The 72,089-nt window shown below is 33.9% G+C and overlaps 4 protein-coding genes across 7 annotated transcripts; 2 read left to right on the forward strand and 2 right to left on the reverse strand.

Moving 5' to 3' along the window:
- Nucleotides 1–1,013: 1,013 nt before the first annotated feature.
- Nucleotides 1,014–3,769, reverse strand: LOC133303131 (GDSL esterase/lipase EXL3-like). Its single transcript, XM_061503007.1, has 5 exons — nucleotides 3,482–3,769; nucleotides 3,240–3,370; nucleotides 2,903–3,136; nucleotides 2,139–2,394; nucleotides 1,014–1,207 (listed from the first exon to the last, which is right to left on the reverse strand). Exons 1-5 carry the CDS (start codon nucleotides 3,762–3,764, stop codon nucleotides 1,014–1,016), a joined length of 1,098 nt encoding a protein of 365 aa, XP_061358991.1. The 5' UTR covers nucleotides 3,765–3,769.
- A 10,753-nt stretch (nucleotides 3,770–14,522) lies between these two features.
- On the reverse strand, nucleotides 14,523–16,844 carry LOC133303134 (GDSL esterase/lipase EXL3-like). Its single transcript, XM_061503015.1, has 5 exons — nucleotides 16,559–16,844; nucleotides 16,322–16,452; nucleotides 15,993–16,226; nucleotides 15,330–15,585; nucleotides 14,523–14,716 (listed from the first exon to the last, which is right to left on the reverse strand). Exons 1-5 carry the CDS (start codon nucleotides 16,842–16,844, stop codon nucleotides 14,523–14,525), a joined length of 1,101 nt encoding a protein of 366 aa, XP_061358999.1.
- A 13,379-nt stretch (nucleotides 16,845–30,223) lies between these two features.
- On the forward strand, nucleotides 30,224–33,731 carry LOC133303124 (rac-like GTP-binding protein RHO1). Its single transcript, XM_061502997.1, has 8 exons — nucleotides 30,224–30,377; nucleotides 30,530–30,778; nucleotides 31,547–31,634; nucleotides 31,726–31,835; nucleotides 32,018–32,081; nucleotides 33,003–33,067; nucleotides 33,181–33,246; nucleotides 33,343–33,731. The coding sequence occupies exons 2-8, from the start codon at nucleotides 30,680–30,682 to the stop codon at nucleotides 33,442–33,444; spliced, it is 594 nt and encodes a 197-aa protein (XP_061358981.1). The 5' UTR covers nucleotides 30,224–30,377; nucleotides 30,530–30,679; the 3' UTR covers nucleotides 33,445–33,731.
- Nucleotides 33,732–42,531: 8,800 nt separating this feature from the next.
- LOC133303128 (cell cycle checkpoint protein RAD17) lies at nucleotides 42,532–48,410 on the forward strand. 4 transcript variants are annotated; one of them, XM_061503001.1, is made up of 12 exons: nucleotides 42,532–42,941; nucleotides 43,406–43,463; nucleotides 43,817–43,902; nucleotides 43,988–44,035; nucleotides 44,881–44,937; nucleotides 45,277–45,379; nucleotides 45,648–45,958; nucleotides 46,045–46,399; nucleotides 46,550–46,675; nucleotides 46,806–47,004; nucleotides 47,092–47,149; nucleotides 47,794–48,410. In XM_061503001.1, the coding sequence occupies exons 1-12, from the start codon at nucleotides 42,765–42,767 to the stop codon at nucleotides 48,031–48,033; spliced, it is 1,818 nt and encodes a 605-aa protein (XP_061358985.1). In that variant the 5' UTR covers nucleotides 42,532–42,764; the 3' UTR covers nucleotides 48,034–48,410. The 4 variants fall into 4 exon arrangements, with proteins under 4 accessions (XP_061358985.1, XP_061358987.1, XP_061358986.1 ...); XM_061503003.1 differs by having other exon boundaries at nucleotides 46,866–47,004; XM_061503002.1 differs by lacking the exon at nucleotides 44,881–44,937.
- Nucleotides 48,411–72,089: the final 23,679 nt, after the last annotated feature.

A 72,089-nucleotide genomic window follows, 5' to 3' on the forward strand; every position in this document is an offset into this window, starting at 1 on the left:
ACAGATTTGATCCTCACTGTCATCATTTAATTAATAATTAATTAAGTCTTGCGAAGTTTCTTAACATATATAGATGATCTTATATATTGTCCAGATTCGAGCTAAGTGAGTTTTAGTGTGAGGGAACGTGTTAGAAATATATAAAACCACTAATATAATCTCATCCACTAACTTAAGTTTTTGTATTGAATTGATTCTTTATATAAATATTGCTCAAATTTTATGAAGAGAAAGAAGAAATTTGAAGTTTTTTATGTAATAGATAGCATTTTCTAGGGCCTGATGAACATGAATTTTCAATCAATTAATGCCTTGTCATGTGATGAGTTTGATGTGGTCATCACAAATGTGAGTCATCAATCATCATCACACTTTTACATTTATAAAGAGATTTGGTTAGTGATTATATGTGACATAACTAGCACGATCTTGTGGCAATTTTTTTTTTTTTTTTCATTTTTTTTCAAATTTTTCAACCGATTAATAAATTAATCAACTAATCCGATAAAATATAAAAGGATCACAAAGACAACAAAATTCTCCTTATTAATTTTTTAACAGCCGGATACCCACGACTCTGAAACGCGTAGGACACTCTAAATATAATAAAATATCATCACACTATTAAGACCATATATGTATTGGTTAAAGTCAAACCGGCTTCTAATAGCCACGTGGCACCTAAATGTAGTTTCTCAATTGTAACAATAATTTTCGAATTGTCATCGTAACATCAAACTCACTCAAAACATAGATAAGAAAATTAAAGTTGCAACAAATTAAAAGTAAAAATGTCCCATAAAACAACCAAACGGTGAATATATATATTCCCATAACATAGGTCCTTAGAACTTATAAATGATCATATGGTGGCGTTTAGATTTTGTATTAATTGCGACCATTTCTAAATGTAACACATTAAAGCTTATTAGGTAGGAGAACAAGAAGAAAGACTCATAGATTATAAGACTACATAATAAGTAGAGCAGTTTAGAATGAGACAAGAACTGTTCTCAAAAGAAGTCCTTGATTTTGTTATCAAGCACAAGAGAACAAAGCACATTATAAGCCTTCTCTGTAGGGTGATAACTATCCCAGAATACGTAGTTTGAAGAGTTTGAGCATGTGTTTATGCTGTAAGGGTTGCACAAAATGCCGACTTCTATATTCCCTGTGCCACAGCACCCTTTCTCCGTCTCTTCAAAACCTTGTTCACCAATGTCAAAAGTAATGAGTCATAGAAATGACGTAGTAATAATAAAATAAGTTTGTCAGTAGTAATGAATTTGAGTAATTTGCACAATGTCGTAAGTTGAAACATTATTGTATTTAAATAAAGGGTAATAGAAGCATCATGTCACAGGATAAATGTTGTATCATGTCACTGACACAATATTTGTGGGGCCCACTGATATAAAATTTTTTTTGAAAAAAAATAACTTAATAAAAAAATATGTATGTGTCTGCAGGAATAAAAATGAGATTCCTGTAACATGACTACCGCAAAGCCCTTAAATAAAATAAAAAAACTTATTTTCATCATTGTATTTTAAAAATAAGAACAACTTATTGCTGTTTTACGTAGCAGTTGAGGGCTCTGTCATGCTAATTTGTAGGTCCCATGGGAAATGCATGAAGGACGATTGACCCCAATATTATTATGAGAACACGTAAATGAATTTGGTGCAGCTAGTTACTGGTTTCCTTATGTGTCAAAAACTATTGATTTATTTTCATTTAATTAACTACTTGAGGTTTTAAGTGAAATAATTATTTATTATGATATTTGAGGATCCGTGACTATGGGACCACGAGTTTAATCTTCACGGCCCCTACTTTCTAGTAAAATTGAATTAGTATAAGTAAAAAAAAAAAAAAAAAAAAACCTATTCAATATTTACGTTTCAAGTCCAAAAAATTATCGCATGAGTAGGTGTATTAGAGAATTAGTGGTTTTACATAATTTAATGTGATATTATATTCTGCGTTGAAGTGTGAGAGGGCAAAAATAATTAGCATCAAATTGGTGTATATAAGCCATATATATTCAGAAAGGTAAAATGGTCCAATATAATATGGTGAGCTACCTATTTGACATAAATAATGGTAATGAACGTGGGTGATTGATTAGTAATTACCATATTTAGCAGGGTTTTGAAGAATGTCCATAAATGGGTTGTACGAATCGAGATACACAAGCTTAGCGTCTGAAAACTTTTTTCCAAGTGCATCCATTTGGGAGAAGAGCTTTGAATTGAAGAGTATTGCTGCTTGGTTGGAAGAATCTGAACATGCTCTTTGCATGCCTCCACCAATTGTTCTCTGTGAGGGCACACACCCTATAACTGGTAAGCCAAATACTCCAATTCTTCTAGCTCCTACTCCATAAAGTTCCTACATTCAACTCATTAATTTAGTATTTTTTTTGTTTGGTTCAAAAAGAATAGAAAAAAGACACACAAAATAAAGTCTATGAATAAGGAATTCAAAAGTCCAAACCAGAACGTTATTGTTTGGGTATATGGTTTACCAAGTATTTGGAAAGCATATACATTCAAATAGTAAATCCATTCATCTATGTTTGATATTCCAAATATATTCATTCCCTCTTTGAATAAATGGATGTTTAGCTACCAATGAACAGAAAATTTTAGCTATTACATGACACAAGATGTCACTTGTCTACTGTTACTACCATATTGCTCTACCTAAATTTGACTGGAGTATAGGGGTAACAGTAACATGTTCTATGATTGAAAAATAACATATATCCCATATTATGACATTTACAAGTCAGTTCAAAATGCACATGGAAGGTGCACATGCATGACAATTCTAAGCAGAGAAATATGACAGTTTCTGTTTATCTTCCATCTAATGTAACTACATTTTCAAAACATACCTGTAAGAAGTTTGAGGCTTGTGAAGCCATTAAATCTGTATATGATGGAATATCATATTGGGAACGCCTAAATGGTGTTTGAGCATAAGTATTGGCAATGTCATCACTTCCTAAGCACAATATGTATATGCTCTTAGATACTATTATCGCTGTTCTGCTTCTTCCAACTGCTTCCTCTATCTTCATTATGTACTCCTTGAACATGTCTAATTGATCTGATAATGATATCACAGACTTATGACAATGAGAAAGAAAACTGGAGTTAGCTTCAAGATGTGCTAAAGAAAATTATTTATTGATAGAAAACATACACAAGGCTGCAAAAATGGTTGTTTACCACTATTTCAGCTGTTAGAGGATCATACCCAGCACCACCTGAGGCAAAGCTTACACCAGTGAGGAGATCTTGGAGTTGCAAATTTGGATCAAGATAAGCAGGTAAAAGCTTCTTCACTCCAAATTTTGCAGCTGAAAAAAATGAGCCAAGGTTTGTAAGAAATTAAACAAAGAACATGTTTGTTCTGTTCTCTATCCATAACTATACTAAGATACATATTGGAAGAGCAAGGAATTTTGTACCAATGATGTCTGAAGGGACTAAGCCATTGCTGAACCTCCCAGTTGGACGATTTCCTGCATCAAAATCTCTGCCATATGGTGGGAAATTGCATTTGACAAGAGTGGTGATATAGTTGTTGTTTCCTGGATCCACTATAGAGTCCCCAAATACAATGACTGCTGGCACAGTTTCATTGTTTGGAAGACTCACTGCATAAACATGTTGAAAGATTATGGCTATGGCATAACACCAAAGAATGACTAGAGGCCATTGACAGAAAAGCTTTTGAAAGAGTGACTTCATGTTTATGTGACTAATGCTTCCCAGTTTCTTTTTTAATGAGAAGGCAATGAAACTTCAATTTGGTGCAAGTTATTTATAGGAAAGCTAGAATTTTTTATTTTTATTCTTATTTTTTTTGCTCTTTGCATCTCATGTCATTATGCGGCAAGAAATTTTCACTAACGTGTGAATGACAGTTATTCTGTTCTCTACACTGATTCTGAAAAAAGATTTTTTTTCTTTTTATTTTTATGCCATGAAACAGTTTCTGAGAAGAAATAAAAAACGTGTTTGATAACGTATTCTATTTTTATTCCGAAGATAAGAATTGTGTTGGATAACATAATAAAAAATAGAATTAAAAATATTTCTATTAAACATAATTTTTTTTCGGATCATCATTTTCCTTTTCATATGGTGTGATGACGATGGCGGTGGCGTGGTGACAATAGTGATGGTAGTGGTGGTGGTGGCGGTGGCGTGATGATGGTAGTAATGGTGGTGGTGACGGCAGTGATTGCGGTGGTGGTGATAGTGATAGTGATAGTGGTGGTTGATAATGATGGTGGTGGCGGTGGCGTGGCGATAATTGCGATGGTGGCGATGACATCATGGTGTGGTGGTGGTGAACTGGTGATGATGTTAGTGGTGAAAAATGATTGAAAATGTTTCTCATTTTGTGTCCGGAAACAATTAAAAAAATTGAATTTTTTTAATTCTTTTTTTATTCCTTAGCACAGAAATTAAATTGGTTACTTCTTCGAAACAAAAAATAAATCAGTTTTGTCAAACATTGTTTTTATCCATTTCTATTATCGTGAAAAAAAATTGAAAAAAAAAATTAATTCCAAAAAAATTGTCATGTATACCTAAAAATAATTATACGATACTTTTGTTACAAAACCCAAACCTAGTTAATAGCAATGTTAATTATTGCATTATATTGAATGAATTTCGATAAGCATGAAGCACTGTGAAAAAGTGTAAGAATTAATTGATACCAGGAAGCATCCCGTATTTAGAAAAAAATTTAAAATTATAAAAGATTTCTAATAATTAATAATTGAGGTACAATCTTAAAAAATATTAAAAGAGAAAAAATATTTAAAATTGTAAAAAAGATATATAATAAATTCAAAAGAATATAAAAAAATTAAAAAAATAGATTATTACCAAAAAAAATTAAAAAGAGATGTTAAATATGACGTGTCATTCTTTAAGGAAAAGTAGTATAAAAACTCTAAAATTAAGTCACTATATATTATATTTAACATATAAAAGTAGGGTTTTATAAGAGTTATGTTGTAGGAAAAGTGATTGTGTAATGTTATAGAGATTCGTTTTGCGTACCGTAATTTCTTTTTTTTCTTTTTTCTTCAAAAATTGTGGGCCCCACAAAATGTTGTGTGTGTAGGAAAATTTGTTGTGTCATGTTAAATGACAAATGCAAATCTCATAAAACTAACTATGTAACACCTTTTAAATAATGTATTTGCATTTGATTCCCAAGATGGTACTTTTTATCAAACCTAAATTTTGATAAATATTTCTGGGTTATTTTTCCTTTTTCTTCTCTAGAAATTGCTGCACAACAAGGTGCCGCTTGTAACACAAAGAAAGCAAGTTATTCAAGTCACTTGTTAAGTGGCTTAGTCATAAGATTTTCATGGGACATCGATCCATATACGTGAACACTCAATTTTGTCTCTATTATTATAAAAAAAAATATTAAAGAAGGGAAATATGACTGCCATGTTACATTACACATATTGTGCCATGCCTTAAACATAAAAAATATGAGTTTTACTGAAAAAAAATAAAATAAAAGTGTAGATCTCATTTTCTATGTCTATGACCTTACATAAAATATGTAATGTAACATGAAACTCATATTTCTCATTAAAGAAAATAAAGGAATGAAAAAGAGTAGATATAAGCCAATTTTAATAGGCCCAAAATCTGTTAGTGTAGCCCAATTCAAATGACCTGTGTAAAAAAATAAAATCTTAAAAGAATATGATCTATACTATTAAGTATTAGGGTTTGGTGTATGTCATTTTTTTTTTTTTTTTTTTGATAACAGGTGTATGTCATTTTAGTAAAGAGAGATAGACACAAAAAATGAAAATCATGGGAGAGAGAAAGTTGGTGATTTTTTTTAATTTAAAATTTAAATAAAAAAATTATTTTGTGTCTATCTCTATCTTAAAATGACATATAACTTTATGTCATTTAAAATAAAAAACACTTTTTCCTAACTATTAACCTATGGGTTAACCCACAACCATAATCCATATTCACACTTCATTCTCAAATTCAATCAGATATTGTGACATCAAATCACGTTAACCATGACAGAAAAGAAAGGCACCTGCACACACTCAACTTGCACACACTTCATTCCCATTTTGGGTGATTGACAAAAAATTACACAAAAAGTTTTGCTTGGAACAAGGTGGAAATGCATAGAAATGGAAAGGAAGCCCAGCAGTTGGCTGCAATGTGACCAGATGGAGACATGGGAAGATGAACCCAGAAGGCAGAGTCAAATAGCTCTTTTTCCTTATAAGGAGGAAGAATCGTAAAAAAATGAAAAAAGAAAAAAAATGGAAACAAGAACGCATAAATTATAGAGAAGGAGAGACTATGAGTGGAGTAATACTGAGACAGAGATAAAGAAAAGAAGAAGGAGTGTTCTTAGAAGAGGGAGATTCAAAAGGGGATCAATGATTTTTTTCTATCAAACAAAGAGATAAGGATAAAAGCTTCAAGATCATTCTCAGTACTGCAAGTCTGATATCGGCAAGTCTAAAAAGCATAAATCTGATATCGGCAAGTCTAAGATCACTTTCTGAAGGATATCATCATTAGTGAAATATTATTGCTAAGCAAAATCCGAGGCCTCTTTTTATCACCTCATCTTGACTACCCAGAATGCAACAGGGGCTCCCATTGAAAAATTCTACATGCACAAAATTTCAAAATGATAAGTGATAACTATGATGCTGATACACGATGGTATCAAGAAGAGGGAATGAACTTGAAAAAAGAGAACAAAATGGGTTTTTCTTATTCTGATAACCCTATTCTGTTTTACGATCCTTTTTATAATTTGTCTTTTACTTACAATCCCTTCTTTTTACACGTAACCCCCATCTCTGGCAATTACCCAATCCCTTTACAATAGCTCAACTAATATGACTCCTAATTACAACATGTGTCTTCTGTTACAATTGCTAAACAATACAGTAGTCCTTTGACCAAACTGGTTTACTTCTCTTCCTTGCTACTCTTTTATCCGTAACAACTGCCCCATCCTCAACAGAGACCTTGTCCCCAAGGTCCAATGATAGATAAGCATGACGAAGCTCCGATATTGACTCCCAAGACGCATCTTCAGGGACACTGGCTGACCATTGGACCAATGCTTGCTGTTGTTGATGACCTTTTACAGATATCCACCTCTTAGACAGAATAGCAATTGGAACTTGTAGAGGCTGGTTGCTCATGCTATCTGCTGGAAGAGGGGAAATTGGTACAGCAACACAACCTTTGTAAAGCTTAAGAGCTGAAATACGAAATGTGGGGTGAATTTTGCACCCATCTGGTAGCTAAAGTTGGTAAGCCACTTTACTAATCACCTTTTGAATAGGAAATGGTCCATAGAAACGTTTGGCCAACTTCTGGTTTGAGCGATGCTGGACAGAAACCTGCCTGTAAGGTTGCAGTTTCACCAGCACCAAATCACCTTCAACAAAGCTACAGTCAGTACGGTGTTGATCCACCAATGTCTTCATACGATTCTGCGCTCTGGCAAGGGACAACTTCAACTGAGCTAATAACTCATTCTGATGTTGCAGCATGGTCTCCAAGGCCTCTACCTTCAGTAAGCCGCTAGGACAATGAGGGATACTTGGAGGTGGACGACCATATAACGCCTGAAAAGGACTCATGGAAATTGAGGAATGTACTGAAGTGTTATAATGGAGTTCGACCCAACACAAAAAAGAAGACCAACAATGGTTTTGATCTGGGCAAAACGCACGAAGGTACTGCTCTAAGTACCTATTTGTCACCACGGTTTGTCCATCGGACTGAGGGTGATAAGCTGAGCTAGCTTTCAATTTAGTTTCACTTAATCGAAACAAAATCTGCCAAAATTGGCTCATGAAGATTGGGTCCCTATCAGAAACTAAAGAACGAGGAAACCCATGAAGCTTGATGACCATTTCACAGAATAATTCAGCAACAGTTGCTGCTGTATATGATGTAGACAAAGGACTAAAATGAGCAAACTTTGTGAGACGATCAACTACCACAAGTATAGTGTAAAAGCCAGTTGAACGAGGTAACCCCACAATCAAATCTAATGTGAGATCCTTATACATTGCTTCTGGTATAGGTAATGGGTGCATAAGGCCTAATGGGGCTTGAGTGGAGGTTTTAATTTGTTGGCAAATTGAGCACTCTCGAACAAATTGATTGACATCAACACGCATTTTGGGCCAATGAAATGAGGCTGATAGTCTGAGGAACGTGCGAAGATTTCCTGCATTTCCTCCAACCGGTGATGAGTGTGCCTCCTCAAGTAATATTGGCTTCAAATCCGAATCAGAGCTAAGCATGAAACATTTTTTTGTGAAACAACATGCCATCCTTACGCGTGATCTCAGAATTTACTAGCTCCCCACGTGTTAACTTTTCATGTATAAGCAACAATTCTGGTTTAGTGGCATTCTCTGCTTTAATTTGAGCTAACATATCAAACGTTGGTTCACCAAATAACGTCAACAAGGCTCCCCCATCATGTTGTCTTGACAGCTCATCTGCCACTGTGTTAGACCTCCCTGGCTTGTATTCAATGTTGAAGGAATACCCCAACAACTTTGATACGTATCTATGTTGCTCAGAAATCAAAACTGTTTGAGAGAGAAGCTCTCTAATACTTTGATGGTTAGTCCTTATAACGAAATGGGCACCTAATAAGTAGTGTCTCCATTTTTTTACCGCTTTCGTTATGACATAATATGTTGAGGCCATAGATAAACGAGGCCCCAGCTTTTTGCTAAAATAAGCAACTGGTTTCCCATTCTGAATTAATATTGCACCTATACTTGTATTGGAAGCATCAGATCCAACAATAAAAGGACTTGAGAAATCAGGCAGTGTCAAGATTAGTGTGTTAGACATGGCTTCCTTAAGCCTATGGAAAGCCAAATTTTCCTCATCACTCCACTGGAACTTATCTTTTTTTAACAAATCTGTTAGAGGGGCTGCAATTGTAGCATAATAATGAACAAAACGCCTGTAATAGCCACACAAACCCAAAAACGGACGCATCTGTATAACAGATGTAAGTTGGGGCCAATCCTTCATAGCAGCTTTCTTTTTTTGGTCAGCTTTAACTCCATTTGCAGTAACAATGTGTCCCAGGTATGAGATCTCTAACAAACCAAAATCACATTTGCTTAGTTTAACAAAAAATGAATGTTGAATTAAGCAACGAAGTACCTGTTCCAGATGCAAAATGTGCTCCTCCAAAGAGCTGCTATACACCAACATGTCATCAAAAAACACGATCACAAAGCGCCTCAAGAAGGGTTGGAATATCTTGTTCATTGCAAATTGGAAAGTGGCAGGTGCATTCGTGAGACCAAATGGCATTACAATAAATTCGTAATGACCAACATGAGTTCGAAATGCCGTTTTTGGGATGTCTTCAGGCATCATTTTGATTTGATGATAGCCTGCACGTAAGTCAAGTTTACTGAAGATGCAAGCTCCCAACAGTTCATCAAGCAGCTCTTCAATAGTGGGGATGGGAAAACGATCTCTGATAGTTAATGAATTCAGAGCCCTGTAGTCTATACACATCCTCCAAGTAAAATCCTTTTTTTACCAATAGAACAGGAGAGCAAAAGGGGCTACAACTATGTTGAATAAAGCCAGCAGACAAGAGATCAGATACCTATTTCTCAATTTCACCTTTCTGATTATGTGGATACTTATATGGTTTTGCGTTCACTGGTAGATCCTTCTACCAAGTGAATGCAATGATTAATTCCCCTGAAGGGTGGTAACGAATTAGGAGTGTGGAAAACAACAGCACACCTTGACAATACTTGCCACAACACGTTTGGAATTTTGTCCTTCAGAGCAGACAAATCCAACAGCACTGACTCATCCACAGATTCCCCACCTTGAGTTTGAATGGCACAACACACGGCCTCAGATAATACCTGTCATTGTTGCTGCTGTTGCGAAGCCAAACCCCACAACTTGACTTGTTGACCCTTCCATAAAAACTCCATAGATAACTCACTGTAGTCATGAGTCACCTTGCCCAGTGAGCTAAGCCAATGCATTCCTAATATCACATTTATTTTGTTCAAGTCAATGACCCAAAGATCAATATGGAAAACAAACCCTTGGATTGTCAATTGTACATTAGGACACCTCCTCTCACACACCACGAATTCACCATTACCCATAAACACACGCATTCTGTTAGAACGGAATGTAGGTAATTTTAATTCTTCCACTAATTGTCTTTGGATGAAGTTATGTTAACTTCCCAAATCAATTAACGCTTGCACTTCAGTCTGAGAAATTTGGGTAGATAATTGCAAGGATCGTGGGTTGACACTCCCAGCTAATGAGTGCAATGTTGCATCAGTAGTGACTCCACTCTTAACTTCAGTTTGCCAGACGATTTCCTCTTCTGTTTCTGAACTCGAATCATCCATGTCACCCACTAAAAGCAATATTTTAGACTTCCACCTATGTTTTGGAGTCCACTTCTCATCACAGGTGTAACATAAACCTAAGTCTTTTTTTTGAAATTCCTCTGCTGATAACTTTTTGATTGGGAGAGAAGTAGAGGTTACATTCGAAGAAGAGGAAAAGCTGGAATTGAAACCTGATTCGTCAACCAACCAGCCACGTGAGATGACTGTTGTTTGTCCCCATGCTGATGCCAATTATTTGTTGAAGAACGACTTGTAACCATTTTCTTTGATGTTGAAAGAAAAGATGTTCGAAGCTCAGAAAAATGAGAATCGTAAGAAATTGCTAACTGAATGGCTTAATGCAAAGTTGGAGGCCAATGCAATTGGATCGCACCTCGTAATTCTGGTTGTAACCCATAAATGAAGAACGCCATCAATAAATCATCACTAAGCTCTGCAGTTTGATTAATCAATTGCTCAAATTCTCTGATGTACTCCAATAACGATCCTGTTTGTGTGAGCTTGGAAAGAACGCCACGTATGTCTCTGTGATTAGGGAGAGCAAATCGCTGTCAAAGAGCAACACAAAATTCTCCCCATGAAGCGATTGTACCACTGTTGAAAAACCATTGGTACAAAGGAGCAGCGGCTCCTTCCATTTTCAGCGCCACCAATTGCACTTTTAGATGATCAGGTACCTGCTGCAGGCAAAAATACACTTCCGTTTTGAAGATCTAGTTGTTTGGATCTTGGCCGTTAAAGATTGGGATTTACATCTTTACGTTTTTGCATAACATCCGCGAATCGACATTTTCCATTGAGGCATTCGTATGAGAAACACGAACCGAAGAAGGTTGCGCACTCTGAGGCATAGCCACCAACTCTTGAAGGCGTGCATCGATTGCTGCAAATCGAGCATCTAGTGAATGGGTGATGTGCTCCAAACGTTGCTGCACTTCAATACGATGAGACACAAATTCCTCTGCCAAATCTTGAACCCTCATGGTGATGGAGCTCAAGACAATGAAAGCACCAGTTGATACACGATGGTATCAAGAAGAGGGAACGAACTTGAGAAAAGAGAACAAAATGGGTTTTTCTTATTCTAAAAACTGTATTCTGTTTTACAATCCTTTTTATAATTTGTCCCTTACTTACAATCCCTTCTTTTTACACGTAACCCCCATCTCTAGAAATTACCCAATCCCTTTACATCAGCTCAACTAACATGACTCCTAATTACAACACGTGTCTTCCGTTACAATTGCTAATTACAACATATGTCTTCTATTACAATTGCTAAACAATACAGTAGTCCTTTGACCAAACTGGTTTACTTCTCTTCCTTGCTACTCTTTTATCCGTAACAGATGCGAACCCCAGCCTTGCAGTAACTAGGACAGACCATGAGTCTCACAGAGGAAGAGATGTGGATAGACGAAGGGGAGAGAGGAGAAGAACCAAACCAGAGTGGATGAAGGATTACCTTGTTCTGCAGCAGGGGAGTTAGGTGACTTCGATCAGATTGGGTCAACTTGGGCAGCTTGGGCCAATCATCTATTAAGAGCCCAATTTAATAAGTAGAGTCCTAGAGTCTTTTTGTTGTTGTCCTTGGGCCAATAAATGTGAGTAGCCCATTTACTTGATTCTGTACGTCTTCCTTTTAGTTGGTGTAACGGAACGTGTTCAACTATTGAACATTGTAGAGCGTAACTGCTTTCGTCTCCTCTCCACCTCATTTATGGAGTTGCCGACAACCTCTAATTGCCATTGAAATTGTATCTGTCTCTAAATTTAATACAGAACCTGATTTTAGTACATATCAAACTAAAAAGAAGGGCAAAATGGGAACTTGACCCTAATTTGGAAAATTTTAGCTTTGCCACAAATCATGACGGCTGAATATATATATATATATATATATATATATATATATATAGGTTTTATAAAAGCTAAGTTGTAGGAAAAGTGATTGTGTCATGTTATAGAGATTCATTTTTCGTGCTTTAGTTTTTTTTTTTTTGCTTCAAAAAATGCGGGCCTCACAAAATATTGTGTGTAGGAAATTTTTTTGTGTCATGTTGCATGATGAATGCAAACCCCTATATATATATATATATATATATATATATATATATTTAGTTTGATAGTTGTAATTTTAAATGACATAAGTTATGTCATTTTAGGAGAGAGATAGACACAAGGAATGAAAATTATGGGAGAGAAAGTGATTTTTTTGTGATGTTTTTTTGCAAACCCCTATATATATATATATATATATATATATATATATATATATATTTAGTTTGATAGTTGTAATTTTAAATGACATAAGTTATGTCATTTTAGGAGAGAGATAGACACAAGGAATGAAAATTATGGGAGAGAAAGTGAGTGATTTTTTTTATTTAAATTTTAAATAAAAAAGTATTTTGCGTCTATCTCTCTCTTAAAATGACATAACTTTATGTTATTTAAAATGATAAACACTTTTCCCTATATATATATATATATTGCTTTAACTCTATTTTAGAGGCAAAAATAAAGTTTTGAGAGGCGGGTCTCAATACACCACCAAACATGATTTTAGATGTGTAATTTGTAAATGGAAACAAAATCTAATTTTAGGGGACAGCCCAAACATGCATGTATGAGATTAAAAGATCTAGAAAAGCAGTAATCATAAAAACGTAGCAGTCATGTTTTAACGAGTAAGGAAGCTAAATCATGATATTGTCACAACTTCAAATCGCGACCGAACACCTACTGAATATTAAAAAATCTAAACAATGAAAATAAAATTGATGGGAGGTCGAGGAGCTATGAAAGCACAAGGGGAAGGGGAATTGAAAGAGAGAAAAGATGAGAAGAAAGGGAGAGATGTCAGGGAGAATTAGGTTTTGGAATTCTGCTTGCCCTTTCTCCATTCATATATGGTGTTTAAATAGTTAGGATTATACATCAATGGGCTAAAATAAAATATCCAAAAGGCAAAAAGTAAATAACAATAACAGTAAATAAGGGAATCATAAAAAACACAGCCTATGTTGCTTCTACCCCAGTACATAGTCAGATAGATAGATACATGGGCTGAACAACTTTTCTCTTATTGGGCTTGACGGATGTGGGTTGCGGGTTAGGTTTACATGCAACATTAACAATTTCAATTTTTGAGAAAGTTGACTCATAACATTTAGAGTTGGAAAACTACTCTTGCATGATTGCATCACACTAATGAGCTTCCTATGAACAACATATGCCGTCACTAAAAATTAACAATCTCACGAGCATGTTTTTCAAGTATAGATTGAAATATGTTATTTCCTTGCTCTATTTTAGTTTTCTCTTTAATTGAATAATAATACCTCAATAAAATGATTTTGTCTTAAATGATCATAAATTATATCTTAACTATTCATATTCTTTTTAATAAGTTGTAAATATTCAATTTAGGCTGCGTTTTGTATGGACTTTTTAATAAAGTCCTTTTTATCACTTCTTTATTTTAAAAGTACTTTCTATAAAAGTTACAGCTATTTAGATTTTTAAAAAAATATTTGATTTTTGAAAAAAATATTAGGCTTTTGACTTCTGCTTTTTTTAAAAGTTAAAATTTTTAGCTTTTGAAAAAAGTAAGTTTTTAACTTTTTTATGACTTCTGTTTTTTTTTTAAAAGCAGGCATTCAAACAGACTTTTTTCGAAAAGGACTTTTTTTTCTTAAAAAAAACAGCTTTGAATAAAAAAACGCCCATCCAAACGGGCTCTAAAGAGTCAAGACAAAAGACAAATAATAGAATCACCAGAAAATGACAAAAGATTTAAATGTGTTCACTATAGTTATCGGAAAGATAAGAATTCATTGCTCAAGGTCTTCTTGTATAGTGATTAATGATATTTAATGTTACACAAGAAAATTGTTTTATACGAAAAATCCAGGATTTGATCAATGACCCTAAGGAGGGTGATCAACGAAATGAATGACGTGACCGCCTCTAAAGACTCATAGATAATAAGATAACATACTAAGTAGAAATTTAGAATGAGATGTTCTCAGAAGAAGTCCTTGATTTTGTTGTCAAGCACCAGAGAACTAAGCACCTCGTAAGCCTTCTCTGTAGGATGATAACTATCCCAGAATACGAAGTTTGAAGAGTTTGAGCATGTGTTTATGCTGTAACGGTTGCACAAAATGGCTACTTCTATATTCCCTGTCCCACAGCATCCTTTCTCAGCCTCTTGAAAACCTTTACCACCAAATGCCAAAAGCAATGAGTCGATGAAATGACAACATGGTCCTGAATAGACTTAATAAAAATAATAAAACTAAAGTGGATTAAGCCAATAAAAAATTAACACATCATGAGTGCTCATTAAATAAATAAATGGCAAACGTAACCGTTGATTTCCACCAATCTAATGGTTATAATTTATTAGAAATTAATAATTAATTAATAAATATGATTCAATAAATTACAACCGTTTGATTGACGAAAATCAACGATTAAGATTTAGTAATAAGAGGTAATAAGAGAAAGAGGCAGTAACTATAACCCTTCCCTTTCATATAATATTAGATACTCGTACACCCCATCAATTAGCAACAAAAATGTGTTAGGCTTTTAAAAAAAATTAGTAATTTATATGAACATGTAAATGAAATTGATGCAGCAATTTAGTAATTTCTTTTTATGTCAAAAAGTCTCTCGGAATGTAATATGATATTATATTCTGCGTTAAGTGTGATTGAGAAGGCATATAAGCCGTACATATTCAGAAAGGTAAAATGGTCCAATATAATATGGTGAGCTACCTATTTGACATGAATAATGGTAATGAACGTGGGTGATTAGTAATTACCATATTTAGCAGGGTTTTGAAGAATGTCCATAAATGGGTTGTATGAATCTAGATACACAAGCCTAGCGTTTGAAAACTTTTTTCCAAGTGCATCCATTTGGGAGAAGAGCTTTGAGTTGAAGAGTACTGCAGCTTGGTTGGAAGAATCTGAACATGCTCTTTGCATGCCTCCACCAATTGTTCTCTGGGAGGGCACACACCCTATAACTGGTAAGCCGAATACTCCAATCCTTCTTGCTCCTAGTTCATAAAGTTCCTAAATTCCACTCATTAAATTAGTATTATTATTATTAGTATTTATTTATTTTTGCTCAAAAAGAATAGAAGAAAGATACACAAAATAAAGTCTATATATGAGTAAGGAATTCAAAAGTCCAAAGTCCAAACTAGATCGTTATTGTTTGGTATATGGTTTACCAAACCATGTGAAAAGCAGAGACATTCAAAAGTATGATACGAAAATGGATATTTACATATCATACTTTTTGCACTAAAAAGTGATACTACATCTATGATTGAAAAATTGACATTTATCCCGTCTTGTTACATTTATAAGTTAGTTCAAAATGCAAATGGGAGCTGCACATGCATGACAATTCTCAGTAGAGAAAGATTCTAATTTCTGTTTATTTCCCATGCTGCTGTCTTTTTTACAAAACATACCTGCAAGAAATTTGAGGCTTCTGAAGCCATAAAGTCTGTATATGATGGAATATCATACATGGCACGCCTAAACGGTGTTTGAGCATAAGTATTGGCAATGTCATCACTTCCTATGCACAATATGTATATGCTCTTAGATACTATTATTGCCGTTCTGTTTCTTCCAACTGCTTCCTCTATCTTCATTATGTACTCCTTGAACATGTTTAATTGTTCAGATAATGATATCACAGACTTAGGACAAGGAGAAACAAAGAAGTTAGCTTCAACATGTGCTAAAGAAAATATTTTTTTGATAGAAAACATACATATAAAAAATAGTTATTTACCACTATTTTAGCTGTTAGAGGATCATATCCAGCTCCACCTGAGGCAAAGCTTACACCAGTGAGGAGATCTTGGAGTTGCAAATTTGGATCAAGATAAGCAGGTAAAAGCTTCTTCACTCCAAATTTTGCAGCTGAAAAAATGAGCCAAGGTTTGTAAGAAATTAAACAAAGAACATGTTTGTTCTGTTCTCTATCCATAACTATACTAAGATACATATTGGAAGAGCAATGTTCTACCAATGATGTCTGATGGGACTAAGCCATTGCTGAACCTCCCAGTTGGACGATTTCCAGCATCAAAATCTCTACCATATGGTGGGAAATTGCATTTGATAAGAGTGGTGATATGGTTGTTGTTTCCTGGATCCACTATAGAGTCCCCAAATACAATGACTGCTGGCACAGTTTCATTGTTTGGAAGACTCACTGCATAAACATGTTGTTGAAAGATTATCATTATGGCAGAACACCAAAAAATGATTGAAGGCCAAGAAGAGAGAAGCTTTTGAAAGAGTGACTTCATGTTTCTGTGACTAATGTTTCTCGCTTTCTTTTTTGAAAGAATGCAATGACACTTCACCTTGGCGTGAGCTACTTATAGGAAAGCTAAATTTTTTTGTACTTTTTTTGTTGTTCCTCTTTGCATCTCATGTCATTGTGCAGCAAGGAATTTTTACTAAGGATAATTACATGATACTTTTGTTGCAAAACGCAAGACCAGTTACTAGTAATGTTAATTATTACATGATTATCGAGTAAACTTCGATACAAAATCTAATAATCAGTAATGCATAAGACACTATAAAAAAAGCTTAGGAAATAATTAATACTAGCAGTACTATCTCATAAATTATACGAGTATTTTTAAATCTTAAGTATAATTTAATGATATAAGTTAAAATAAAATATCTAAAAAAATTTGAATTTATAAGAATATAATTAATTCAGGTGTAATCTTTAAAATATAAAGCAAAGGCGAAAAAAATATTTAAAATTATAAAGAATAATAACTAATTCAAAAGAGTTTAAATTTAAAATTTAAAAAATATAAGTTAAGATTGACATGTATTATTCTTTTAAAAAAAAATAGCCTAAGAGATTAAGTATTTACCTATTAAATAATATATTTGCATTTGATTCAGACAATGTTACTTTTTATCAAATCTAGATTTTGGTGAGTATTTTCGGGTTACTCTTTCATTTTTCCTCCCTAGAAATTGCAGCACAACATGGTTCTTGTAACAAAAACAAAACGAGATAGTCAAGTCACTTGCTAAGGGGCTTAGTCACAAGATTTTCATGGGACATTCATATCGTGATTGAGCTTCCTTACTCGTTGAAACATAACTAATACGTTGTGTAACATGTATAATCTACACTCACTGTACACAATTAATGAGAATAGTGCTATACAAAAACACAGAAGCTTCATTTTGTGATCAGTACTTACTGTATCTATTTCTTTTCAAGATATTTTTTAATCTACTCCTTATATATATTAGCAAAAATATTACACTTCACAAAAGCAAAAGCAACAAATGATGACATCCTTCGGAAAGTGATCGCAGACTTGCGGATATCAGAGTAAGGCTTCTTTAACGTGTATAGAAAAAACGTGAAGATCATAAGTTTGCATAGCTTTGACTTCAAAGACAATTATAGATATCATATATAAACTACTAAGGAAGTTATATATATAGTCCAATATTTAATGGATTCGCCTACATAATAATGAATATAAATATGATTGATCTACGAGGTTAATTTCTTGTATCCTTCTCAAATACGTTTTCTTCGTATCTGGTCATTAGAGGTGAAACTGGGTCGGGCCGGTCTACAGGGGCCTATGACTCAACTTATGTCAGGCCAGTCCTGATCTAGTATATTTTGTAAAATAGGCCAAATTTGAGTCTTGGAAAAACTTGTTTAATAAAAAGGCCGGAGGCCCACTTTCACAAGACCTGACCTATAAACCTACAAGCCGGCCTATATCATACAATTTATTTTTTTTATTTTTTTTTGATAACACATACAATTTATTTTAAATAAAATAAAATAAGTATGTCTAGAAGAAAAAAGAAAAGATATAAATTTAATCAATTTCGATTATTTATAATTTAATTATATTTGATTATATTTTAATAGAAATCTGAATTTATTTCTTATGTAAAAGGAACCAACATCTCAACATGTCAGATTGTGTATATGAATATATTAAAAGATTTTTGGGAGAGGTTATACTTACTACTAGCATCATGATGTGTTTGTTGGATTCATATAGTTATTTTAATTTACATAGTATGAATTTGTTTATTAGATATGATGAAATATATGTTATTTATTTTGAGCATTGAGTGACTTAAATGCAGATTGTTTGAGTTTTATTGTGATTTATGATTTTGTTTGGACGTTGAAATTATGATTTTTAGTTTAGCAACAGAATTTGAGCATTTTGTAAAGTTGATTCATGGTTCTGCTTAGAAATTAAAAATTAACAGGCTAACGGGTTAGGACATGCCATTTGTTTTTTTATAAATGGGTCAAGCCAGGCTAATAGTTAGACTCGTACTAGACTTGGGCCAGGCTAAATTGAAAAAATATTATGTAAACTTGGATTTTTCGAAGCAAAGCTTGACCCAGCTCAGCCCACTTTCATCTCTATTGGTCATAATAATACATATTCGCTGAAAGCGACTGATAACTAACTAAATGCACGTACCTATTTGCCAGAATGGTCTCAGAGCTGGTTATTGTTACATCACACTTTGGCGTTGCCTCTACAACGAGCTTCGTATGAACCTATTCGTGTTAACAATCTCATGACCATGTCTTATATATATATATATATATATATATATATATATATATATATATATATATCCCTTAAATATAACTACGATCAATGAGCAAGATTAAGAGTGTAACTTACACTGGTGTAAAATGATCCTGACCCATATATATATATATATATATATATATATATATATATATATATATAGTAATTATTTAACATTTTTCTATTTTTTTCCTCTTTAATTGAATTGTAATAACTCAATAAAACAATTTTTCTTAACTCATATCTTAATTATTCATATTCTTCTAATAAGTTGTAAATATTCAATTAAGGAGGCAAGACACAAGACAAATAAATTTTAATGACGAGAAAATGACATAAAAGATTTAAATCATCTAAGCATACTTTTGCTTCTTTTTTATATTATTACTTCAAGAATACTAATGACACATTCCGTTACGCTGACATCTCAGTCACATATTCTCTTGCCGTGTCAGCAATTTTGGCTGAATCATTTTTGTTTCTACTAACAGTGACCATTTTGTCACTGTTGAAAAAAAAAATTATCAGACTGTCACGCAAATAGTAAATTTTGTCAAAATATCACGTGACATATTTCACTACTCTGTGTAGCGAAATATGTGTGCAAATAATTCGCTACACAGTGTAGCGAAATATGCCACGTCAGAACCAAAAATGCCATGTGTCAAAATTAGAGAAATTCGCTACTTGCTCAGAACCAAAAATCTCATGTGTCAAAATTGGAGAAATTCGCTACAGATGTAGCGAATTTCTCCAATTTTGACACATGGCATTTTTGGTTTTGACGTGGCATATTTCGTTACACTGTGTAGCGAATTATTTGCACACATATTTCGCTACACAATGTAGCGAAATATGCCACGTGACATTTTGGCAAAATTTACTGTTGGCGTGGCAGTTTGGTAAATTTTTGTGCCAACAGTGGCACTTTGGTCACTGTTCCTTTATCCTCAGCATTTTGCTGAATTTTCAAGCCACTCTTTTAATTTGACGGAGAAGGAAACCCACGACAACTCTCGACTAGACAATAGACTAGTGTTTGAAAATTCGGCCCGGCCATCAACTCGTCTGAGGTCAAGGGTCACAGGTTCAATCGGGGGGTCACAGAATCATTATGCTGACCCAGTTTTATATATTAAAAAAATATAAATATATATATTCTATATGAAAATATTAAAAAATAAATCACCAATCATCAAAGATTCAAAATATACTTAACATAATTCACCAATTACAATCACAAGTCAATATTACACAACCTAATTAAAGTACCAAGATACCAAAGTACAAAACTCATATTCTAATGGAGTTAATGAAAAGTAACATCATCAAATTCAGGCTCAGCAAGATACCATTTAGGTTTGCAAGCTTTTTTATTTTTTATTTTTTTAATAAAACGACATTGTTTCATGGAATTTTCTTTAAAAAAATAACATGCAATAACTCCCTTTGACCCCTCTGACCCGGGAGTCACTGAAACCAGACCGAGTTTTGGGGGTCGGAGGGGTCAATATGCATATAGGGTCCAACTTGTGACCCTAACCCTTATAGGGGAAGGGTCAGGGTTGACCCGGGTCAACCCGGGAGGCGGGGTGAGGTTTTAAAATACTGCAATAGAGAAGGGAATGGCGTTGCCGATTGGATGGCCTCTTTTGCCTACTCCTTTGATTGGTCTTTACAAGAGTTTGACTCGCCTCCTTCTGGTTGTCGTGACAAACTTGAAAGGGACTATGTAGGAGTAGTTTGGTCTAGGAGGTGTTCCTAGTTTCTTTTTTTGTTTTTCTGTTTCCTGTTTGCTTTTCAAAAAAAAAATACTGCAATAGACCCGTCCCAAGTTGATCAGTTCTAAATTTTCATTGTGTTATGTTAGGATTGTCTCGGTACATGTTCACATATCACGGTTTGCAATGGTACTAGCTCGTGACAAACCTATTGGGTTATGCTCTTGTTACTTAAAAGCTTTAGAAGGGCTAAGGATACTTGGGGTTATATTATATCCCTATATATATTCATTTTAGTCATGTAAGTCGTCATGCTTTCTGAAATAAGGATTATTGCCCACACATTTCTCTCTTCCCTCTTAAGTCATAGCTTGGAAGATTTGTCTGTCCCGTGCTGTTGCCAAAGGTCATCTACAACAATTGAAAGTGAGGAGATTCAACTCTAGAGAAAAGCATTCCATGTGTTTATGCTACAAGAGGTATACCCTTTGTGTTGATGAACAATGATGATTCATTAACATCTAAAACCACAATGGTCCTACACGCTTCTATTGATCTAGTTATTCCTTTAATTGGTATCCCAGTCGGATTGTGCGTTTGGATGTGCATCTAATTCACTTTGTAATTTTGTTAGCTTCAGGCACCTAGGATTCTATAGTGTTTTGATGCATGGATTGTATGTTATTTATAATTTTTTTCATAAATATTGTTGTTTAAATTCTAATTTTTTGACTTAAATTCTTGGTAGAACTTTGTGTGCATTTTTTTCCTGGTTGTAAGAAGGGGTCTAATCCTTTATGATTAGGTTTCCTCCTTCATTTCATTTCAATTTTCATCAAATTTTAGTTGTATTACATAATTGTAATGAAAATAAGACTAAAAAGAACCTGAAAAGAATGATATCCATGCCTATTTGGATCTTTTGTGACAAACCATAGGTCGTATGGAAAATCTAAGACCATAGGGTGAAATAGTATAGAAAGACGATGAAGACAATAACAAAAAAAAATCCAAAACAAACTTTCACGTGTGGGCACACATTCGGCGCATGAGGGTGCATTTGGCAGTTGTTTGGAGCGGCTCTAGTAGTGACGTGATCCTGTATTTGTGGCGGTTCTGACCATATCTTTGGCGAGTTGAGATGGCACAACACACGTGATGGCCAAGGTTGCCAAGAAGGTGTTAGGGTTCTTGCTAGATTTTGGTACTTTGGGTTTTTTCCAAAAAGGCCTGAACCAAAACCCTTTGGACCCGAAAAGAAGGAGATGAATGAAGCGGGCGAGCTAGAAAATATTTATGACATAAAATTGGGCTTGCAATTTCATTTTTTCTTGGGAACCATGTATTAAAATTTATTTATTATTATTGCTTTATTTTTATGAATGGGTGAATTATATGGTTTGATAATATGCTTTGTGTGATAACATGTCATATAAAATATGTTGTGTTATACTGATGCATGCAATGATAATTACATGTGCATAATAAATGTTTGATTTTACCAACTAGTATGATAGTTATTATGACGATTATTTTGATTTTCAAAATATTTGAGATAACAATTAATAATTATTATGAATTTTAAAATCTTGATTAATAATTAAAATAGTTATTTTTTATAATTAAAATCTAGACAAATAATCAATATAATTCCCTAAGAGAATTGTTTAAAAAATTTGCAAGTAAATTGAGGGTCCATTAAAATGGTCATGTGTAAATACACATTGCCTATCACAATCATGTGTTTTACAAGTTACTTATCATGATCGCATGTTGCACGCACTACTTATCAAGACCGGATTTTAGATTAGACTTTAATGATTTTGAAATTTGATAAGCGTAGCATTGCACATTTATCGGTTATTATTTACTTAGATAATTTTGAAATTAAACAAACATTACTAAAAATCGACAATTTTAGGAAATTTGAAAAATTTCTTATTAAAAGTGTAGAATGGTAGAAGTTTCAAATTAACAAATTGATTTTTAGTGTAACATATTAGCATCCCAAAATATAAAATATGTATAACAATAATAAATAAATAAAAATAGTAGGATACAAATTTATTAAAAGGATATTATTACATAAATAAGATATTATTGAGGTAATTTTTAAAGACAACATTTGAATTTTGACAATTAAAAATTTAAAACTTGACATTAACATACAGTGAAGAAAATTTAGGAGGATAACTATTTATAGTAATAATAATAATAATGTAAGATCCCATATATATATATATATATATATATATATATATATATATATATATATATAATAAATAAAAATAGTAGGATAAAAATTAATTAAACGATGGTTATTATATAAAAAAGATATTATTGAGGTAATTTTTAAAGACAACATTTGAATTTTCCCAACACAAGGGAGGTGCTCACCTTGTGTGGTTATCATCCTAGCCAAACATTGTTAATATGTAGGTATCCTAGAGATAAACTGTTTAGTCAGATGAATACCTTTTATTGTTTTGTATTTCATGATTATTTTAATTTGAGTATACTTTATCTTTATCATATTTTGTTTCACCTTTCATTTATTGTTAATATACATTTAAAGATAAAGGCCCTAGGGATAGAACGAGTGTTCACTTGAGGATCTATGATAGGGATCATGATCATGAGGACTCGAGAGCACTATATATCTATCGCTTACATATTTATCGCCTTAAGCTTGTTCCTAGTCTTGAATCACCAAGAAAGGGCATTGATGATCTCGATAAGACTAGCATGATGTCATCTACTTGTATAGAGATACAAGGTAGGGATCTCATTGAATGCAGACAGGGAGATATATGCCTGATGTCATGGGTGGATTTGTTAGAGAATATATGGCATTGAACTGACCATCCGAGAGACTCCATAAGGATTCAATGTAGAAAGTATAATTGAATTTATAATGTCTTTCATTGTTTGGTAGTATGGATCATCCTAAACTTGAGAATGTCATCAAACATTATGTCCTAGGGTTATACTTTGATTGTACAACTCTACCCCCCTGAAAATGGGGAGAACAATGTACTTTTGGGTATGACTCGAATATATGAGTGAGTATAAATGGACATGCCGATAAGACTTATAGTCCTTTACAAGGAATTAGTCATTCACAAGACCGGTAAAACATGAGTGACTTTTATTAGACTCGAGAATCTATGCATAGTTAGGGATCATAAAGAGTCATGGATCCGTCTTAGAGTCAATAGAAGAAGATTCATAGTTCTGTGAAAAGCAAGATTATTAAAATCAGCTCAGACCTACCGGTTTGACCCGAAAATCGGTGAATCGGTCACTAGACCAGTCCGAGTAGTTATCAGATTGGTTACACTTACCAACTGGAATAAATCGGTATGATTTGATGGTTTTCATAAAAACCCACAACCTGGTTGACCCATTAAGTTCCTATAACATGTAACACGTAGTATCAGAAATCCACTTTGACAATTTACTATGTTACTCAAACAGTTTATATGGAGTGTATTTTTTATGTACAAAATGATGTTGGACTTGTAATATCTTTTTTTTTTCTTCTGTAAACCGACCATTTAACTTTGAGCTTTGTCTTCCATTACTAGGAGATCAAGCGAATAAATCCTGGAAAAAAGGCAAAGTGGGGAAAGTTGGAATAAGAAATGGTCTCGTTCTTATTATTTTTGTTTGCTTCCCATTTGATTTGTATCACGCTTCATGAGAAGAGGCAACCTGCATGTACTTCAAGATTTTATTCTTCAGAGGCACAAGAAAAAGGAAAATAATAATATTCCTATAATATGCTTAGTTGTTCTGATTGAAAAAGAAGAAAACGTTGTATGCTTGTTATGTTTGAAGAAGAAAAAGAAGTTTGCTTAATTGTTTTGGTTGAAGATGACGAAAAAGCTATGTGTGAGAGATTCCAAATTTGCAAAAAGTTAGAACATTATTCAAAAAGAAAAAGATGAGAGAGAAATGATAACAATTTTAAAAAGTAACTAGAGTTATGATGGACCACTGAGGTGTTATTATCTCAATATTTGTATAATTCAAAAATTACCTTTTATAGTTATATTTTGTGTGTGAAGATTTTGTTTGTTTCTTATCAAATGACATTGTGTTTCCTTTTTTTTTTTTACTATATAATCGACTATAATGTATATTTTTATAGTATAATGCTACAATAATGTATTGTTAGTATTTGTTCACTTTATGAATATAATTAAAGTAAATTGAGTTATTAGATTTTAAATATGATTTTTAATTACTATGAATATTAATATAATATCATTATATTATATTATATTATCATTTTTTAAAATTTTAAATATAAAATATAAATTTATATTTATTTATCAGATTTAAGCTATTCAACCAGTGACCACCTGTTGAACCAGTGTTGTACTGACTCGATACCTCAACCAAGTCGATAACTGGTTCGAGTTTTATAACATTGTGAAATGCTTCATTTAGTCACACAAGAGATATGATAATCTATCATTGCTCTCGACTAAATGTGAATGACATTATGAGGGATAATGTCGGCATGGTATCCAAATTAGAAAGGTAGATCACTTGATCAACTCAATTAGTTATAGAGCTGCATAACATTGCTAGTGTCATATGTGGTATTAGATAAATTGGGCTCATTCAAGGAGTTTAATTGGTACATGAATATTTATGTCAGTGACTAATTGGGTCTAATAGTTCATACACTGATATAGACAATTAGAGTATAATACCTCTCACTTAAGTATTTTAGATTAATTACATGTAGTTAAGTAATTAAGCATGTATAAGTGGGTTGAATTAAGTAAAAGGCCTAATTAAATAAATTGGGGTCACTTTTGAGATGAAAAATACAGTCAATGAGAATTATGGGGTAAAAATATGTGTAGACAAAATTACGCAAAAGGTAAAAGTAAAGTTAAAAATGGGACTGGAACAATATTCTAGTCTATTGGGTGAACTTTGAAAGAGAATGGAGTTAGATAGATAGATAAACTTTATCCAGTTGAAATAATTTAACTTATGTTAAGTTAAAAAAACCAAAGAGCCTTCCCATTTCTTCTTCTTCTTCTTCGTGCGTCTGAACTGAGAAAGAGGGGAAAAGAGAACTATTTTGGGGAACAAACCCTAACTTCCTTGATTCTAAACCAAATCAACTCATTCTAAAGCCAAAACCAATTAAAATATTTCCCACATTGTGAATACAAGCTTGATTTTGAGTGGGAGGCTTTGTGAAGGGAGATATTCTCTCTCAAATATTTCGGCCCCTTTGAAGATTGGAAGAGTTTGGGGGCATTTTCATCCATGGGAGCTTAGGAGACCTCTATTCCTTGGTTGTATGACCTATTGTGGTAAGTTTCCACTTCTCCATCCTAGTTTTCATGAAGATTTCTAGAGGTTGAAGTCGATGAATAATGTTTTTTAATTGGTTTTATGAGTTTGAGTAAGATTGAGGCTAAATTCCTTTGAAAATGTGGTTAAGAATGTTAAATAAACGGTAGAAATGAGTTTAGATTGTCATTTTAGTATACTTTGACATTTGGATAAATCTATTCTTGAAATTGAGGATTTTCTTGCATTGTTAGCCTTGGTTGGTTATATGTTTGATGGTATCACTTGTATGGCTAGGATTGAGACAAGTGGACCAAGTGGAGAGACCAATCTTTGTGGTTGTGTTCAATTGAGGAAAGGAAAGCTTTGAGGAAATTTCAAGTGTAAGGTAAACCTTCGGACCTTGGGGTTGATCCTCTTGAATGTTCCACCATACTCCGTTGAGGAGGAATGGTCTATGAGATGTGATATGTAATTATGATAGTAATTGTATGTTCATGCATTGATAAATGTTATGATTGTTTAATGATCATTGATTGATGTTTGATTCTTTAAGAGTAATTGAGGAATGGTTGATAGATGTAAAAGTAATGATTGAGGTTATGTTGATAGTTGAGAGATGAGGTAGTGACTGATAAATGAGAAAAGATTGAATAGTCCTTGGATCAATCCAATGAATATAACTAGTATGATGGATGTGTGGTCTTCCTTGGAGTTAGCCCTAAGGAGAACTCCTTGTGGTTATTACCGGAGAGGAACAGTCCTTGAGGATCCCTCTTGAGGCCATCCTGCCAGTGAGGATTCCCCGGTAAACAGCCCTATGAGGATCTTCAGGTGGTTTGTCTTGCCCTTGAAAACAGCCCTATGTGGATCTCCTTGTGGTGAGAGCCTAAGAGAGACAATCCTGTTGCGGATCTCTCTTGAAAGTGACTAGTATTATGATGAGGATGATTGGTAAGACTTTCCTTTGAAACAACCCTATGCGGATCTCCATGTGGTAAGAGCCTAAAAAAAATAACCTTTGAAGATCTTTCTTGGAAACCCCTAGTGTGAGATTGTGGACTTCTCTTGGAAATAGCCCTATGCGAATCTCCTTGTGGTGAGAACCTAAGAGAAATAGCCCTTTGAGGATCTCTCTTGGAGGCCCATGTGATGTTTATGGATAAGAATGTCTTAAGCTATTATTATTATGTGTACACCGAAAGTGAACCTTAGGGTGGAGTGATCTCCAAGGACCCCTGTTTTACACTGATATATTCATATATCTCACCCCGTGTTGTAGGGCATAATTTCAGGTACTGATAAAGGTGAGGCTGAACGAGGCAAGAAGCATAAGTAGATTGTACCTGATAGCTGGACATTTTGAGTTGCATGCCAATTAGAATTGTTATATGTGTAGGTCAATTGCACCATCATATGTATATGCATTTATTTTGAGGCCATATAATGTATTTTGAAAGACTTAATGCATGATCATTGTAATGATAATTGCTATATTGTTTATAGGTAATGGCTTTGATAATGTATCTTTGGTAGTTAAGTCCTTTGGCATGTAATTATTTTGAAGAGCATAGTTGTAATTGAGATATTGATACATTGATGAATGTGAAGTTATGTTTTATCAATTTGAATTGTATGATGGATTGATGAAATGTATGTGGAATGTGAGAGCCTCATGGTGTGTGACCATGGTTGGAAATCCCTCATCAATTAGGTACCAATAAGTTGGAGAAAGGAGGGAGGAACTCCTTTAAGTGAACCACCAAAAACAGGGGAGATCAAGTCTGCCCCAGGTGTAGGGCACTCAAGCGCGCTACCAGGCAAAAAATGTGTTCGAAGAGCGCGCTCAAGTGCGCTTCCCGAAAACAGCACGAATATAGTTTGATAAAATTGGCATAGCTTAAGCTACAGAGCTCCGAATTGAGCGCGATTTATACGTATGTGAAGCTAACACATAGGGATATAATTCTGTAAAATATTAGAGCCATTGGATGAGTATATCAATATCAGTTTAGGATTGAAGTTGAAGCTACAATTCCGAAAGTTCAGTTTCGTCAGCTACCTTGCGAGTTTAATAACTCCGACTATACTTAACCAAATGGTTGTTGTAATATCTTTCCGAAAAGTCTTATATGTCTAGTTTATCCTAATGCAAAGATTAGAGTTAATGGTTAAGTGTAGTGGTCTCAATTTGGAGGATGTTACGTGGTTATAATTACAGTGCTACATCAACAATCTGGTCCAAGCTTTGCGCATAAGCTATATACTCTTGCACTACTATTTCAATCCTTTGTTTTGTGCTCCACCTCTGTGAATCTCTCACTAAAGTTCTTATGTCGAGCTTGAACCCGCCCATTGTCTCTCGATTAGTGGGTAAAATCTAAATGTGAAAATATGGCGCGTGAACTCTCTTAATCAATTATAAAGTCCTCTATTTATAGGAATGGTTGACGATGTCTTGAGCCTCAATCTTGAGGGTTTATTTTCAATTTAAATTTTAAATCGCAACTTTATCACTTTATTCCATTGTATTATTGTCCAAATGCTACATTTCTGTAACTGTGATTGTTATATAGCACTCTTGCAGCATTTTCCACTTGCTAGGATTTGTTACTTCTTCATTACTACAGCACTCGCCCATCATTTTTTTGCAAAACAAACACTCAACCAATGACCTACTCTAGCATCAAAATCAAGAGTATTTTCCATGTTTTCCACACTTTATCATCTTAAGGAACTTAAACATGAATCATGCAATATTAAACTCATTTATCATGCATTTGAGACAATTTATATGGATTTTTTGCAACAAATTCATTATTATAAGCTCTAAATTAACTCTCTCTTGAAGAGATAACACTGCTCCACTAGTTGTGAGGCAATGCATCATCACCTATTTATAAAGTGCATGTGCTTGAGAGAGAGTTATGTTAACTGAGAAAATATTTGTTTCACTCTTTAGAAGTGCAGGGTTTACCCCGTATAATGAGCATTAGTGGCCGATTCAAAATAAAAGTTATATGAGAAAAATAAATTTGATACGGAGTAATCATAATTTTATTTAAAAAAAATATATCTGATTACATATTGTGAGATCATTAAAAGAAAAATTAACCATCACAATCCCGAAGTCTATTTTTCAATGACATAGCAACATATTATTAAATAATATTAAAAATTATGATATCATGTCATAAATTAACCTCCCAAATATAAAAAAATAGTTCAATTAAATACTATTTTTTTAAAACAAATAAATTCTATTAACTTGTCATTATATGATCAGATTTAAAGAAACAAAAAAAAGAGAGCAAAAAGTCATTCTGGTAAAGAATAAAAAGATAAATCTCCATTCCACGTTAGTTATTTAATTTCTCCATCTCCTCTTGCATATGACATTGCTTTTTACCCCAAATGTCCGTCAAAATAATAAAATAAAAAGATTTTATGTGTACAACATTGTATCACTCGAAAACTTTCTTACACATAATGGAGTCCACATATATATTTTTTTATTTCATTATTCCGCTTTATCTCTCCTCTTTATCTTGTGTATGTGGGAAGATTTTCTTAAGTCATATAACATTATACTCGTAAAATCCATTTCTAAATGCATTAAAAATGAGTAATTAAATATACCATTTGTAACCGTGATCGAGTCACAGATCCGAATAACTTTGGGAGGAAATCCGAGTTTAGTTGCGATTATCGCGTCACGTGAATTTCTTTTTCCAAAAAAAAAAAAACAAAAAAAAAGTGTTTATCCTTTTAAATGACACAACTTATAACATTTCACTCTCATAAAGAGATGGAACTCACACTTTTATTTTTTATGTCAACTCTCTCTTCTTTTATCTATCTCTTTCTCTTTCTTAAAATGACACAACTTTACATCCTTTAAAATGACACACACTTTTTCCAAAAAAAAAGAAGACAATGATACAAAACACAAAAATAACAAATAAATAATTGTAAAGAAAAGGAAAAAGAAAAAAACAACAAAGAAAAACAAAAATAATAATAGTAACAACAACACAAAGTGACGAGTTTGTTGGCGAAGATTGGTTCGCTTAACGAACGCTTCAACGGCAAAATTTCCCGGGCTAGAAGAGCTCTTTGATCTCGATCTGTAACAATTCCCATTTCCTCACGCATAATTTCCATCTCCTCCAAAAGGGTTAGGGTTTCTCATTTTTGTTCTTCCTTTTTCTTCCCAAACTCCCCCAATTACATTTTCCAATTCGTTTTGGGAAATTTTAATTATTTTTTAGAATTTTCCCTCTTTTTTGATTCATGGAAATTTCTCGATTTTGGTTTTGCCTGGTACAGATGCGTGACTGAAAGCGAGTAATTGCAACAACTGGAGGAGGAGAAGTTGGAAGGGGTTGTTGTGTGTGATCGGGGTCCTCAGGTTGAAGATCTGGGGCGGCTTTCATATTTGTTGGGAGGTTGAGGTGAATAAAAGGGTAATTGGCGAAGATGAGCGCTTCTAGGTTCATCAAGTGCGTCACTGTTGGAGATGGAGCTGTTGGCAAAACTTGTTTGCTAATCTCCTATACCAGCAACACCTTCCCCACTGTCAGTTCATTTCTTCCTCTCTCTTTTTTTTTTTCTTTTTTTTGAAATAAAAATTTCAATAATTAGGATGATTATTCAATTCTACGAATATGAAATTTTGTCAATGAGATAAAATGTCGACAAAGGGTTAAAAATGTTAAAGGAAATTTGGATTTCCCTTTTCTGTTCTTCAAAAGAGAAATTGAGATTTTGAACTGAAATTAATTGGTTGCTAGATTCTCGTTAGTTTATTTGTAAAGTTTGATTGGAAAAACATGATCAAATGAAAACATCTCCTCCCTGTAGTCTGTTAAAGCTTTTCTATTTTTGATTGGATAGAAGAATTTATTTATTTTTGTTAAATTCATTGGGGATTTTGTAATTTGTGTTGCATATGACTGCATATCATCACCATTACAAAATGCAACGAAATATCTTTCTTTGGAAGTTTTCATGAGTATAGATGAAGAATTCAATGTTTGTTGTTCCTTGTTTTGATTCATCTGCATGTAGTGTTGCAACCTTCTTTCATTTTTCAATTGTTGATGATAGATTTATTTTTATTTTTTATTTTTTTTGGAGGAGTACGAGCATTACATGAAATGATGTACTGGGTATTAATTTAAATTTGAGAAACGAGATAATAAGATTCTGGTGCTAAATTAATCCTCCGAGCTGCCATTGGATTTTGGGGTTGTGTTTCAATGCTATATTATCTTGTAACTGTGCTTATTGGACAAGAAAGATTATTATTACTTTTTTTTATCTCATCACTTTGTTTGGCAACAGGATTATGTGCCAACTGTTTTCGACAATTTCAGTGCAAATGTGGTTGTGAATGGAAGCACTGTTAATCTGGGCTTGTGGGACACTGCCGGTATTGTTGCATAATTACAATTTTTATTTTTGTTAAATCAATGATGTAGAGAGTTCGTTTTGAATTTTTATTGTATTATTTTGTGGAACAGGACAAGAGGATTATAACAGATTACGACCTTTGAGTTATCGTGGTGCCGATGTTTTCATACTGGCTTTCTCTCTCATAAGTAAGGCCAGTTATGAAAATGTTTCCAAAAAGGTACTTATCCCACTGTGTTTTAGAGTCAATGTTCTAATTGTCCCTTGAGTTTATAATTCACTTTTGCATATTCCATTTGATATGAATTGTAGGTTTCTTTTTAAATTGGAATGAACAATTTACTATTTGTCTCAATTAAATATTGCTGATAAATTGTATATATATATTGTTTTCATTCCCAGTGGATTCCAGAGTTGAAGCATTATGCACCAGGTGTTCCCATTATTCTAGTTGGCACAAAGCTTGGTAAGTTTATTCTAGTTGCTTCTTTCCAGCGTATTAATTTAAAATAGTAACCATTGTTTGTGTTAGGAAATCACATAAACTTAATTATATGGATTCCATGATCCATGAATGTTGTCTTTAGACACTTCTTGGGAACTTTACATTATTATGAGATAGTTGATTTATAATTCTTTTTTTATCTTCATATTATAAGTGATGTACTACAAAAAGGGAATTTTTGTTTTCCAGAAAATGGTGGAGGATTATTGCTGCATTTTTTCCCCCTTTCTTTGTTTTCACCTCTATTTACTCTTCGAGTGCTCACGACAGTTGTGGTCTTTTTTCTTTTTTATGTTTTTGGTTGGATATTACTCTTTCTTGTCTATATATTCCAGGATGTGTTGCAAATAATTAATACAGTCTAATACATGCACATCGTTAGTAAAGTTTTAGATATTTTTAAATACTTAATGTGTATATGATGAATTATGATTTCTTTTGTTTTCTTCTTTGACCTGTCCTATGAACAATCAGATCAAAGGCACTGGGGAGTCTAGTGCAATGCTAGAGGTCTCGGCTATCAAGCTTGGCTTTGTATATGCTTGAGCCTAGGAAGTATTTTTGAAATGCAAAAGTACTCTTTGAATGTTGTTAATTTGGAATTTTGGCTCAGACTACCATCTATTTCCACTGGAAAAGTGTTAATATCTGGCATTAATTAAAGAAGTTACCTTCTTAATCTTGTAAAGTTTTTATGGATGCAGTGTGCATGTTTAGTTGGGTCGGTCCTATATCTATATATGTATTAATACTTCCAAATATTTGTTCTATTTAGGGGACAAGTGATTGTGTTAACAGTCTTCCTGACCTGTGCATGTTCTATTAATTTTTTTGTCAACTAAGAGTTAGTCCTTTACCATTTTGTGATTTGAAATGAAATAGACCTTCGGGATGATAAGCAGTTCTTCGTGGACCATCCTGGTGCCGTACCCATTACCACTGCTCAGGTGAATATTGTTTCTGATTCTCCTTTAATTGCTTTATGCTTCTAGTGCATGTTTGCAATCTGTTTTTAGTTATTTACTTAAATGAAATCTAAAATTTGCATATCTTCTTGAAGGGAGAAGAGCTTAGGAAGCTGATTAATGCACCTGCTTACATTGAATGCAGTTCGAAAACACAGCAGGTACATAATTGAATCTATTTTCTTTTTCTTCTTCTTTGTGCATACAATAACTAATTTAATTGGTGGTTTTGAATTTATTTCTGACCTTTACTGCAGAACGTGAAGGCAGTCTTTGATGCAGCCATAAGAGTTGTCCTTCAACCACCAAAGCAAAAGAAAAAGAAGAGTAAAGCACAAAAGGCCTGTTCAATATTGTGATTCACTAGGTCTAAACATTTGAGAGCCATCTGTCCTACCTCATTTCCCTCCTCTTCTTCCTTTTCTTCATTCCTTCTTCTATTGAAGAAGTTGGAGTCTATGTGGGTGTTCATCTGACATAGTCTAGATCTCTTTGAAGCATAAGGTGGTTGATGCTTTGCTTTCTTTGAATTATTGTGGATTCTAATTGTGAAATTTGCATTTCATGGTTCCCACCTTTTTTATTAACTTACGTTTTATGTATTAATAGACTGGAATATCCCAGTTAGGATAACGACCTTGTTTGCTTGAAGATATATATATATATATCTTAATTATTTTGTATTTTTATATAATGCTTGCTATGTGCAAAGATCTGTAATTGTTTCTTAGTTATCATTTGGTTGTTCTGCAGTTAGTAAGACGTGTTTCTTTCCTTGCATCAGTTTTTGTTGTTTGGTGGAAACAATGGCTGGGGACGTAAATAGGCTCCAAAATAAATGTATTACATTTAATAGCCAGTGTGATATTCAATCAACATTTTTTGCAGGTGAGGCAAAAAGAGCCTCCAGCATGCTATTATTGCTTAACATTTATTTTTTGTTTGAAGAACTTCCTTTATTATGTATGCACAATATTTTTTAATCTTATAAGACAAGTATATGATAGTATCAAATTCAAACTCATCTTATGCCAGGAGGAAGTTTTTTATTCAAACATGATACATGATATAGTTTGACTTGATCCAATTACAATTGAGACTTGATTTGATGTTTTAAACAGTGGGTCTAATCATAGTATTTGTAAATCAGTTGCTTATATACTAGTGTACATAATATTCTCTTTATATTTTACACTTGAAAACGGACCATGGTCTATGTTTTCTGCTGAAATTTAATTTATACTTCCGTACTTTAACTACATTTTGCCTTTGGAAAATATCCCAAACTGTAGGCCTAATCCATTTGACATTGAAACAAACGTTCTATTTATGTCAACATTTAACTAATCCATCTAACTCATATTTAGTAGAATTGGACCACCCGAACTAAACCCATTTTGATGCCTTTTTTTTTATCGTTTTATATATATATATATTTATATATATATATATATATATATATATATATATATATATATATATATATATATATATATACTGAAATATAGTGGGTTGGGAAGTAATTATTGAAGCATGGTAGTTCGGAGTAGCTAGATCAGGATGTCACATAATTGGAGGGTCTAGTGAGAGCGAGTCTATTTTGCCACGTGATAGAATATTTATTGTTCATCTCAAATTCTAACTCTAACCGCCCCCTTGAGGCTTGAAGTGTCCAGCGAGAGAGTGTCAAGATCATACCGCATTGTAGAATCTCACTGTCGATCATGTTCTCGACGGACCACATAGGCCTAGTCTTTTCGGATAACCTCCAATGCTTATATGACATGTTACGCTCCTGTATTTTTTTATTTTTTTTTGGTTTTCACCCCTGTATTTTTGAAGTGAGATAATAATAACCTTATCACCATTATTATTAAAATCTCGATTTATCACTACGATTTTACTTTTTTACGATTTCTTTTCATCAAAACGATTTTATTAATATTTCAAACGCTTTTACATTTTTGCGATTTTTTACGATTTTTTACATTACAATTTTACGTTTTACGATTTTTTTATCTCCATCCGATTTTACTTAAGATCTCGATTTTAACAACATTGCTTATCACATCAAATTTCACTTCACATGTACATGCATCTCATTAAGGGTATGAAAATGTTTGTCTCACACATAGTGGAGTTCATAATTTTGCCTATGCTCTATGCTCTTTCTTACTCATCATTTAAGATTCTTCCTCCACTTATATGCTATTTATATTCTTCTTTTACCATTGAAGAGGCATCTGCTGCAATCTATTCATCTTGTTTTTACTTTGCTCAAATACAGCCTCAAGAGCCGTCACACCCAACACTTCTCCTGACTCTCAGCTTTCACCTTAAACTCACACACGATTGCATTTTTATTGAGCTTAGATCTATATTTTTGTCTCACTAGATCATTGTTACATTGATATACTAAACTCATATAGGAAAATAAACATATTTCCATCACTCAAATATTTCACATACCAATTTTTACCTTGTCGCTTCATATAAATATTAATTAGTATAATAAATAATAATCAATATCTAATAATCAAAATTATGTTCAATAACTCTTAAAAAATTGTTAAAAGAAATTGTTGTATTTCAAGTGGCAAAGAGTTTTTTGCTCTTAATTGAGAAATTGAGAATTGAAGGAAATAATATTGGGGAAAAGCTCCCCAATATGAGTCTAATATAGCTCGAACGAGATTAAACCGGATGTGATAAAAATATGGGTATAATAAATTCTCGAAACACATAATTAATTCTTAGTGTGTCTTGAATTGTTTGGGAATTTAGTTTTGCAAGATCAAGTTGTAGAATTGATTATTCAAGTACAGTTTTTTAATTTTTTTTAACGAATAGAATTTATTTTAGCATAAAGAAAATTAAAACATTTTAAGCGGGAGACCTATTAATGTTTTAAAAATACTTATAGTACTTTCATTCATAGCTGGTTTTCGATCAAAATCAATTTATAGTTGTTTGAAAAAGTGGGGAAAAAACTCCAAACTGGTTTATCGGTTTTCATTAATCTTTAGTGGTTTTAAATCTTGATCAATGTTGATTTGGTTCAATTAGTTTTTTTGAATGGTTAGTTTTGTAGGTCATATGAATTAGATACTTAATTAGTTTACTGGTTTTCTATCAAATAAGCTAATGCTGCCTGATTTTCCAACCATTTCTATAGTTATATAATTTGTTGGTTATATTTAAAATTATTTAAAAAGAAGAGTGAGGTATAATAAATCTAAATTACTCTTACTTAAACTATTAGGATTGGTCTAGTGGTGAGAGGTTGAGATAATTTACATGATGTTGTAGGTTCAAATATCACTATTCCTATAGTATTAAAACGACAACGTCGTTTTAGGGCGAAATATAAATAATTTAACAAAATATATTATTTTAAAATACATGAAAATAAGGAACATTTAATTATATTCTTATTATTCTTAATTTTTATAAGATTTGACTAAAACAATCATCGTAGTAAATACAAAAATCCAAGGGTTGGCTCAATTGTCCTACAAGCTTTAGACATACGAATCGTCAAAAGAATAAGTGTTTGAATCTTGGACACGAACTTTGAGATTGAAACTAAATGATTATTCAAAACAATAAGGTAGAAGATGAAACCCATATCAGAGAGAGAACTGAGAAGAATAACATGCAAAGATTGATTATTGAATTACCGTGTAATTAACAATACAAAGGGTATTTATACACAAGTGATTAACTGAATAACTAACTTGGTTAACATGCTTTTAATACACCTAATGACATGTAAGCTAACTAATGACACGTCAGCTGTGCTATCTGATTACACCCTCCCGCAAGCTGGACTGTGGATGTCCAAAAGACCAAGCTTGGAGACAATGGATCGAAAGGGCCCTGGGTGCAGGGGTTTGGTGAATAGATCAGCGAGTTGATCCTTTGTAGAAACAGGAAGCAGCTTTAGGAGACCATCAAGTAGCTTCTCCCTAATGATGTGACAATCAAGTTCAATGCGTTTGGATCTTTCATGAAAGGCTGGGTTGTTAGCCAGGTATATTGCAGATTTGTTATCACAATAGGGAGAAGCAGGAACTGAGGTATCTACTTGAAGGTCAGCAGGGAGAAATGTAAGCCATTGGATTTCACAAGTGATGGAAGCCAAAGCTCTATATTCAACCTCAGTGGAGGATCTTGAGATGATGTGTTGCTTCTTGGCACGCCATGAAATGAGAGCAGTACCAAGAAAGAGACACTGACCAGTGATTGAACGTCGGGTATCAAGGCAAGACCCCCAATCAGCGTCTGCAAATCTAGATAAATGAAGACTGTTTGCTCGTGGGAAAAATAATCCCTTTGCAGGAGAGCATTTGAGATACTTCAGGATCCTAGTAGCTGCCTGGAAATGTAGTGTCATGGGATTAGCAACAAATTGAGAAAGTTGCTGGACAGCCAATGTGATGTCTGGGCGTGTGTTTGTAAGATATAATAATCAACCAATGAGACGACGATAAGAAGCAGGATCAAAATACGGTTCTCCTTGTATTCTTTGTAATTTGAAAGAAGGATCCATGTGAGTACCTACTGGTTTACAAGCCAAGAGACCATTGTCTTGTAAAAGATCCAAAGTATATTTTCTTTGGTTGAGAGCTAAGCCTGTATTGGAGCGACTGACTTCAAGTCCTAGGAAGAATTTTAAAGAACCCAAGTCTTTGAGTTGAAATTCAGCAGCAAGCAACCCCTTAACCTTTTGAATCTCATGATAACTGGTGCTAGTGATGACTATGTCATCAACATAGACTAAGAGTGCTGTAAATGCTGAATCATGATTTCGGACAAACAAAGAGTAATCTGCAGTGGATTGTTTATAACCAAGAGAAACCAGAAAACTGGACAAACGTGCATACCACTGTCTGCTGGCCTGTTTTAGGCCATATAGGGACTTGTGTAGTTTGCAAACCTTACTAGAAAAAGCAGTGCTTAATCCTGGTGGTGGAAGCATGTATACATCTTCATGTAACTCACCATGAAGAAATGCATTGTTGACATCTAGCTGGATAAGATCCCAATCTCGGGCTGCAACAATGGAGAGAAGGACACTAACTGTAGTCATTTTGGCAACCGGTGAGAAGGTATCAAAATAATCAATGCTTTCCATCTGATTGTACCCTTTGGCAACCAACCGGGCCTTGTACCTCTCTATGGAGCCATCAACTTTCATTTTTATTTTGTATACCCATTTACATCCAATGGGTTTAACATCAGCAAGCATATCAATCAAAGACTAGGTGTGGTTAAGTTTCAAGGCAGCAAGTTCCTTGTGCATAACATCAATCCAACATTGCTGTTGTGAAGCTTGTTTATAGGATGTGGGTTCAATCAAGGAACTCAAAGTAAGGCAGTAATGTGTATGTTGTGAGGAACAATTATCAAAGGTGTATACTGTGGATAATGGGTAAAGGACATATGATGTACCTGGAGATGACAAGCCAGTTGTAGCAGTAGAGAGACTCCAATGATAATCATCCAAATATTTAGGAGGCTGTTTGAATCTGGAGGACTTTCGAGGATGATGATTTATATCAGCTAAGGGCTGTGTGTTGGTGCAGGGAGAAGGGCCATGTAGTGTGGTATCAATATCAGATTGAGGGAGAGGAGATGGATGCAATTATGGTATTGGAGTTTGGGTTTGAGGTTGATGTATTGGTTCTGTTATTGGAGTTGGATTGGGTTGTAAATTTTGGTTCTGTTGTAGTGGGTTAAAGCTATGGTCAAAGTCACTCAATGGTGGAGGTGGACAAGGCTGGACGATACTGGTGTTGGGTGAAGAAGTGTGAAGGAAAGGAAAATAATGTTCAAAGAATTGAACATGTCTAGAAATAAAAACAGAACATGCAATGAGGTTATATAAAATGTAACCTTTCATGCCTGGTTTGTAGCCAATGAAAATACACTTTCTTGCCCTTTTGGAGAATTTGGATCTGTGAGAAAGTAATGTAGAAGCATAGGAAAGGCATCCAAATACTCTCAAATCATGCAAATCAGGTGCTTTCCTAAAGAGCTTTTCAAATGGTGAAACATTGTCAAGTAAAGGAGTGGGAACCCGATTAATGATATGGACATAATGGGATATAGCATAACACCATAATTTTGGAGGGATGTTGGCTTGAAAAACAAGACATTTAGCCACATTTAAAATATGTTTATGTTTTCTTTCTACAATCCCATTTTGCTGGGGTGTCTCTACACAAGATCTTTGATGAAGAATTCCCTTTTTATGAAAAAAGAAATTCATATTGAATTCAAAACCATTATCAGTTCTGAGAGTTTTTAAGGAAACTTGGAATTGATTTTCCATGTAGGAAATGTACTAAATGATGGGAAGTTTCTGATTTGCATTTCATAAGTATGACCAAGTGTATCTTGTGAAGTCATCAACAAGGGTAAGAAAGTATCTATGACCATGTATGGATCGTGTGGCATATGGTCCCCAAATATCAGCATGAAACAATTCTAAAAAATTTGTGGACTTAGATGTATTGATTGGAAAGGGCAATATGTGTTGCTTAGAAAATTGACAGACATCACATGGAGCAACATGTTTATTTGGAATGAAAGTATATTGAGATGACAAAGTCTTTAAAATGGTATAGGATACATGTCCAAGCCCTATAGTGCCAAAGCACATGATCACTGTTTAAGGTAACATCCGAATCAGAAAAATTACAATGTAAAGGAAAGCTATGAATCTGTGATTCTAGAAAAGGTTGTCTTGATTTGGTCTTTGGGATGATTAGCACATAAAGTCCTCTTGTGAGTTCAGCTGAACCAATCATTTCCTTGGTATGTTTCTGTACAATAACACAGTTTGAGTCAGAAAAGGTAAGGAAATAAAGTGAAGTCTTGAGGAGTTTTGGAACTGAAATCAAATTAACCTTGAAATCAGGAACATATAAGACATCTACCAATCTTAATGTATCAGTTATATCAACAACTCCACTGAACTTGGCTATAATTTGGTGACCATCTGGCAGATTAATGGATATAGGAGCTATCTCATGCAAGGAAGTAAAACTGGATTGTTGGAAACAGATGTGATCAGTGGCACCTGTATCCAAAATCCGTTCATGAAGTGGTTTACCTGCTGAGTATGGTCTTTCTGCTGTCATAGTAGAGGCTTGCACCAAGTTAGTCGAATGGTTATCTGCTCCTGTGTTAGAATGCAGCAATCTAAGTAGTTGTTGGTGTTGTTCAGCAGTGAAGAGTGCACTGTGTTCTGTTTGAGAACCATTTCCAGAAGTAGCTATCTGATTTGCACTCCTTCTTGACTTATAACCAGGAGGAAACCCATGCTTGAAGTAGCAGCTCTCAATTGTGTGGTTTGTCATTTTACAATGAGTACAATATTGTTGTCCTTTTTCCTCTTGCATTGTTACTTCCTCTATTGAAGTTAACCTTTCCTTTTTCTGTGTTTATAGCATTCTTGGATGCAGATGCATAGGTAAAAGCTCGAGTAGTGTCTGCAACATGATTTGGAGCTGTTCCACTCAACTTTCTTTCTTGTTGTATTATCATGGAAAAAGCTTTGTTAACAACAGGAAGTGGATGGAACTAATATGTTCATATTGATCATTTAGCCCCTTAAGAAATCTAATCACACGGTCTCTATCTCTGATCTTTCGCATGATGTTATAACCACCACAAGAACACTGTACCTGACATGTGCATCTTGGAAGAGGAATCAAATTATCAACTTCATCCCATATAATCTTCAATTCAGTGAAATATTGAGCTACTGTTCTGTCTCCTTGTTCCAGTTTGCAAATATCATCTTGCAAATCTGAAATCCGGAATATGTCAGCCTGGGAGGATCTATCCTTGAGATCATTCCAAGCATCTTCAGCGTAGTCAATCCATAAAATCGATTGTGCAATGGAATCATCAATCGATCTTTGGATCCAGCCTAAAACAGTGTTATTGCATCGCTCCCAATCTGAGTAGTTCTCATCAGATCTTGAAGGAATCTTCATGGAACCATCTACAAAGCATAGTTTGTTCTTTGAACTTAGAGCCATCCTCATAGCTCGTGACCAGGAGTGATAATTGGAGCCATGCAACGGTGGTGAAGCCAGTATGGTGGATGGATTTTCATTAGGATGCAGATAAAGAGGATTTCGTGGATTATTTAGGAAATCAAAAAATTGGATCTGATCTTTCGTTGGATTATGTACCTAATTGAGGTTTTGGTTTGGATTTTGATTTGGATCTTGGTTTTCTGTTTGGTTTGGATTCTCCATGGTGAAGTGTGGTTCATCCATGGGAAGACTTGTGTTAGAACTAGCGGAAGATGATGGATACCAGAGCTTCAGGCTCTGATACCATCAAAACAATAAGGGAGAAGATGAAGGTAGAAGATGAAACCCATATCAGAGAGAGAACTGAGAAGAATAACATGCAAAGATTGATTATTGAATTACCGTGTAATTAACAATACAAAGGGTATTTATACACAAGTGATTAACTGAATAACTAACTTGGTTAACATGCTTTTAATACACCTAATGACATGTAAGCTAACTAATGACACGTTAGCTGTGCTATCTGATTACAATTATCATGCAACTTGATTTGAAATTAGACTCATGTCTGTCTTTTTTTTCCACTCTGGTTGTGTTGATACCTAAAGAACCTGACTTGTCCCATAAAATAATTAGGGTCATCAAATAAAAAATAAAAAGTACAATTCAACATTTTATAAATAAAAACCAGTTGATATTCTCTTTGCCTTAGGAGGAGGCTGTTTAGGGTTCGAAAAGAGGATGTGAAATAAACAAGCTGTTACAAGCATTTGGCCTCTTCTTTCTTTTTTGGTTTGCAGATTTAATAATTTATGGGCTTGGTAATTTATGTTTGAAACCCATAAATCATTAATGATTTATTTGTTTGCAATGATTTGTTATGGGCCCACTAAATCTATTAATGATTTGGGTATTATGTTTTAAGCGCATAAATTAAAATGTTTTAGATTTGTAATAAATCAAAACCCAAATTTGAACTTATATCATTTTTTACATATATTTAAATATTTTTGTGTAAAATATAAATTTTCATGTATTTTCCCGAATCAAACGAACCGGTTGAATCAGTAATCTTATATAACTCAGTATCCCGGTTGGGCCAATGATTGAGTCGGATCTGTAAGAGTGTTAAGTCTTATAATAGTATAAAACAATTCCACCTCATTTAATAAATATTAAAATAAATCTTACGTGTGGAGAACAATACTCTCGTAGTCTCGTGTCATATTAGAATTTCTCCATGCGGCTTCTGGGAACGGGCCAAAGTTGGGCCGAGCAACTACCATAAGGCCTAGGCCTAGGGCTCGCCAACCCTCCCAGAAGCCATTCTAAAATTATCTTTAAAAGTTAAATAATACATGAAGTAGTTGTAAATGAAATCCCTCATAAATTAAACCCGCGAATTTTCGCATATTGCGTTCCAAAAACTCACCATTGAGTGTGGGGATTTCGAAAAGCTCAAACGCACTTCTGATTTCGTTTCACGGCCAAGGTTTCCGAGCAATGTGTACCGTTTGATGAGTCAGGTTAAGAAGAATCTTCTCGAACTGAGTGAGTAATTTGTCCCTTATTGTAACAAATTCGTAAGTGAAAAGAAGAAGAAGAAATATCAGGGTTTTGTTATGGCAAAGCGAAACTACGTCGTTGTTCTATCATCGGAGGATGAAGATGTTTCGAGTAATCGTTTTAGAAACAGCTATACTAAGCCGAAGTCGAGGTCGAGGTCAACAAGTTCTCGTGGAAAAAAGAGGGCCCGAGTTTCTTCAAGTTCTCGGCCTCACCTTTCTAAGCTGCATGAGGTATCAATTTTTTCAGTTTTGGCTATATAGTTTAGCTATTTAAGGTAAATGGGTATGCTAGGTTATGTCATATATATGTATGTATATATATATAATAGCATAACCCATTATTAAACGTTGATACCGTTTGTATTTAATAGCTCTCGGGACTAATAAATTAGCGCAATTAGATACTAGTGCATTAGTGGCTGACAATGGGTGTATGACTTACTATGATATAAGGTTGCATGTTTATGAAGTTAAGATGCTCCTTTTATTTTTTTATTTTTGGGTATGTGATTGTTGTGATGTTGTTGCTGTATGTGAACTTGGTGATGGTTGATATGGAGTTACTGGTTGGTACTTGGTAGCATGTTACTTCCATTTATGTGACGCGTAACTCTCATTGTGATACCTTGAGTTCTAATTGCGATTTTTTTGTATGTCTGTAAAGAGGGGAATATGATGAATTCAATTGTTTGCAGATCAACTTACTTGGAGACGACTTCAATGAAGTGTTTACTGGGTCCAAGGTATCCGCTGGTATGCTTTCACTGTGTTGTGTTTAAGATGGTTGATTTTTTTTTTTTCAATTGTTTTAGATTGGATATTTGTACCTTAGTTTCTTTGAATTTAAGCTGAGAACTTCCTTGTGGGATATATTGGTATTACAGTTGTGCCTTTTCAAATTTGTTAATAATATATGGACTATGTTGAAACACTAAAGATTTGCTAAGCAGGCCTGAGTCAAAGTGCGTCAAATTCAAGCAATAATTTTTTTAAATAAATTGTAAATCTTTAATTCTCACTTTTTTCACCCAGGTAGTGTTTCTTCTGAAACTGTATCTTTTTTTTTCCTGCTTTCACAAGTAATAAATGCTAAATGGATACATCAGGTACTCGAAGGAGCAATGCAGAGGAGCTATGGGTTGATAAATACAAGCCCCGTTCACTGGAAGAGCTTGCTGTTCACAAGAAAAAGGTCAAAGCTCTGATCCTTAACTTCTTGATCTTGTTAATGTGAAATTGTGAATACCATACCATTTTCCCTTTTTTTGTATTTGCAGGTTGAAGAAGTTAAGACGTGGTTAGAGGAAAGGTTGAAACCTTCAAAGGTAAATCTAGGAAAGGAGCTGTAGGTTTATGATCAATTAGTGTTTTATAATTGTTCTTTGTTTTTCATCCATTATAGAATTTATAGCCTTGTAGAGATTGTGGTTCCTGTAACTTGCAAAACAATTTTTAGACAGAGATGAAGTATTGATAAGGTAAACCACATATTGAATTTTCAATATTTTGAGAATTTTCGGTTTCCTTGCTGAGCAAGAATTTATTAGTCAAATCTTTAGTTGATATTTTGTAATGGTGTGGAATGTTAGGTGCTTTATTTTTGTGATTAGCTTCCCCCACCTCCTTATTTTGGCATGCTGTGCAAGCAATATCATTTTATAAACAATAGTACTACTATTCTAAGAAATAAACATCCATTTATGGCAAAAAATAGAATTCAGGAAGTGGAAAGAGAAGTTTAAAAAATAAATATCAAAGGAAATCCTAACTAGCAAGGGTACGAGTGAGGAAATTTTTGTACGCAACTTTACCCTTACTTTTTTTGCAAAGAGGCTGTTTTTTGGATTTGAACTTGTGATCTTTTGGATACAAAGTAGCTACTCTACCACTGCTCCAAGCTCGCAAAAAAGGAGAAGATTCCCTTAGCTGAAAAAAGAGAACAGCATTATTTGTTGGCTGTTGGTTATTTTGAGTCTTCTCTTCTAATTTCTCCTCTAAAGTGTTCGATTAGGAGTTTAAATTTCTGTAGAAATTCTTCCCCAGTACTAAGTTATACTGACATAAGTAACAATAAATTGTTCTCTGATCTTGATATATGTATTATGTTGTTTGTATTCTATTCACATTGTGAATTCCTTTCTTCTTCCCTTTCATTATGGCAATTTTACAGGCTGTCTACAGAAATAACGTTCTAGTCATCAGTGGGCAGGCAGGAGTTGGAAAATCTGTATGTAGCTCTTCCATTCTCTTGCGCCTTTACCCTCTTTCTTGTGCTGGCACAGCCTCGCAGTATAATCTATAAATGTCAATATTTGGTACTTCAGGCTAATGTGGCTTGGTGTCCAAATCTCTTTTATCTGTATTTTGATGTGCTTCTCTATTTTTGTATCCTTATATGCAGATTTTAACTTGATTATTACTGAATTTATGCCCTTCACTTTTATAAACTCTGCTATATCTAATAAATGTGCAAAGGACTTTTAGTTGTTATGAAGATCCACTTCTTAACGTACTTTGTTAGGAATACCACATTTACATTGAAAATTTTCTTCTTTTCATTACGTAGGCTGCTATTCATGTAATTGCATCTCACCTGGGAGCGACAGTGTGTGGATGGAACACACCTACGCCAGTAATTTGGCAAGAACATCTTTATAATTCTGGCACAGGTGGGTCGAGCCATTATGCTCTTGATGAGTTAGTATGAGAAAAATTTGACTCAGTCCTTTATGACTTTCTTGTTGAATCATCTGTTTTTACTGTTAAACAGTGATGGTCCTTGAGGATTTATTGTTAAAATGAAATGCACAATGTGTTTAACGGTCCAAACGGGAAATGCATGCAATACGTTTCGGGGAAATTGATTGAAATTTGTAACTTCTTGATTGTGATTAACTGAATTTTTTTTTTTTTTCAATTTTTCTGATTGATTGACAGGGACACAATACACATCCAAGTTGGATGAATTTGAAACTTTTGTTGAGAGAATACGGAAATTTGGATTAATGCCAACTTCCTTTACTGGGGAATCAAAGCCATCTGTCGTACTTTTAATAGATGATCTTCCCATGATGAATGGGAAAGCTGCTTTTGGAAGACTTAAAGATTGCTTGCACCTTTTGGTGCATTCAACTCAGATACCCACAGCAATATTGATCACAGACTACGGTAATACTGATTCAGCAGATTACAATGCACGGTGCCTGGAAGAACTTAAGCTATCTCTCGAGAGTTCTGGGGCTTGTAAGGTTACTTCCTTGAAAAATTCTCTCATGATTTTTTATGTCATGTTATAAGAGAAGTCTTATAAAAAACTCAATTTGGGAACTTTCAGGTTGCATTCAACCCAATTACACTGAATTCTATTAAGAAGATACTTTTTAGAATGTGCCAAATGGAACAGTGTGATGTCACTGCTGACTATGTTGATCTAATAGCAAAAGCTAGTGGAGGTGACATCAGACATGCAATTACTTCTTTACAGTTTTTCTGTCTGAAACCAAAGCAAGTGCATTCTTTGTCTCTGCCCACTTACTCTCCCAGTGCATCAAAAGAGGAAAGTAATGAACCTGTTAGGTTAGATGATGGATATTCCTTGCACTTTGGAAGGGATGAAACACTATCTTTATTTCATGCTTTGGGGAAATTTCTGCACAATAAAAGGGAGGCTGAAGCCGCGATAGAATATGGTACGTCTTCATAAATAATTCAGTGAAATGTATGTTTCATCTTGTCTTTCTTTCTACCTGGGGGATCAGCAACATAAATAGGTCAAGTTGAATCTTAAGATGTCTTTGTGTTGCAGCTTTTTAACTGTAGTTCATTTTCTTATGTGGTAGACCAAGATGGCTTTCTTTTACAAGAAAGATTTTCAAGATTACCATTAAAAATGGATGTACCAGAGAAGATTCTTTGTCAATCCCATGTACAACCTGGACCAGTTGCTGATTTTCTACATGAAAATGGTATTTCCTTTCTGCATGCTATTGCTGTTCTTTTTGAAAAACTTATTATATAGTGAGGTTCTTTTACCAATTTTTACTTTCTAAACCAAATCCAGCAGCTTTCTAACTCTCACTTGCTAATTTCTTGCAGTTCTAGATTTTTTGAATGATGAGGCAATAGATGATGCATGGACTTTGTCTTCATATCTAGGTGATGCTGACATTCTTCTTACTAAACTTCGGGGAATGCTATCCAGTTATAACGAGGCAGAGAGTGTTTTACAGTCAGCTGCTGCATCCATTGCTGTTCGTGGGGTGCTATTTGGAAATTCTCATCCACTATCATCCAGGTTATCACTTATATTCATGCACAGTCTTCTGTGCATAGCAAAACTTTATGTTTTTTCTGTTAAATTTAAATCTATTCATTTTCATAGGTGGCATGCAATTCGTCGACCAAAACTTTGGGAGGTTGAGAAAGCATCATTATACAAGGTAAACTCATTACGGCTCCTCTCTGTTTTATTTTATTATCCTGCAATGCTTGAATTTTCTATTTGAAGTAGCCCATTGGAAATGCGTTAGATTTTAGTTTAACCTTGGAGAGAAAAAAAAGGCTCTAGAGAGCACCAATGGAATGTACTAATTCCTAGGTTTCCTTGATAAATGCTCTTTTTATGCTCTTCCTTGATATACTACTTGCTGAAGTAGTTTTCTCACTAGAAGATTCAAATATTTCATAAATTTGGGTCCAACGCTTACTATTAGGTTAAAAACTATAGCTAATCGTTAGGGTGCAACTTTTTTTACTTATCCTTATCAGCCCAAGCGCTATAGCTCGATCCAACTCTGACCCACATTGGGTCTTGCCAAGTGTTGGATCAAGAGCTTATCACTAAGTCAAAAGATATACCTTTTAGTTAAGGTGCAGGCGCGCAGCCCTTTCTATTTACCCTTATCAACTTTGACCCATACCGGGCCAAGACTGGAGGCCAGCTTCACCAACATCATCTTCAAGCTTGTCCTTGATTATTTATCTAATGATTTCGGAACCAATTGTTAAATGGACTCATAATTAACTACTGCACTAATCTCATCACTCTTAAAATTTGACTTCTGATCATGATCTTTCGTTGCAGTATGAGATGTTTAGGCCGAGAATTCCAGCTTGTAAACAGTGGGGTTCTTATCAAATGTCAATTATGGCCACAGAGTACATGCCTATGTTTAAATTGCTTGGAAATAGGGCATATGGAAGATATCATGAACCCAGTCAGGAATCAGTGGGGAACTTGGATATGGAAGATTTTGATTTTGACAAAGTAAGTTTAGATGACCAAGCAAGGGCCACTTCCGATGATGACATAGAAGATTGGTAGGTATGCAACGTGTACTATGAGGTTGTTCAGCTTGCAGACGGCATATAATTTCTTTTGGACACTTCCCTACTCTTTTTATCTCCGTTGTTGATTGAGGCTGAAGCATTACTTATAGGGAATGACAAGTTTTTGCGAGATGAGTTGTCTGATGCATGCTTGATTACAGGCCAGTTGGAACTGGCATTAGCAACTCCTGATGGAAGATAGGTTTGGGAAACAAGTGCTTAACGAGAATGTGTCGTTGTAAATATCAACTTTGTACAAAACTATTTTTATTTCAAAGTTGAAGAAACTCAATATGTACAGAATGGTAAATGTCACCTGCAATGTGACATTTGGAATGAACTCGGAAGATTTTGCCAATCGTGTGTTTAATATAGTGTAGCAAATTACATTTCCTATTTGCTAGGTTTTGTAAGTAGCTATTACGGGTGAGAAATGAAGTTAGGTGTGGGTGGAAATTAAGCAATTTACAAAATCACCCCCTGGTACACACCACACAAAAAAAAAGCTACAGGGAAAATATGTGGAGTGAAGCAAGTCGGTTTTTGACCATTTTAAAATGTAACGATTTTTTAAGATTATTGTGCTCGGTCATTCATCAATTCTATTTGTTTTTGGAAGATTTTGCTTTTTCTGTGACATACTCACGATCTTTTTTAATACAAGAGCCCTAAAATCTAAAATTGAGACCATTGTGCACTGTAACATACTGTAAGGAAGATTACTAAAATTATGGATGGGTAATTGTCATTTCATTTAAGGCCAATACATTCAATTATTATTTCATAGAATCAATTATTTCGTGTGAAGTTGAATGGAGTAAGTAGTATATTGGGTAAGTGGATTTCAAGAATGGAGGAGGAATTAATATATTGGTTTGGATTGGATCGATTTTCACTAACTAAACTGAAAACTAGTTTAATCCAATTAAAATTTACGAGTTTGTCTGTTTTTTATTTTTCGGTTCGGTCACCGCGATTTGAATCAGTTTGGATCGGTTGATGAACACCCCTTAAGAATAGAGTTGTTTAAAAATATTTATAACATATCAATTACCCTATATCAAGTGTTTTTACAATCAACCAACTTAAAAAAAAGAAGCCTATTTATAACATATCAATTACCCTATATCAAAGTGGTTACCCTACACTAACTCCAAGCTCAAAGAGATCACTCTGAAGCCAAGTAAAGAATCAAGACAGTGTGTGCCTCACATTCCGATCCTATTTCGAGCCCTAGGCAATGAAGCTCTAAGTATTTGTTACAACTAACTTTTATCAAGTGTTTTTATAATCAACCAACTTAAAAAAAAAAAGCCTAGTTATAACATATCATTTACCCTACACTAACTTCAAAGTGGTTCAACCCTACACTAACTTCAAAGTGGTTTGGATTGGTTTTACAAACAAAGATTATCTGATTCAATTCCTTCGGTTTGATTATGTAATCATCCATTCAGTTTGAATTTTTTTTTCAAATATGATCTAGTTCAATCCAAATATTTTCAATTTGGATTGGATCGATTTTTGAAAAGTCTAAAATTTGTTTGATGATTATTATGCAAATAACATATCTTTTATATGTATTGGCTTTATAAATTTTTTTTTTTTTTTTTAAATACAAAAAGTATCAGTAAAATGATGATCTAATTTTTTTTTGGCAATGCGATATGAAACTCTATGCAGGCGAAATTTTGTTAATGAGGCGTGGCTAGATTTTTTCTTGGATTTAACTGATGGGTTAATGGGTCTTGGGTTTAGAGTTTTTTGGGTTATGATTGGAAAAATGCCCAAGTAGGTAGAGCGAAATTAATATATTGGTTCGGATTGGATCGATTTTCACTAACTAAACTGAAAACTAGTTTAATCCAATTAAAATTTACGAGTTTTTCTGTTTTTTATTTTTCGGTTCGGTCACCGCGATTTGAATCAGTTTGGATCGGTTGATGAACACCCCTTAGGAATAGAGTTGTTTAAAAATATTTCTTCAAAAACAAGTCCAATATAACTCGAGTACGCTAAAAATACATTTGGCTTTTTTTGATTTTAATGCACAACTAGATTTGATAATTGTGTTAATTAGCTCAGTGAACTAATTCAATTGCAAATATATAGGTAGGTGAAAAGTCCCAATGCCCAAAAGAATTAAATTTCAAAATTAGAGTTACCTTGATGCGAAAGCAATGAATAAAGTGAACCAAAAATTTGTTGTATCGGAGACAATCAAGCACAAATGAAAATGAAGATAAAGGAAGAGAGATTCACACCACATATTTATAGTGGTTCACAACCCCTAAGTGCAATGGGGAAGCTATCTCACTCCCTAGGCAATGAAGCTCTAAGTATTTGTTACAACTAACTTTTATCAAGTGTTTTTACAATCAACCAACTTTAAAAAAAAAAAAGCCTAGTTATAAAATATCAATTACCCTATATCAAAGTAACCCCCTACACTAACTCCAAGCTCAAAGAGTTCTCTCTGAAGCCAAGCAAAGAATCAAGGCAGTGTGTGCCTCATATTCCGATACTATTTCGAGCCTACCCTCTTCTAAGGTAGCTCTATGCTCCAAGCTATGAGATTTTTCAAGTCGAGCTAGCCAAATGCTCAAGATTCTCTTGATCCGAGACTACCCAAATAGGGTCGATTGATCAACAAACAATACAATCAAATCAAACAAGCTCTACAACCTATGATCAATTTGACAACAGAAAGTTATAAAGAAAGTAAGCATCTTTATGTGCAAAATAACAACAGTACAATCCTAATCACTTCAAAAATTCAAGCATACACAAATTGATATTGCTAAAAAAATAAACGAGTATGCAAGAATAATGAAATACCAATAAGTGCTATGAATGAATTAATAAATCAATGTCAACTAAGCACTTAAGAGAAATATTAGTTTTTAGTCAAGACAATATTTTTTATGAATATGCGAGAAGGTTAATGACCAAATTTTACAATGAATGAATAGTTCAAAAAATAATAATTCTCACTAAAACAGTCGGTTCAAGTCTAAACCAATAAAAAACAAATCTTTAGGCCAATGAGGAAAAATAATAATTTTAAATTTATTTTAAATTGATCATCAATGATATAACAACAACTAATGAAAAGATGTTTAAAAAATATTCAATAAAAGGACTTCAAGAAGACTCAAGAATGGATTCAAGAATTTCTTACAAGAATTCAAGTTTTTTTAGGAAAAACAAGATGTGAACCTTTGAATTTTAGGAGCACTTGCTTTGAGTTATATAAAGAACCGCTTCATCAAATTGATGTTTCAGAAATCTCTCACAAGATCTCATGGATTCAAGCTTAGTTCATTGTCAATATCAATCTCCTTCAATGCTTCACAACAAGCTTTTCTTTACCAAATTGTTTGTAAATCTCCAATATATGAGTACGAACAGGGAATGCAAAGAATTACATTACGTTCAAGTATACACGGCCAACAAGTAATATAACATGTAAGTTTAAAAGATCGTTCCCTCGAGGATTTTTACAATTGCACACTTGACAAATTTTCTAAAAATCAACTGAAGTAGCATTAGGTAAAATAAAAGTACAAGCAATTAAGCTAAATGTAGAACTGAAATATTGCTAAAAATTAAACAATTGATGTTGTAAAACTTGTATTCACTGATTAAAGACTCCAGACCTGAAAGTTTATCCAATTACCTTATTTTTCTCTTATTTTTCAAAACCTGCTATAGAATCTTCACTGATTAACTAATCCGCTGCAACAGTTCTGCACCTTCCAGCATCAAAACCTGAGTTCAGTTATACTTTGAGGTATTCCTACTCCAAAGTCACTCCTAAATTTCACGAACGTTCAGGATCTATGTTCTACACCGTTAATTATTCCTAACCTAACTGAGTAGTACCTAAGATTGATCTAATTTACTGTTTTCCAACAGTTAAACCTAATTACTCAATTAAATTGGCCAGATCTAAGTGAGTTCAGCATTATTTCATCTTAGAAAAATCAGACTTCGATTTTGCAGTAAAGCTTAATCAATTGTAAAGGTAATTTTCAAAGATTCCAGATCTGAAAAGGTAATTTAGCTATTCATGCATTTGAGATTAAAATTCAAATATACATTCGTGTTTTCCATAGAGATCTTACCAAATGTTCACAACAATTTGTACTAAATTTAAAACAGATACTAAGTACAACCAGAGATCTAAAATCCAAAATTAAAAGAAGAGTAGAAGAAAAAGAATTGCAAGCTGAAATACGTTGATAAGTCCATGAAACGAGACTTAAAACATATGGTTTTTAATACGAAAATGTAAAAAAGGAGTACTCTTTGTGTTAATATATACCCAAATTACCAGAGCTGAAATGTCATGGATTTAAGTACTAATGGGCTGCAATTTTAATTTTCAGGCCCATATTTTAATACCTTCCAAGCAGAGAAGGCAGAAAGGAAAGAATAGAAAGAAAGAAAAAATTAAGAAAAGAAGTGGGCTCCAACTTTGTGAGACAAGGCAAAAGAGCCCAATTGAAGAAAGAAAAAGAAAAGAAAGAAGGGAGAAAGAAAGACTCAGCAGCGTGGAAACAAAAGGCTGAGACCTGTGAACCCTAGCCCCTCAACATGAAAGTAAAATGGCCTTGAAGGCCGTACAATGTGAGAGGGAAAAACAAAATTTTTCATATGCGGAATTACACATGCAATCAAGAATCATGTTTTATGGCATGTGATGTTACCTTTGTTTGTGAGTTCAAAACTCCAAGACGATCAGTGTTAGGTTTGAAGGGTTCAAACCCTCTAACGTTGATCCACACCACCCACGTCAAGATGCAAGAACGCTTTCTTAAAAGCCACTAATTGATCACCACAAAGAAGCTTGCTATGCGCTCAATAGGTGAAGAAGGAGGCTAGGTATATGTGTTTAGAAGAGTGAAGTCTCCAGCATGAAAACTTCACAAGAGTGGGAATGATATATAGAAGAATTGACTAGATTCTTTTGAAAAACCTTAAGGAGGAACTCACCAACTAGGCGCACAAGAGAGGGAGAGAATTAGTGTATCAAATCAGAATTTTTACTTTACTTATAATGAATGTGGCGCACAAGTGAGTGAGACAAACAATTCAAAAATCCCAACAACCTCCCCTTTGAATCCTCATAAGACTAGGTCTTTATCTAGTCAAAATTCTGAACCAATGGTCATCATATGACCACCAATTCATGCACCCCTATTCAGCACAAAAAGGGTCCAGATACATTTGAGCTGTTGCATTCAAGTTTGAACCAACTAGCTCACTGATTCTCTCAACAACCAAATCTGATTGGAGCTTGTTGGTTTGACAAGATGACAATCATCTCCCACCAAAATGGCGCCCCAAATCAGCCCTTGGAGATCTCCATAGATCTTCTCTTGATACAGGGATTTGTTCCAACAAGATCTCATCTTATCCTTTTGTTATGAAACAACTTTTCATAGCCAATTCAAATTCGAATTCAAACATTTAAATTCAAACGTTCAAACATTTAAATTCTAAATTCAAATTCAAATTCAAAATTCGAATTTCAAATTTCAAATTCAAAATTCAAAATTCAAAATTCAAATTTCAAATTTCAAAATTCAAATTTCAAATTCAAAATTCAAAATTCAAAATTCAAAATTCAAAATTCAAATTTCAAATTTCAAATTGAAAATTCAAATATTTGATAATTAATTAAACTAATTAAATTAATTAGTAATGTCTTGGACCATCCAAGCCCATTAACAATACCATGCGCCCTCTCCCTCTTAGGTGGGCTTCCAAACTTCATCTTGGGCTAACAACCATTATTAGGCCCAATACCTTTAATGCTATATCATCATGACATTAAGGTGTTAGTGTGTGACCCATTAAGTCCAACATAGCCACTGACATAAATGGGCTCGGGCCCAACAAGCCCACAACCCATTTAATGACAACACAGAGCACTAGCAATGCTTTGTTGCCCCAGAGCTAGTTAGATTAATGACTTGATCATCCTATTACACATATTTGGTTGCCGTATGTATTTCTTTTCGTCTCGGTTACCTTCCCATAAAACCTAGGGTAAGGAAACGTATCAACCCTTGCAGTTTAGGGTAAGCTTTATTCGAAATAGGGAATCTTCAATTTACTGACTCTAAAGGCAGATCATCTCATGATCTCTTTTACTATGCATAGATTCCCGAGTCCCTGTAAATGTCATCCCGATTTCTCCGATTTACAGATAACCTAATCTCTCACAGAGATTTGACGAATTCCTTCAGCTTATCACCCTTGCCCTGTGCTCTTTCAGGACAAGCCCAACAGTATACCTATGAGTCTCCATGTTTCAGGCAGACGAGGTATACAGTCAAAGCATGCCTTCTAGAACACAGTCTAGGTAATAGCTTCTGGTCTAAGGAAAGACATACACAAATATAAAGAGACTACTCTAATGATACTCTCTGTGAGATTTCCTCATAGAGTCTCTTTTGTGGGTCTGTTCAGTGCGAGCTATACCCTTATAGATCTACCCATGACTTTAGCTAAGACATCTCCATATCTGTAGCTCATGAGGTATTTACCTTGCATCCGAATACAAGTAGATAAGTCGTGCTAGTCTTACCCGAGATCACTGATCCTCATTCTCAGTGTCTCTAGACTAGGAACATAAAATTAGGAATAAATATCCAGTATCCTTGAATTCTCATGATCGTGATCTCATCACAGATACTCAAGAGATACCTATTTTATTCCAAGGGGTTTATCCAGTTACTTATATAAAATATTAACAGTAATATTGAGACAAAATATGAAACAGGATAAATAATGCTTTTATTTATTTGCGACAATACAAAGGTCCACATATGTCCTAATCTAATTAAAAGATTGTCTCTAGGACATCCATATACTAACAAGCTCCCACTTGGCCTAGAGCCAATCAGACCTAAGTTGTATACCCAAAGCCTCATAATGACTATCATGTTTTCTCTGAGAAACAGCCTTTGTCAGAGAATCGGCTAGGTTATCATCTGTGGGAATATAATCCATCTTTACATCCATCCTATCAATGATTTCTCTAATCAGGTGATATCTGCGGAGCACGTGCTTAGATCTTTGATGAGACCTAGGTTTCTTTGACTGCGCAATGGCTCCAGTTTGTCGCAAAGCAACTGTATGGGCTCATCCACGCTTGGAACCACCCTAAGTTCAGATATGAACTTCTTGATCCACACGGCCTCCTTAGCTGCTTCTAAAGCAGCTATATATTCAGCTTCTGTCGTTGAATCTGCTGTTGTCTTCTGCTTGGAACTCTTCCAAGATACTGCCCCACCATTTAAGGTGAATACGAACCCTGACTGTGATTTGCAGTCATCTTTGTCACTCTGAAAGCTGGCATCAGTGAACCCTTTCACTGTTAGCTCATCAACCCCACCATAGACCAGAAATGCATCCTTAGTTCTTCTTAAGTATTTAAGGATGGTCTTGACTGCTGTCCAGTGACCATCTCCAGGGTCCGACTGGTATCTGCTCGTAATGCTCAAAGCATATGAGACATCTGGTCTCGTACATATCATGGCAAACATCATGGATCCAATAGCCGAAGCATATGGAATTCCACTCATGCGATCCTTCTCAGGTTGTGACTTAGGACACATAGCCTTTGAAAGATGTACCCTATGACTGACGGGAAGAAAACCCCTTTTCGACCCTTCCATGCTAAACCTCTTTAGCATCTTGTCAACATACGTGGATTGAGATAAACCCAGCAACCTCTTGGATCTATCTCTATAGATCTTTATACCAAGTATAAAGGCCGCCCCAAATCCTTCATGGTGAAGCTTTTTGAAAGCCACTCTTTCGTTATTTGTAATGTGGGGATGTCATTTCCTATTAACAATACGTCATCTACCTAAAGTACTAGGAAGACGACATTACTCCCACTAACCTTCTTGTAAACACAAGGTTCATCCTCGTTCTTGATAAAACCGTTACTCTTAACAACTTCATCAAAACGAATATTCCAACTCCTTGATGCTTGCTTTAGCCCATATATCGACCTTTGAAGTTTGCATACCATATGCTCCTGATCTTTGATTTCAAAGACCTCAGGTTGTGTCATGTACACTTCCTCCTTCAAGAACCCATTCAAGAAGGTGGTCTTGACATCCATTTGCCAAATTTCATAGTCGTGATATGCAGCTATTGCAAGCATGATCCTAATAGATTTGATCATGGCGACAGGAAAGAAAGTCTCATCATAGTCAACTCCTTGTCTTTGACGATACCCTTTCGCAACCAACCTAGCTTTGTAGGTCTGAACGTTGCCATTTGCATCAGTCTTTCCTTTAAAGACCCATTTGTTACCGATAGGAACTATTCCTTGCGGTTTAGGAACCAAGGTCCATACCTTGTTTTGATACATCGAATCCATTTCAGATTCCATGGCTTCAAGCCATCTAGAAGAGTCAACATCCTTGACTGCCTCTTCGTAGTTACTTGGTTCATCATCCTCGACGGTTTGCTGATTCTCAATCACAAACCCATACCTCTCAGGTGGATGGATGACCCTCGTTGACCTACGAAGTTGTGTGTTTACTTCTCCATTGGAGAACGTCGCCTGCGGAGCAGACTCGGGTTCCTCAATTTGTTCATGTGGTTCTTGAACTTCTTCAAGATCAATCTTACTCCCACTGGCTCCTTGAGAGATCAAATCCTTCAGCATTCTTTGACACAAACACCTTGTGTTCATCCATGGAATAAAAGTAGTATCCCTTAGTACCTTTGGGATATCCCACAAATAGACATTTAGTACTCTTAGCACTAAGCTTGTCTGATGCCAACACTTTGACATAAGCTGGCGATCCCCATACCCTGAGGTAACTCAGGTTGGGTCTCTTACCATTCTATATCTCATATGGTGTGGTCTGAACAGATTTAGACGGTACCCTATTTAGAAGGTATGCCGCTGTGTCTAAGGCATATCCCCAAAACAATTTTGGAAGTTGAGTCTCACTCATCATAGACCTGACCATGTCTAACAAGGTCCCGTTTCTCCTTTCGGAGACACCATTTTGGTGTGGTGTGTAAGGTGCAGTAAACTGCGAGAGAATTCCATTTTCTCTCAGATAATCCTGAAACTCATGGCTCAGATATTCACCACCACGATCTGATCGTAATGTCTTAATCATCTTGCCACGCTGTTTCTTTACTTCATTCCTAAACTCCTTGAACTTTTCAAAAGCTTCGGGTTTATATCTCATTAGGTACACGTACCCAAATCTTGATTTGTCATCAGTAAAGGTGATGAAATATGAGTATCCTCCTCTAGCCTCTATAGACATTGGCCCACAAACATCAGTGAGAATGAGTTCTAATAACTCACTAGCCCTATGACTCTCAAGCCCTTTGAGCTTGTGACTAGTCATTTTCCCAGCTAGACAAGATTCACATTGTCCATAGGATTCCAAATCCATGGAATCTAGGTATCCATTTGCATGCATCCTAGACAATCTTGTTTCGTTTATGTGTCCTAGTCTACAATGCCAAAGATAAGATTGATTATCTATCCTAGGTCGTTTCACGGCTATATTGAGCACTTCAGTTCCCATTTCCAGAACATACAATCCATTTATTAAAGAAACAATACCATAAACAATATCATTCGAAATGATAGAAAATGTACCATTCTTAATACTAAAAGTAAAACCATCTTGTTCTAAACAAGAAATAGAAATAATGTTTCTAGAAATGTTTGGAACATAAAGACAATTATTCAAATGCAATAAAAGGCCCGTAGGCAAAATAAGGTCGGCATCTCCAACAGAATGAGCAGCAACCCTTGCTCCATTGCCAACGTGGAGGTCCACCTCGTTTCTCTCCAATCTCCTTGGGCTCCTAAGCACCTGCAACATATTGCAGATATGAGAACCACAACCGGTATCCAATACCCATGAGGTAGGATTAGCACAAGAATAATTTATCTCAATCATGAAAGTACCTGAGGTAGAAGCATCACCATGCTTCTTGTCCTTCACACTCTTCAGGTAGTCTGGACAATTCCTCTTCCAATGGCCTTTCTTGCCACAATGGAAGCACTCAACATCGCTTTTGTCCTTGGATGCACTCTTACCCTTCTTTTTTCCTTTCTTCTTCTTGGGGTTTCCTTTGGGTTTAAGGGAGTCTCCTTTCGCAGGCTCCTTGCCCTTACCCTTTGCCTTGCTAGGCCCACCAATCAGAAGAGCATGTGTCCTATCCTTCTTGATAGACACTTCAACAGTTGTTAACATGCTTAACAATTCAGGCAAGCTCACAAGCATCCCATGCATGTTGTAATTCATAATGAATTGACTGAAGGAAGGTAGAAGCGAGGTTAGGACTAAGTCATTACTTAGCTCGGCATCCATCACGAAGCCTAGATTTCCTAGTTTCTCAATGAGCCCGATCATCTTAAGAACATGACTGCTCACAGACATGTTCTCAGACATCCTGCATGAGAACAATTCTCTAGAGGCCTCATACCTCTAATGCCTGCCTTTAATGTCATACAACTCCTTGAGATGTAAGACAATAGAGGGAGCATCCATATGCTCATGCTGCTTTTGCAGTTCAGGCGACATGGATGCCAACATAATGCAGACAGTCAACACATTGTCATCCATGTGCTGTTTGTGGGCCTCGAAATCAAATTCCGCGAACCCATCTTCCCTTTCCCTAGGAGCTACGGGTAATGCAGCATCCAGGACATAAGCTATTTTTTCGGCCCTAAGAACAATTCTTAAGTTCCGATACCAGTCCATAAAGTTTGAACCGGTCAGTTTGTTCGTATCGAGTATTGAGCGCAGTGAGAGTGGATTAGTCATACTAAAAACTGAAAAAGATGTAAAGATGATTTAATTAATATATTTAGACATGTTGTATAAACAAATTATTAAAGACTTTAAATAATTTGCCCCTCCCACTATTTTATCTAAGTCAATGACCCTTCCCATTTGACTTAGGGTTAATCTGCTTTTAGATTTTACCTTAGTGAGATTAAGAGTGCGATTATCTATTTTAACCCCCGTCTGTGACCGCAAGATTAAGTTAAATAATGGGTTGATCCTCATCAACAGTATCTCATACCCTCTCTTAACATTAGGTTGACAACTCCTTGTCACTTAGTGGTGCATATTATACAACCAACCTAGCATTATTACCCTAAGCACATAAGCCCGGCTGATCTGCAACTTATGTCTCAGTTAAGTATTAACCAGCACCCTAAGTGTCTAACACTTCTAATACTACTCTTACTCAACGAAACAGTGGGTCCCAACTGAGTTGTGGAGCACCACTATGTAGAGGAGGTTTGAGTAATATTGATGGTGGGAGGTAATCATATGCTTAATAATTTATTCCTTTAAGGGTCCTTTTATTTGGGGTTTATTAGGTCTCATCAAACGCATTTATATTATTATCATGCTAGTCGTTATCCTATGTCAAACATCTATCGGATTACACTAGTCGTAATTGGACATGCATAATAATACATACAAACACGATTTGTCCAATTCATGCATACTAGTCGTTCAAAACATAAAAGCATACATGCATATAAAACAGTTTTATTTGAGATGGTCATGGTGCTCGTGCATTTGTCCATCTTGCTTCTCAAGCATCGGCTCCTCGTCGTCTATACGCCACTAGCCTAATTCTCTAATTACATATAATTAAAGAAACTCCAAAACATCTCTGGAGGGACAAATAATAAAAATACAAAATTCAAAATTCAAATTACAACTCTAATTAAAATAGAGCAAAATTACACATTAATTTAAAATTTGAAATTCGAATTTCGGGCACCATAACCACCCCCTTCCAAATTGCACCTGAAAATTTAAACAGCTTGCAAGCACATAATATCGAATATTATATAAATATTTCCTCACATATATTTTGATAATTTAACAATTAAAATATCAAAACAAGAATCAAAATTCAAAAATTTTCCAATTTTCTCCCAATGGTCGAATTTTGCATCTTTATGCATAATTCAAATCTTTGTCAAATCTTTCTCAAAGATCACAAAAATTAAACCATTTATTCAACTATAACTCATATGGCTGAACCATACATCATCATATACAAAAATTTTATTAAATAAAATCATGGAGAAAATAATGCATTTGAATATTCACATCATGGCAGAATCATATTCCCTTTTAAAAAAAAATGTTTCTTTTGAAAACTTTCACAAAGAATCAAAACAAACAAAACCATGAAGTCATGTAGATATATAAACACCATAATCATATTAAACATGTTCATAAAAAAATCCACATGCAAAAAATTAATTTTTAACAAAAAGACCTTTTGACCGTGAGAAAATTAATTTCACAAACAAAGTACCATCACCCGCCGATGGTAAAGCGACCGGGCTCTGATACCACTTGGAAGTAAAATGGCCTTGAAGGCCGTAGCATGTGAGAGGGAATTTTTTTTTTCATATGCGGAATTACACATGCAATCAAGAATCATGCTTTATGGCATGTGATGTTACCTTTGTTTGTGAGTTCAAAACTCCAAGACGATCAGTGTTAGGTTTGAAGGGTTCAAACCCTCTAACGTTGATCCACACCACCCACGTCAAGATGCAAGAATGCTTTCTTGAAAGCCACCAATTGATCACCACAGAGAGGCTTGCTATGCGCTCAATAGGTGAAGAAGGAGGCTAGGTATATGTGTTTAGAAGAGTGAAGTCTCTAGCAAGAAAACTTCACAAGAGTGGGAATGGTATATAGAAGAATTGGCTAGGTTCTTTTGAAAAACCTTAAGGAGGAACTCACCAACTAGGCGCACAAGAGAGGGAGAAAATTAGTGTATCAAATCAGAATTTTTACTTTACTTATAATGAAAGTGGCGCACAAGTGAGTGAGACAAAGGTGGAGTTGTTGCAATTCAAAAATCCCAACAACCTCCCCTTTGAATCCTCATAAGACTAGGTCTTTATCTAGTCAAAATTTTGAACCAATGGTCATCATATGACCACCAATTCATGCGCCCCTATTCAGCCCAAAAAGGGTCCAGATACATTTGAGCTGTTGCATTCATGTTTGAACCAACTAGCTCACTGATTCTCTCAACAACCAAATCTGATTGGAGCTTGTTGGTTTGACAAGATGACAATCATCTCCCACCAAAATGACGCCCCAAATCAGCCCTTGGAGATCTCCATAGATCTTCTCTTGATACAAGGGATTTGTTCCAACAAGATCTCATCTTATCCTTTTGTTATGAAACAACTTTTCATAGCCAATTCAAATTCGAATTCAAACATTTAAATTCAAACGTTCAAACATTTAAATTCTAAATTCAAATTCAAATTTCAAGTTTCAAATTTCAAATTTCAAATTCCAAATTTCAAATTTCAAATTCGAATTTCAAAATTCAAATTCAAAATTCAAATTTCAAAATTCAAAATTCAAATTCAAAAATTCAAAATTTAAATATTTGATAATTAATTTAACTAATTAAATTAATTAGTAATGTCTAGGAACATCCAAGCCCATTAACAATACCATGCGCCCTCTCCTTCTTTCTTAGGTGGGCTTTCAAACTTCATCTTGGGCTAACAACCATTATTAGGCCCAATACCTTTAATGCTATATCATCATGACATTAAGGTGTTAGTGTGTGACCCATTAGTTCCAACATAGCCACTGACATAAATGGGCTCGGGCCCAACAAGCCCACAACCCATTTAATGACAACACAGAGCACTAGCAATGCTTTGTTGCCCCAGAGCTAGTTAGATTAATGACTTGATCATCCTATTACACATATTTGGTTGCCGTATGTATTTCTTTTCGTCTCGGTTACCTTCCTATAAAACCTAGGGTAAGGAAACGTATCAACCCTTGCGGTTTAGGGTAAGCTTTATTCGAAATAGGGAATCTTCAATTTACTGACTCTAAAGGCAGATCATCTCATGATCTCTTTTACTATGCATAGATTCCCGAGTCCCTGTAAATGTCATCCCGATTTCTCCGATTTACAGATAACCTAATCTCTCACAGAGATTTGACGAATTCCTTCAGCTTATCACCCTAGTCCTGTGCTCTTTCAGGACAAGCCCAACAGTATACCTATGAGTCTCCATGTTTCAGGCAGACGAGGTATACAGTCAAAGCATGCCTTCTAGAACACAGTCTAGGTAATAACTTCTGGCCTAAGGAAAGACATACCCAAATATAAAGAGACTACTCTAATGATACTCTTTGTGAGATTTCCTCATAGAGTCTCTTTTGTGGGTCTGTTCAGTGCGAGCTATACCCTTATAGATCCACCCACGACTTTAGCTAAGACATCTCCATATCTGTAGCTCATGAGGTCTTTACCTTGCATCCGAATACAAGAAGATAAGTCGTGCTAGTCTTACCCGAGATCACTGATCCCCATTCTCAGTGTCTCTAGACTAGGAACATAAAATTAGGAATAAATATCCAGTATCCTTGAATCCTCATGATCGTGATCTCATCACAGATACTCAAGAGATACCTATTTTATTCCAAGGGGTTTATCCAGTTACTCATATAAAATATTAACAGTAATATTGAGAAAAAATATGAAACATGATAAATAGTACTTTTATTTATTTGCGACAATACAAAGGTCAACATATGTCCTAATCTAATTAAAAGATTGTCTCTAGGACATCCATATACTTTTTTTTTTTGGAAACAATATTCTTTTGGTGAAGGACATCCATATACTAACACAACATTCTTTTGCCCTTTTTCCCATCTCACCGTACACTCATATCAAGCCATAACCGATTTTACACGAGCATGTGTGGAGCGGATCAAGGGTGCTGATCTCTTGGTGATGGACATGCAAAGGAAGATTAATCAAGTTATGAAAAGAGGGAGACACGTGGATTCTGATCTAAGGGCTCACGTTGCTGCTACTTGCAAGGAGTAGGAGATATAAAGAAGCTATGGGTAAAGGCTTTGAGGCAGACTTCTTCCGTAATCTTCTTCTCCATTTTTCTTTATTTTTTATTTTCTGGTACTGTAAATAGATGCTACTTTGTTTGGATTAGAACCTGTCAGCACAGTACCGAGACTATTCTGGTGAATAGGACTGGGCTGTGTGTTACGATTTCTGCATTCTATTTCTCTGTAACTTTTTTTATTTCGTATGCTGTTTGTAGTTCAACCCTTATTGTTTCAGAATATTATCTAACAAAATTTATTAATCCAAAGGATACAGCTTACACTAATAAAGTAACACGCACTCCACACCAAAAAAGAAGAAGTAACACGCACTATCTGTTGAGTTTCGGTGGCTAAAGTCAAAGCGGTGTTGAATTCAACGGAGATTGAAACTTGAAAGGATGATGAGGAAGTTAAAGGCTAAAGGTGTATGTAGAATTGTAGATCGGACGTCCCAGCCTCTCGGGCAGTTCTTAATTATTTCTTTTTCTCTCTTAAGAAGTGTATTTAGAGATAAGACAAAATAAGAAAAGAAATAATTAATATCTTTTTATTTTTGAAAGTGACAAATAAAACAAAAGATATATTTTATTCATAGCTATTAATATTTAAAATGAAAGGAATAAACAATAACGTATAAATAACTTTTAAGGGAAAAATTCAGAAATCTTCCTATGATTTTGTTTTGAATCTCTCATCCCCTTATGCTATTTTTTAATTACTTATCCCCTATAATTTTTTCATAAAAATATCCTTAATTAATACCGCTATAAACTTAATTAATCCAAATATTTTACCATTTTTAAAAGAAGACAATAAACTAATGATAAAATAGAAAAAAAAATTAGAATAAATATGTTGAAAACTTATAACATTTACAAAAAAAAATCAAAATAGAAGAAAAAAAGATTAAATATATCTAAATCAAGAAGAAGGAAATAGACCCAAAACAAAAAAAATAGAAAAAAATATGAACAAATATGCTAAAATCAAACAATAGTGACTGAAAAGACCAAAAGTAAAAAAATGAAAATAATCTTTAAAAAAGAAAAAGAAAAAGAAATTAGTATTGTAATTTTTAATATAATAGGTCTTATTTTTTTTCTATTTTTTTTACCTCAGTTCATTTTCTTCCTTTTGATTTAGATATATTTGTTCTTTTTTTCCTTCTATTTTCATTATTTTCATTTTTAGTCTTTTCTATTACTGTTAAAAGGAATAGGAAAAAAAATAAAGACAAAAAATATGACAAATAATAAATAGAAAAAAATAAATTAGTTTTGTAAGTTTCCAACATATTTTTTTCATCTATTTTTTTGTGCTCAATCTATTTTCTTCTTTTTAGATTTAGACACATTTGATCTTATTTTTTTCTTCTATTTTTTTTGTCTTTACTCTGTTTTCTTCTTTTTCATTATACTATATTCATTTTTTTTTTTACTTTTACTTTTTTTTTTTACTTTTAAGCTCAATTTATTTTCTTCTTTTTAATTTAGATATATTTGATCTATTTTTTTAGTTTTAATCTTTTATGTAAGTATTATAAGTTTTCAATATAATTAATCTTTTTTTTTTCTTTTTTTTTCTCACTTTATTTTTTTCTTTTAAGAAGGATGAAATAGGCAAATTACTTAAATTTCTAACGGTACTAAGGATGAATTTGGATAAAAAAAATCATAGGAGAGTAAATAATAAAAAAATAGGAAAATAAATTATCAAAACAAAATTATAGGGGATTAATGGGTTTATCTTTTTTAAGCTTCTAAGCTAGATAGCTTCAACCACAAGTTAGCTCCTAATTCTTTACTTTTGTAACTTAAATGCCTACAATGAGTGGTCATTCCATTTCAATTTCCAATTGAATCACCATGATTCTCAATCAAACAATTACACGATAAAGTGAGTTATTCACTTACCAAAATCCTTTATGGTCGAGGACTAAAGGCAATTCAAGAGAGCTCTAAGAGTCAATTCACTATGATTAGATCCGGGGGAGGAAACCTACAGTGATCACACATACACACACTTGCTCAACAAGTCACAATAAAGCAACACAACACCTCCCACACTATACGCTATGTTGGGGGTGTTCGCGGTCTGGATTGGATCGGTTTTGGAAGCAAAAGTTATCTGATCCGATTACTTCGGTTTGATCATATAATCATCCATTCGGTTTGGATTTTTTTCAAATCCGATCCAATCCAATCCAATTTTTTTTGGTTTGGATTGAATCGGTTTTCGGTTCTTTGAAAATCTTAAAATTTATTTCATGATTATTGTGCAAATAAGATTTATTTTATATATTGGCTTTGTAAATTTTTTTTTTTTGAAATACAAAAGCATTAGTAAACTATAATATAGTTTTTTTTTTGGGCAATGAGATATGAAGCTCTACAAAGATAAAAATTTGTTGATGAGATATGACTAGATTTTTTCTTGGATTTAGTTGATGGGTTAATAGGCCTTGGGTTTAGAAATTTTTGGGCTATGATTGGGAAAAGACCCAAATAGGTAGAGGGGAATTAATATATTGGATCGGTTTTCATCAACCCATCCAAAAACCGATCCAATCCAATTAAAATTTAGGGTTTTTTTTTCGGTTTTTTGATTTTTCGGTTATCGGTTTTTCGGTACGGTCACCGCGGTTTGGATCGATTGATGAACACCCCTACGCTATGTCACGACCAAAAGCCCAAAATATCACCCGATGTGTTTTAATTACAACCAACCATTTTCATGGCTACGTCAACCTCTCATAACACTATTTCAATCCTTATTTACCCTAAATTATAATTTAGCACCATTCCCCCCCAAAATTACCTCACAAGGTTGAAAGGTACCCTAAAGGGATCAATGAGGTTTTTCAACATTTCAATGATTTAGGGCACTTGTTCAAGGTCATCAATTAAGTCACCAACACACTACACTCAATGATTACAAGCTCTAAGCAAATTTTAACACAATTTCCCTAATTTTAACCTAAATGGCCGAGGCATTCAAGGATGGGGGTCCAAGGGATTTCTCTCTCAATCCACATGCGTTATACTCTCATTTAACCTTATAATTAATGATTCAAGTCACCATCAATTCAATTACATCATTCCTCAATAACTTCTTTTGCAAGTAACCTAAGTTCATCCATCCAAATTTTGTCTAAGTTGAAATTTCCAAAAGCCTTAAAATTTTATTGCATTTTCCTACACAAGACATCATTCTAAACAACATTTATCAAAGTCATATGGCCATCCAAGCCTTCTAACTACCACAACCAACTTAAACATATGCTTAAGTCATCGAATTTCGATCCATAAAAAATCAAGAGGAGAGGAGATGAGATGAGAAAACTTACCACAAACTAACTCCAAGACTTCTCAAGAGTGATTTGAAAGCATCCAAGCTTCCAATGGCCCCAAACTTCTTCAAAACTGTCCAAGGTGTCTTGAGAATGATCTTTCTATCCACTCGCTTTCAAGGAAAACGAACCACTAGAAAGTTGTTCACTAGAGGTTTTAGATCAACTTTAACGTTAAGGGTTTTGTGATTTGGTGGCTTGAATGGGTGGAATCAAGAAATCAATTTCTTGCTCTTGGTTCCCATGGAGGCCGCCAGTTAGGGCTGTGCAAGGAGAGAGAAGAAGGCTTTCAAACTCATTTGGACATGTGCTCTTTAATTCACTCAAGTGAGAGGCCCTACAAGTCCTACCTCCACTTAAACTCACTCATTTAACCTACTAATATCTAATTAATTAATAAATTATCCTTTAAATAAAAAACTTAACATTCATCAAAGTCTTTTAATTACACTATAACAGATGAATCCAGAATTTTCTGGTAATTTGGGAAAATTACTATTTTACCCCTAGTTGTGCACTATCAACACGTTTTCCCAAAAAAAATCACTAAATATTTCAAACAATCGTTTTTCTTAACTCTATATACCTCTTTCAACATATATCCAAATCCTAGATCAATAATATTGTTTCTGGTTTACCCGGTGGAATTTACACTGCATCGTTTTATTCGATAAAAATTATTATTCATCAATTTTCCAGAAACTTGTCTATCCACTTCAAATTTCGTTCTGAATCTATTTTCAGTATTATTTTCCTCATATAACGTCTACTTTTATAATTTAAGGCTCGTTTGATGGACATGATAAGACAAGAATGGATAAGATAAGAGAGTTAGATAATGGTAGGATATGATATGGGGCTAATAGACTTATATCATGTCTTGTGTTTAATTAAGCTGGTTTGGAAGGGAGGTAGCGTGGGGATATATTGGGTATCCAATATTGGTATCCTATCCTGTTGAATCTTAACCCAGCTCTCCCATAGGATAAGAAATCATGTATTGGATATGATAAAATGAGACAATAGGATAAGCTATAATCATATCATGTTGACACACCAAACAAGAGATAAAAGTAGGATATGATAAGTTATCCTATCCTATCTTTTTTATCAGGTGCTCCAAACAAGCCCTTAATATATTAAGGTACATATTTGTCAATTACCGTTTTATCCTTTGTGTGTATTTTGACCTAAAACTCAGGATTTTCACTAAACAGATTCTCTAACCCATAATTCAATTACTGATATAATTTTAAATATGTGAGGTGTTATACTAGACACATCCTAGTGGCTTCCTTCGATTATTTTCAATCAAAGGTAGTTAAACTACCTCAATTCATCTTTGCCAATTATTAAATACAATAAAACAAATCCTAATAACTCCATCCATCCTAAAAAAAAATAATGGAAATGTTTTACTAACGTAGTGAGAGAATATAAATGATTCTAAGACATTTATTATCATTTATATTCTCTTTGTTTATTTTTTTCCCTTCAATATTGGTAGATATAATTCAGTTGGTAGCATGTGTTATACAGTGGAGGAACTTTATATATAAAGAAAAAATACGCCTAGAATTATATATTTAATCTACTACAAATATAGGTAGCAAATAACTATAGGCTTTTTAACCATTTGAATGTCATCTTTATTAAAAAAATTACCAAAAAAATTCAAAACTAAAAAGAATTACCAAAATAATGCTGTAAAACATATATTTGGAGGGTGCACGTCTAATATTAATTGAAACAATTGTTGCCAAGTGGCGTAATCTTAATTAACTATGGTTTTTCCCATAATTTAAACGTGGCTAAAACAATCATGCACCCAACGTATGCTCGATTGGTCAACGTAGCAAATTACCCAATTCTCATGAATAAACATTCACGGCTAAATCATAGCAAAATGGTCATGACACGCAACCTTCCTATGCACGTTTAACTGCATTATTTTGGTAATTCTTTTTGATTTTACATTGTTTTAGTATTTTTTTAAATAAAATTGAATTATAGTGGAGAAAATGCCATTACTATATTATGTATTGTTCTTATCAGTATAACAGGCTTAGCATGTCCACACTTAATTCACATAGTTCAGATCCAAAAGTCATACTAACATGTAACAAGAAGAAATAGTTCAATTTAGATTATAGCTCGTATTAATTTATGGGGGAAATATTTATCCTTTTAAAGACTGGTTATTTTAGTTAAAATTACTATTTTTTATTTAATATTGAAATTAAAAAATCTCTCACTTTCTGCTATCATTATTTATGTTTCTCTCATCATAAAACACATTAGTTTTGACTAAAATGACATAATTTTAAATACTAATCTTTTAATTTATTTAATTGATACAAATAATTATTAATTATATCGAGTACATCGCATGTAATATTTGAAATAGAGTCAAAAAAATATTTTTTCGGTGAAAGTTAAATAAATTTTTTTTTCCAAGCATTCACGTTACAAAACTTCACTTTCTTGGTCTTGATAACCTATGGTTCAACACTATCCAGGGAAATAAATGTCCATGCATCTTGGGCACCATAGAGAGTGAAAATTGTCTTAATGATACAATGTCTAACATTGTGCATTGTGCTTGGATTTTTTTCTTATTGCATTCATATATTTTTGTACGGTATGCTTTCACTTTGTGCAGTTTCATGTTTCATTTGTGTGTATTTCATGAAACCATAAGTATTATTGAATGGATTTCTCAAACATAGATCATACTCTCATAATTATTTTTTATATCATTTTTCTAATATTAATTTGATGAAGTTTTATTTAATTATTAATCTCAAGTAAAATTTTGCATTTGCCTTTATTTAACATTTAAGAATATTAATCAAAAAGAGTAATTAAAAAATATTGATGTAGAGATTTTTTTTATATAATTATACCTAAATTATTAATACTATTTATAAATTTTATTAGTTTAGTTTAATCCTTAAATTTTATTATTTTCTGCCATACAAAATAATTGGATGAGAAAATAGATTTGAAATCTAATTGTAACAAATAATTGTTTGTCATTTTACCATAACTGAGCTTTGAACGTGGCATTAATTTAAGTTGAGAATACATTTATTATTAATTTAATTTAAAATATATAATAATTTTATTTAATTAAACATATAAGAATAAATATACAAGCAATTTTTACTATTTAAAGGGATTTATAATCTTTTAAGCAATCCATATAATGTTACATTGAAATTATAATAAACAAAACAAATTTGATAGGGTAAGCCAAATTTTTTATATTTTGAAAATAGACTAAAACAAATATATAATTTAGCCTATATCAGAATAATAGGCCAAAACAAAATCAGAACCAATGTTACAAAAATCTGATCGACTAGGCCGGGTTGATCCAGAAATCGATGAACTGGTCATATAATCAGTTCAATTTTTGTATTGGACCGGCTATGTTATAGAATCGATGAGACCCAGTGCGATCGCCGGTTTTCATAAAAATCGATGACCAGGTTGGTGCAACCGGTGACCCGGTTTGGATCCGTTAAAAAAAAGGTTTTGTTCTAATTAATTGATGCCTTCCTTTTTTTCACTCACACACACAAATGGTTTTTTTTTTTAATATTTAAGTGATCTATAGCTTATTAATTTGCATAGATTATGTACGTACAACACTAATATTATCTTGGTTATTTACAAAAAAAAAAAAATATTATCTTGGTTATGCATGTGCATGGAATTTTGATTTGATATATAGTTAGAGATATCGTTTACTGAACATGAATACAAGTATCATAAATATTATATGTTTGATTGATCTTTTGTTGGACAATGATGTGTAATTTATTATTTTTATATTATAATGTTTAAAATTGGAATCATTTTTAGGCAAAAAAATTATTATAATATTATTTAAATAGAAAATTACGAAAACATAGCAGTTTGAAACCAATTTATAAATATATAGCAGTCATTCGCGCCTCAGGTAGGCGCGACTCATGTGGAAGGACGCGCCCCACACAGGCACAACCTGTGAAAAGTCCCGTCCCACACAGGCGCGACTTTGCACCATTTACATGCTGACACGTGGCTCACAAGTCAATATTTTGACTGTAAAACTTCGGAAGGCCGTAACTTTTGACTTGGGTGTCTGAATCAGGTGATTTTTTTTATTCCACATAATTTTTTGAGATCTACGCAATGACATCTCATTGTAGAGGATTCGGACAAAAAAATTTCCAATTTTTTTCGAATTTAAGATATTTTACCGTAAAACTTCAGAATACCATAACTTTCAAGTCGGGTGTCCGAATCAGGTTCTCTCTTGTTTATTCCATATAATCAAAAAAGTTATGTGGGAAGATTGAGCTCATGTAATCGATTACAACATGGACTATTACTCGGATGTCCGAAATATGTACCTGATTCGCACATTCGAGTCAAAAGTTATGGCCTTTCGTAGTTTTATGGTAAAATATCTTAAATTAAAAAAAAGTGGATTTTTTTTGTTTGAATCCCCTTCAATGAGATGTCATTGCATAGATCTCAAAAAATTATTTAGAATACAAAAAACACCTTATTCGGACATCTGAATCAAAAGTTACGGCTTTCCAAAGTTTTACAGTCAAAATATTGACTTTTATGTCACGTGTCAGCACATGAATGGTGCAAAGTCGCGTCTGGATGGGGCACTACCGGTGGCGCTGTGTGGGGAGCGCGACTTGTTGCGTCCAACGGGGGGTAACTCGGTGCAATGGATTCTTAAATTGGATTAAAACGACTATATTTTCATAATTTTTTATTTAAATAATAATATATTATTTTTTTGCCTTATTTTTTGCAGGTATTTAAGTATATTTATATTTTTTTAATATAAATATATAGATTTACATATATTCATTGGGTAATGCGGTTGAGCCAATATGACCCACTAATTGAAAAAAGTTCTTTATATAATGAAGAAAAAATAAAAAAATTAAAAGCTTCCAGAAAGAGCTTTTTTTAAGCTATATTTCAACATTTTGAAATTCATATGGACGATGCTACCACATCGAACCCGTTGCTGGAGAAGAAAGTCAATTTATTGCTTATGTAGCTTATCCTTTAGTTTTATTTTTTAATTTGACCCTTATTTTAAACTTTTTTTCATAAATTTTATTATTTATCCTAATAACAAATTATTTAATCTCCTTTCCTTCAAAACTCTAAAACGAACTTTATATAATTATCAAATAGCTTAAAAAAAATTGAACTTTTTTTTTTGGTAACGAATTTTTTTTTTAACTAACTTGAAAGTAACTTTTAGGTGTCATTTGGTAGAGAGATAGATTTTAGATTCCTAGGAAACTCATATCAAAAATCCTAGTTACCCGCGTTTAATACAAGGATTCTTAAAAATTTTCTGAGAAAATGAGATTACTTGGTATTAAAATTGTGAATAAGAATCCCATGAAATAATGCCACTATGGGGGTGATATTCTTGGATTCCCAGCTGGTGGAAGATTTTTATACAATTTATAGGACGTAAACAACACAGTTTTAATATTTTCACTTGTTTTAAACAAAATAAAATTAAAATTAAGAATTATTGATAAAAGTTACCGTTATTCTTTTGTTCGTGCTAAGATATATTAGGACAAATTAATTTTTATATAAAAATTTTAAATACCTTATTGTAGATAATATTTGCTCTTGTACCAAGAGGTCTTTAAGCTGGTTATTGAAATAAATATTTTTTATATTTACAAAATCACTTTAATATATTAAACTATA

Source organism: Gastrolobium bilobum, unplaced genomic scaffold (genome assembly GCF_033153095.1).
Source record: "Gastrolobium bilobum isolate Gb01-03AN ecotype WA unplaced genomic scaffold, APGP_CSIRO_Gbil_v1 utg4340, whole genome shotgun sequence".
In the NCBI taxonomy this organism is placed as follows: Eukaryota; Viridiplantae; Streptophyta; class Magnoliopsida; order Fabales; family Fabaceae; genus Gastrolobium; species Gastrolobium bilobum.

Excerpts from the sequence above, each read along its gene's own strand:
- LOC133303131 (XM_061503007.1), bottom strand. The coding sequence starts at position 3,764 with ATGAAGTCACTCTTTCAAAAGCTTTTCTGTCAATGGCCTCTAGTCATT. Across the intron at positions 3,371-3,481 it reads AGTCCCTTCAGACATCATTG|CTGCAAAATTTGGAGTGAAG; the intron begins GTACAAAATTCC and ends CATTTTTTTCAG. Across the intron at positions 2,395-2,902 it reads AAGCCTCAAACTTCTTACAG|GAACTTTATGGAGTAGGAGC; the intron begins GTATGTTTTGAA and ends AGTTGAATGTAG.
- LOC133303134 (XM_061503015.1), bottom strand. The coding sequence starts at position 16,844 with ATGAAGTCACTCTTTCAAAAGCTTCTCTCTTCTTGGCCTTCAATCATT. Across the intron at positions 16,453-16,558 it reads AGTCCCATCAGACATCATTG|CTGCAAAATTTGGAGTGAAG; the intron begins GTAGAACATTGC and ends TCATTTTTTCAG. Across the intron at positions 14,717-15,329 it reads TCAAAACCCTGCTAAATATG|GTTTTCAAGAGGCTGAGAAA; the intron begins GTAATTACTAAT and ends TTGGTGGTAAAG.
- LOC133303124 (XM_061502997.1), top strand. The coding sequence starts at position 30,680 with ATGAGCGCTTCTAGGTTCATCAAGTGCGTCACTGTTGGAGATGGAGCT. Across the intron at positions 31,635-31,725 it reads GGGCTTGTGGGACACTGCCG|GACAAGAGGATTATAACAGA; the intron begins GTATTGTTGCAT and ends TTTGTGGAACAG. Across the intron at positions 31,836-32,017 it reads ATGAAAATGTTTCCAAAAAG|TGGATTCCAGAGTTGAAGCA; the intron begins GTACTTATCCCA and ends TTTCATTCCCAG.
- LOC133303128 (XM_061503001.1), top strand. The coding sequence starts at position 42,765 with ATGGCAAAGCGAAACTACGTCGTTGTTCTATCATCGGAGGATGAAGAT. Across the intron at positions 43,464-43,816 it reads TGGGTCCAAGGTATCCGCTG|GTACTCGAAGGAGCAATGCA; the intron begins GTATGCTTTCAC and ends TGGATACATCAG. Across the intron at positions 43,903-43,987 it reads TTGCTGTTCACAAGAAAAAG|GTTGAAGAAGTTAAGACGTG; the intron begins GTCAAAGCTCTG and ends TTGTATTTGCAG.